This window comes from Chironomus tepperi, unplaced genomic scaffold, assembly GCF_022539635.2.
Source record: "Chironomus tepperi strain 1889 unplaced genomic scaffold, CSIRO-AGI_Ctep_v1 contig_365, whole genome shotgun sequence".
Lineage (NCBI taxonomy): Eukaryota > Metazoa > Arthropoda > Insecta > Diptera > Chironomidae > Chironomus > Chironomus tepperi.
Window position 1 is genome coordinate 268,683 of NW_027226487.1, and position 72,089 is coordinate 340,771.

The 72,089-nt window shown below is 33.4% G+C and overlaps 1 protein-coding gene across 1 annotated transcript; it reads left to right on the forward strand.

Moving 5' to 3' along the window:
• The first annotated feature begins 34,621 nt into the window (after window positions 1-34,621).
• Window positions 34,622-43,053, forward strand: LOC139095569 (fatty acid synthase-like). The gene is made up of 4 exons (XM_070646955.1): window positions 34,622-35,344; window positions 35,920-41,594; window positions 41,878-41,999; window positions 42,364-43,053. The coding sequence occupies exons 1-4, from the start codon at window positions 34,689-34,691 to the stop codon at window positions 42,973-42,975; spliced, it is 7,065 nt and encodes a 2,354-aa protein (XP_070503056.1). The 5' UTR covers window positions 34,622-34,688; the 3' UTR covers window positions 42,976-43,053.
• The last annotated feature ends 29,036 nt before the right edge of the window (window positions 43,054-72,089 follow it).

A 72,089-nucleotide genomic window follows, 5' to 3' on the forward strand; every position in this document is an offset into this window, starting at 1 on the left:
TTAACAAAATATTAAGTAAAAATGTCAATGCTGGGAAAGAGACACAAGTTTTAAACAGATCAGGAGCTCCAAAAGCTACTTGGCACAGAACAGTGATGAAGGAATGTCAGCTCAACGTTCGGACATAAGAGCGTGGTTGATATGGTATCTGATGGCACAAGGCAGGTGCTACAGCTGTACGTAGTTATTCATTTTGCTAAAATTCGACAAAACTTTCTCTGAACTTGACGTAGGAGATCAACACTGTATTCCTAGACCAGCACTGCTAATTCAATACCTGTTACAGTAATCCTCTCGAAGTCTTCTTTGTACAGATTGGGTTCGGAGTTAGTTAGTTGTAAGCCTTCTACCCTTGCTTTTGTATGGAACTGCCATCCTGCAAGCCTTACGATTCACAGTGGATCAATAGGAACCAATCATCATCCTACAAGCGTGGGTTTTGAGTAGGATTTCAATCTACTATTTTAGAGTACATATCCCGTTCTTAACTGGTATCTGGAGACACTCATGAAGGTACACACTTTAAATTTGCTCACCTTTTGAGTCAAACTTCAGCTTCACCCCAATCCCCTCGTCAGTCATGGACATTTTATATAATTTCTTCGATAGTGTTTGGCAATGAACCATACCCTCTATAATGTGCAGTGTGCACCATTACTATAACCTCAGTAGATGCAATTTAAGCTAGCAAGGATTGATGAAGCATAAAAGAAAGTCACAAAATTGGAATCTTGGTATTTTTAACAACCATCAAGATGTCAAAATAGCTTTAAGAAAATACCAATGATATAAATTAACGAAAGAATCTCATTTTTCCTCATTCAGCAAAAAAAAGAAAGAAGGAAGAAGAAAAAAAAATCCGGGAAGCTCAGAAAAAGGAATCTTGTCTCATAACTCTCATCCTTCTTTGTTTGAGTTTTGTTTGCAAAAAAAATTTTACAACATTTTCCTTTCAATTTATTACAAAGAAAAGCAAATTTTCAATAGAATTCCAATTCAATCGCTATTTGAAGTCAATAAAGATTGATATTTTGCGAGTTGGAAGCATTGTTGAAATGAAAGCAGGCAGAAAATGATATTGTAAGTATCTATTCATGCGAATATTACTTCAACTATTACTTTTTCAGGTTTATTGATTTTCATTTTTCTGTACTTTTTAGACTATTTTATTTTTATTGAGCAAAATATTCAGCTACTTTCAATACAGGAATAATAAAAACTGTGGATGTGGGGAGGGTTTTGTGTACTGAGTAAAATAATAAGGAATTTAAGAGTCATTTATGATAATTTTTATTGCTTTTATGCACCTTAATTTTCAATCTACTAAAGTAAACAAAGTAAAGCGTCGATTTTTGGTGAATATTGTCGAAATAATGAGATTCTTGATGTGATTCCAATCGTGTTTTCCTTATGGTGCTCTTTTAGGACCAGAGTTGACAATTGGCCTACTGCAATCAGCGAGAGCCTGCAAAATATCATATATCATCGACTGTCGTTGACACATGTCACCGGTAGCGGCTGGTCGCTGTTGACTCCTGGATTGTAGATGGTAAAAAATGGTCGATGATCAAATCTACTTAGCACAAGCTTCTGAGAAGTATTAAAAGGGTGGAGGGGTTTTCTCTAAGCCCGCAAATCCAGGGACGGGTGTTGACTTTCAAACAATCAAATCCAGAGGGAGTGATTGATCATTCAAACCTAAAATCCTTGGGAAGGGTGATCAACCAAACCCTTAAATTCAGGAGTTGATCCATCCAAAAAATTGACACCCCAACCACTTTTCCCCCTCCTGGCTACACCCCTGACAAGCTTATTCCAAAAATAGTTACCTTAATATTTCAACACCTCAAGCTTTATTTTTCTATTCCATAATACATTCAACAATCTTAACATTTTAATAAATCCACTCACTACATTATTCATTCATGCTTAATGCAATAGCTAGAAAGGATATGAATTTCATCTGAATGACCATTTATAGAGAATTTTGAGTGATACTTCAGTGATTTTCACTCTACATTTATTTCAAATAGAATAAGGCATAAATAGAAAATGACACTTAATCTTCACATTTATTATTGAAATTTTAGAAAGCCAATCTCATCTGAGGTTCAATATTTCAGCAATATTTCATTTCCTTTTAGGAATTTTTTGATGAAAATTAAGGAATATGAACAGTTTAATGGAAAAGTTGATAAATAGATTGACGGACGGACTTATGGACAGAGACTGACGGACAGAGATTGGCGGACAGAGATTGGCGGACAGAGACTGACGGACAGAGATTGACGGGCACAGATTGACGGACAGAGACTGACGGACAGAGACTGACGGACAGAGACTGACGGACAGAGACTGACGGACAGACTGACGGACAGGCTGACGAGATTGACGGACAGAGATGGCGGACAGAGACTGACGTACAGAGACTGACGGATAGAGATTGACAGAGACTGACGGACAGCGATTGGCGGACAGAGACTGACGGACAGCGATTGGCGGACAGAGACTGACGGACAGAGATTGACGGACAGAGACTGACGGACAGCGATTGGCGGACAGAGACTGACGGACGAGTGACTGACGTACAGACTGACGGACAGAGATGACGGACAGACTGATGAACAGACTGACGGATGGACAGACAGACATGTGAAGAGACAAACTCTTCCTCCTTCAAAAAGAGGCACAAAAGACTTGAGAACAATAAGAAGAAATTAATTTCTGTTGATTGCGCACAAAAAAAAGAGAAATATTATCAACAACTCGAAGTCAACAACAATGCAATCATAACAAGTTTTAATCCACAGAACAATATATGTACATTTTCTCTTTATGATGAATTTTCCCTCATTGCATGCACACATATTTTTTTTGAGATATAGGAGCACATACGAGAATGAGACTATTATAGAAATAAAAACAAATAGCATTCATGGCAGACGCCAAAAAGTACAAGAAAAAAAAAGCAGCAAAAAGGCACTTTGAATTATGAGATTCGAACAATAAAAAAGAGAAAATTCACTCAATAAATGGAATAAGAAAGAAAATGAAAAGAAAGCAGCAAAAGTTTTAATGGAGGAAAATTTTGAAATGTCATTATGAATATTTGTTTGCTCTCGTTTCGTTCCTTTTCTGTCGTTTGCTTGCATGTTCTTTAGTGCTTTAAATCATCATAAATGTAGAGAATGAAAATAATATAAAAATTATACTTTTTTTTTTTGAGGAATAAATGGGAAAAATTCTTTATGGGGGGTATTTGGAAGTGATGTCATTGCCTGAACAACAGCACAGGAAACTAGCAAACATAAGTAACTGTTGTAGCCAGGAATAGAAACATGTTCAATTGCTTTTTTAACGAACTACGATTTACAGTGGATAAATAGGATCTAATCTTCATCATTGCCATTTAATAAGGTTTTCGAACATTGGAAGTGCTTAATGTGATATAGGAGAATACTCAAATGTAGGATATCGAGCCACATGTTGGTGAATCTGCCAATTCGAGAGTAAGGTCTCTGTAGACGAGTGGCTACGAAATAAAAAACCAGAAATCTACCAACTTAACGTTTGAGACGATGTGGGTTCGAGACCTACCAGGAACCAACTAATCTTCGAAAGTGTGTTCTCATGGATATGGAATTTATAAAAAAACATCTAAATTGATCAAAAGATTTTTGAATTTGAATCTGCAGTTTTGGTGTCAGGTGAGTATCTAGAGGGATCAATCTCATCCCACTCCTTTTCTCTAGTGGCCAAATTTTGTCAATTTTGATCAATTTTCAAAGGTTTTTCGAAACAAAACGCACAAAAAATTTGCATAAAATCCAAAAATGTCAACCAACCCTCAAAAAATATTTTGCATTGCTCCCAGTTTGTGTTCAAAATTAATATGTCAATGACTCATCATGCTCAAATGGGTCCAATGCTCACATGGCCTTTTTAGACTTTCGTGATATTCTTTGTCTTATACCCAAAATTCACCGAATTATCAATTCCTGTATATATGAAATATCAAACATCACTTTTGAATCACCCCCAAAACTATATTAATAAAAATAAAATGCATTTTGGAAAGTACTCAATTCTTTTGCAAAAATAAATTCATCTCTTAATATACTTCTATGCACATTGCTCACCTCTAATATGAAAAGAGACACTCGAAGAGGCAAGAGTACTTAAGTTAAAAGCCATGCGGCTTGAGAGCATTCCTCAATGAAGTGAAATAATCGTGCTTGATGTAATGCTTGAAAAATGTAATTTTTTTTTGTGGAGTTGCATTATAGTTTAATGGAGTGGATCTAGGGATGAGTACTTTGGGTGACATTTGTACGTCCTACCAGGCAAAACGGCCGCTTTTAGATACAGTAGTGGTCTTTCTGTGATATGGAAGAATATTCATTGCTTGTTAGGATACAGATCAATTACTGATCAGTGCTTGCTAACGCTTGTCAACTATCGATACCAAGTGTAATACTGTCTTGGTCGAATTAGGAATTCAATGCTTAAATGCTATTACAATTACACAGTAATTCTTGGTTCGAGTCTATGTCAGGGATGAAGAACAGATCAATCAATTTGTGGACATTTTAAGAGTCAATATCGTGACTTATATTAGTGGTGGGTAACCGGTGTAACACGATTTACCAGTAAGTCTCCCATCACTGACTTAGATCATCATCAAAGTCGGGTCGGCTCGTTGTCTGATTATGGATCGATCAACCCACATTTTAATGGGTTCAATGGGTCAACCCACTATTCGGATGAACCTTAATCATACAAAACTACAGACTCAAATCTACTAAAATTCATATATTTCATAATTCCTTTTTTTTAAATCCCAAACATTTTCATTCCCCGAACACTTTTTCTTCTTCATTTTAAACTCTTTTTTTTCACATCTCATTCATCCAATATCTTTTCCCAAAAAATGTACATCATCATCTTAAGAGTTCATTTATATCAATTTAAATAATTTATATAAAAAATGAAAAAGAAACAGCACAAAAAAATTATTAAAAAGTTTATGTCATAAGTTGTGAAACGTTGAGCAATTTAAAACAATATAAAATGCAAATTTAAAACAGCTATGAGAGTCATGGTTGGGGAAAATTCTGTGGAAATGAGGGTATGATGCGCATTTGGTGACAAAATTATGAATTAATTTGACATTTTTTTGTTAATTAATTTTGGGATTTTTTGAATAAAAATTTTAATTAAATTTTGAAAAATTTGAAATTTTCAGTCTGGTGATCAGCAGACAGTGTTTAATGACAAAGTCAATTTCCTCCTAAACACAAGCTCGTAACCCAAAACTAAAATCGACAAAAATGAAATAAGTTAAAAAATTCAAAAATAATAAAATAATTGAATACAATTTCAATAGAAATGAGAAACATTTTATGGCAAACAGATGACGGAAATGATGAATTGTTCTGTACAATTTTTTAGTGAAAGCATCAAAAAGCGAGAAAGGAAATTGTTTAAAATATAAATTTAAAAGGCAATTAGAATTGCAAATTTAACTCAAACACGTCATTTTGTATGTGAAATTGTGAAATGTCTGTGGAATAAAACATGGATTGAAAGGATTCATGTCACTCATTTGCATTTTTGATTGCAATAATAAATCTGGATTAAATCTATGAATAATTTGTAAAGCTAGGAGTTGATTAATTTAAAGAACATTTATTTGAGAATTGAAGCTTTAACTTTAAAAATTATTGAAATTTTTTTAAACCTTTTTTGAAATTTTCGAATTTTTTTTTTCATTTTATTTTTCAACTTTTTTAAATCTCAAATCTTAAATTTTTAAAAATTTCAAATTTAACTTTAGGTTTCAAGTAAAAAATGTTAAATTCAAAATTTTGAAATTTGAAAAAGTTAAAGTTTAAAGTTTGAAATTTTAATTTTAAAACTTGAAGTAAATAAATTTTCAAACTCAATGGAAATTTTAAAAAACCGTGAAAATGCTTTTAAAAACTGTTGCTTGAAACTTTCGAAATTTAAAAACTTAATTTTTTCTAAATTTTAAATTTTTTTTTTAAATTCTAAAACTTTCAAATCATAACTTTTTCAAATTTTAAAAACTTAAATTTTTTAAATTTCATTTTTTTTTAAATTTAGGGATATTTTTTTTTCAATTTTAAACTTTTTTTTCAAATTTTGAAAGTAAAGTTTTTCAAATTTTAAATTTTGCGTTTTAAAATTTTAAAAAACTCAATTTTCAAGTTTAAATTTCAAATAAATAGTTTAAAAAAATTAGTTTTTAATTAAAATTAATTTTTTTTTCAAATTTCTCAAATTTATAACAAAATTCATCACATAACATAAATTCATCGAAATCATACCTTTCCACTCCCTAATCCTGTTCTTCAAAAATTCACAGACTAATATTTCACTGTAACCGAAAATAATCCACAATAAATTTTAATTTTATTTGTGCCACATGGAAACACCATTTGTACAATAGTAAAATTCAAATGAACACAGACAATTTTATAATGCATATATTGAGAACATTACCATAACAATTAGAATTTTGTTAGTTATAAATTGCAATAAGCCATAGTTATTATGATACAAAATGGGTTTTTCTGTGAAATTACGTAGCAAATATGAATTTAAATGTTGCAAAAATTTATATTTAACTTTATTAAAGAATAAAGTATTCAAATTTTTGAAATTGGATTTTGCGAGACTTTTAATTTGAAACTGCAGTTCTATGTAATCAAAAATGTCTGGAAAATTCAAAAGAATTTCTCTTTGTTCAATATTTGAATTTATTTTCGAAAAAATCTACTTAAAAAGAAATTTTATTCAAATAAATTTAAGAACATTAAACTTTCCGTCGCCAAGGAACAACCAAATCGTCTTAAAAGTCTATTTCAACTCATCAAAGATTGAATGAAATGAATTGAAATAAGGTAATTACCTGGGTCAGGGGTGGGCAACCTTTTTTGGGTAATGACACTCTAGTGTAGCACCAAAATGATTAAAAATGCCATCAACCATATGCCATTTGCGGTAATGGTGAAAGCTTATCACCAAGGTGTGCCGCACCACACAGGTTGCCAACTACTGACCAAGAAACTCAAATTTAACGACAAAAATTTCTTCTAATTTCATCTAATTTTTTACTGTTAAGATCTTCTTAGTAACTCAAAACGGTGACGTTAGTTATTAAATTAAGTCGAGTTATTTCAATCAGATTGAAGAAGAAAAGTGGAAAATTGGAAAATGTCTAAAAGTTAAGTGCATGTAAAGGAATCGTGAATTTTGTGGAAATTAACTAAACTAAATGAATCTTCCTCTTGGAAGGAAGATGTCGATAGAGATAGTAATGCACTTGGTATCAGAAATTGGCAAGTGGTAGCCAGCGATAGAACCAGCTTCAGGCGACTCCTGTGGGAGGTCATGGATCACAACTGATCTGTACGACCAGCGAAGTAAGTAAGTAATTAAATGAATAAATGATATTTTAAACGCATTTTAGAAGTTAATAAGTATTGGTGTTTCAGTTTGAAAGGGTTTAGTTGTAGAATCAAAAACCTGACTGAGAATTGAACTTCTTTTAATTGAAGAGTTGCATCTCTTGTGCGGTATAACAATACTAATTTAAGTTTTGTAGAAGGAATGTCAGACTTAACTTAAGGACAGATAATTCGTACAAATTAGATGATAGATTGGCAGGTCATCCCGAACTGGCAGAAGGTTTCGAAGGATAGAGCCGTCTTCAGACATTCTCTACGCGCGGCAATGGGCCCTCGTGCGCCCCAGCCAAGGAAGTAATAAGTAAGACCTCGCAACAGAGTTGAATGATAATACATAAATTGAAACCTATATGAGCATGATTTCAATTAGTAAGCAATATAAGATTTGAAAGCTTGGTTCCAAAATAAATCTGAATAGTGTAAAAAACTATCTGTCACTTAAAAATAGTAAAAGCTCCCCAAAATTTCCACAAATTTTATTCTAATAGTTTACAATCTAATTCCTCAAAACCAAACTATCAATAACAAACTTTACCACCTAAATCACAGTACAAAGTCCAATCGTAATTGTTACATGAACATTAAGAACCGTAAGCAACACTTAAAAATAGTATATCCAAGTCTAAATATCACAAAACAAAAAAAAAAAGTCAAATTCAAGCATGTAAAAACAGCCAATAATCACGCAATTCGTGTTTAAAGCAATCGAGTTGACGTGTTGATAGAAAAAAATTTTTTTCGCGCCGTACACAACGACCAACGGGTACGACGACGACAATAAGTAGAAGTAGAAAGTGAAGTAAAAAGTAAGAATTACGATGCAAGGTGAGCGCGCGTATATCCAATAAATATAAATTATAATTAACTATTTTTTAATTAATAAAACATGCCTGCTCGTTACGTAATAATACCTTGCATGACGCAGTTCTGTTCGGACACCAACACCAACAACAACAAAAAAGTTTATTTTTACCGACAATTTTTTTACTTCCTTCTTCAAAAACTTCTTCTTGGCTTTTTTTGTGTGCACGAAACATTTATTTTATGTCGCCTGAAAAGCTCCAAGGAATTTTTTTTTTAGATTTTTTGTTTTTGCTTCCCGTTTTTCTTTTCATGTTCCACTTAAAGTATAATTTATTTGGAAACGATGAAAAAAAGAAAGCAAAAAAAAAATTCAAACTGCTGCTAAAGTCCACAAAAATCTCTGATTGCTGATTTTTTTGGGGTGACGTTTGGTTTTGATGTCTTGTATTTACATACATGGAGTGATGGGAGAGCTTTTTCAGTTATATCCAGTCTCATACTAGACTCTAGATCAGAGTTGCAAAACAGGTGCCTGTGACAGGCAAAAACTTAGGGTTTGCCAAAATTAGATGCACATAGAGGCAGAGATGCAGAAAACTGCAGGCCTGCGCATCTGGGCAAACCCTAAAAGAACTGTACAAATTCTTGATAATTTGTATGGTTTTTTGAGAAAAACTCTGCTCTAGATCAGTAGTGGGCAACCTGTGTGCTTCGGCCCACTAGCGCTCAAAAGCTTGAGGTTGCCCATCACTGTTTTAGATACAAGACAGTCATAGAGCCAGTAATAATTAAGCGAGTTCTAATAATATTTAAGCTTTGAGCTAGTCTATATGATAGGCATTGTAGATGGCGTGCACTTAAGAGATGTGGCGGAAGTGGCAGGCATAAAACTGTACAAATTCTTGATGCTTAAATTTGTATGGTCTTTCCTCAAGTCCCTAAACATCTCTGCTCTAGATCAGTAATGCAGAATAATAACCTCAATGTGCTGCATCCCCATATTCTGACACCAAAAACTTGAGGTTGACCGAATCACTGTTTTAGATACAAGACAGTTAAAGAGGTATTTTTAATCAATGTGAATACTAATAATATTTAAGCTTTAACGCTAGAGTTAAGATAGGCATTGTAGTCAGCATGTGACTTAGTGAAAGTGGACGGAATTGGGGTCAAATTTTTTTTTGTCTCAAATGTTCTTTTAAGTAGGACAGTTAAAACTATCTGAAATTATTGTAATTCATTCAAATTGAATCTTAAACTATCGGTCTGGAAATTGCTTAATCTTTATCCAAATATGAATGGTCTCCATCCCACATCCTCACTTCCTGACTGTGTCCCTGGATACATCTAGGCTTAAATAATTCAAACTAATCTAACAGCTAACAGACAATAGAAAAATAAATAAAGCCTCAAATCATTGAATCCCCAATATTCTGGACACCATGAATGTAACATCATTGCCGAATAAACCCCCGAATATTTGTTCCTTTAAAATTTTTTTTTAATGTTTGTTGAGGGATTTTTCATGCTTGAATGTTTTTTTTTTTTTATATTTTTTTGAAGGAGCTTTTTTTTTCTAAACGACATGTTGTGTATGATTTTTATGCTATTGTAGTCAGCATTTTATCAGATGAAAGTGACAGAGGGAATTTCCTTCAGACATTTTTTTTTGTGCTATCACAATTTTTTGTATCTTTTACCTTCAGTCAGGACAGTTGAGAATGTTTGTGGATTTGTGAGTTTGACTTCAATTGTTCAGATCAGAATTTTTTGATAATTTTTTTTAAAATTGTGAAATTTGTTAGTGCTGTGGAGGACATTGAATGGGAAATGGAAATGGAATTAAGCAAGCCGAGCAAGCCAGCAAGCCGAGCAAGCCGAGCAAGTCGAGCAAGCCGAGCAAGCCGAGCAAGCCGAGCAAGCCGAGCAAGCCGAGCAAGCCGAGCAAGCCGAGCAAGCCGAGCAAGCCGAGCAAGCCGAGCAAGCCGAGCAAGCCGAGCAAGCCGAGCAAGCCGAGCAAGCCGAGCAAGCCGAGCAAGCCGAGCAAGCCGAGCAAGCCGAGCAAGCCGAGCAAGCCGAGCAAGCCGAGCAAGCCGAGCAAGCCGAGCAAGCCGAGCAAGCCGAGCAAGCCGAGCAAGCCGAGCAAGCCGAGCAAGCCGAGCAAGCCGAGCAAGCCGAGCAAGCCGAGCAAGCCGCAAGCAAGCTGAGTAAAGCCGAGCAGGTCGAGCAAGCCGAGTCCAGTCTCCCGAAAACACACTTAAACTTGTTAAATAATGAATAATTCTTCTATAACATTCAATCCTCAAATTAAGACATTCTTGCTGTTTACAAAGCAATCATGGGAACAGCCAAAAAAGAAACAAAATTCTGAATTATTTAGAGTCATTATCATTCACGCGATGTAAGCTAATGAGATAATTCTGTAATTATTCTGAGAAATAAGCTAAAAAGAAAATGTAGACAATAACTTAATTATCTTAACCTCCCTGAATAGCTTTATGAACTTTTTGTAAGTTATGTAAACTAATGAAACTATTGTTTTATCTTCTGTCCAACTTTTTATGGGTAAACAACTGCAAGGAGAATGAAAAAAACACGAAAAATTTATTATTATACATTATGCGGGCATGTTGTTCCAAGCAATTGCATTTGACACTAATTTATAGGAAAAATATCTATAAAAATGTTCAAGTTTTGGCTAAGTTTTTTTGGGGTGATATATTTTTGGGTTCTGGAGGGGAAATTTGTACTTTTTTAAATGATGTTTTGGAGTAAAGTTGGGAATTTTAGAGGAATAATTAAGCTTAGTCGATTTTATAGCAACTTAAAACAAATTTATAGCAAATTTTAGATGTTGAGTTATTGAAATTCAAATAATTTGACAAAATTTCTGAAATTGAATTTTATAGCAACTTTATAGCAAATTTGTGACATTTTAAAATTGTTACAAAATATAGAATTCAAAAATTTTAACGAATTTTCTAAATTTGAAATTTATGGCATTTAACAATTTAACGAACTTTCTAAATTTTATAGCAAATTTGTTATTTTAAAAGAAAAAATTTTATAGCGAAAATTTCTGTAAAAATTTGACCAAAAATAAAATTCAACGAACTTTCCAAATTTGATTTTTATAGCAAATTTTGACGCAATATGAAATTCAAAAAATTTAACGAGCTTTACAAATTTGAATTTTATAGTAAATTTTTAGCAAATAAAAACTTTAATTTTTCTTCAGCACAATCAACTAAAAATTGAAATTTAACAGCATGAAAAAAAAAAATCTAGAACACAACGTCAAAAAGCTTTACATCCTTAAAAACGTTGATCCATATTTTTGATATTTTTCGATGCCAAGTTAAATAAATCTTGATTCACAAACAACATTTTCAATTTTTATCTTCAATATTTTTTTTTGTTCTTAATAAAACAAACTTTTCTTTTTCTGAGATTTATTTGCAGTAGTTTGCAGAAAGTTCTTTTTTCTCAATTTATATCTTCTTCAATTTTTTTATTCCTTTTCCTTCACTTTTGACTCTCGAATTGCAATTTTTATTTAGATCGAAAATGAAGGAACAAAAAAAAAAAAAACGTGGAAAGAAGAAATAATAAATTTTGATGTTATTGCATAAAAAATGAATAAGATTTTGAAAAATAAGTGAAATGGAATAAGTTTGTGGGGGGAATAAAATTGGATGAAAAAGTTTTGAAGGAAATTTTTCGACAATTTTTATAAAGAAATTTTAAATTTTTTTAATTTTTCTGTAATTTTTTAAAGAAAATTTTTTAAACTTTTTTAAGCTTGTTAGATTTTTAAAAAAAATTTGAATTTTTAAATTTTCAAAAAAAATTTAAACTTATTTAAATTTTAAAAAATTTAATTTTTAAATTTAAAAAAAAATTTGAATTTTTATCTCAAATGCAAATTTTTAAATTTTTTAATTTTTAAATTTTCAAAAAATTAAAATTATTGAAATTTTCTAAAAAATTTAAAATTTTAAAATATTGAATTAAACTTTTAAATCTATTTTAAATAGATTATTAATAGATTTTAATAGAATTACCAAAAAGGTTTAAGTTTTTAAGTTTAAAAATTTTTAAATTATTTTCAGATTTTTTAAAAATTAATTTTGATATTTAAATTTTTTTTTCTAAAATTTAGAACTTTAAAAATATTAAAAAATATTTTTTTCAAAATTTAAACTTAATCAAATTCATTCCCAAACTTTAATTTTTTCTTCATCTCCTTTGCTTTGTATAAACACTTTGAATATTTACTATATCTTTTAATGAGTAAATGAAAACATTTTTTTTTTCTCAAGAGTCTTATTTTCAAGTATAAAACAGTGAAACTAATTCAAGCGAACGTGAAAAATTGATTTGAAGTAAATAAAGAAAAGAAAAAATAGTTTAAATTTAAATAAAAGTCAAGTTTTTTGTTTGTAAAATAAATATCGAAAAACAAAATGATTTTTTAAGTTAAATTTGAAACGTCAATTTTTATTCAACTTTTTAAGCATTTTATTCAAAATTAAATTTGAATGTCCAAATTGATTTTGAACAAAAATCCCCCTACATCATTTTCTTCATCTCCTTTGCTTTGTAACATATGAACAAATACTTTGTCATATCTTTGTAACTATATCTTACTTACATTGAGTAAATGAAAATACTCATCTGAGTAGTCGTCTCAAGAGTCTTATTTTCAAGTATAAAACAGTGAAACTAATTCAAACGAACGTGAAAAATTGATTTGAAGTAAATAAAAAAAAGAAAAATAGTTTAAATTTAAATAAAAGTCAAGATTTTTATTTTTGCTTGTAAAATAAATATTGGAAAATGGAATGATTTTTGAAGTTGGAATTTAAATCACGATTTTTAGTCACTTTGTTAAGATTACGACTGCAAAACATGCTTTTTGTAATTTACAAATCAATCGGTTAATCGTTTTGAAAAAGTCGGTTCTAGATCAAGCGTGAGGCCTGACTTGCTACGGCCAGCAGAATTGTGAAACGGCCTTTAAATGTGACATCATGACAAAAAGTCGAGCCTATTGGTTTTTTAAAATTGGCATACAGAAGTCGGCCGATAACAGCCATGCTTTGTGCCGTCATCTGAGCCGCCGAACAATCGGCACAATTGCAACTCTGACGGCCAGTAAAGTAAGTAAGTATGTCAGAGTCACGTCAATCTGGTGTCGGATTTGAACCGAATTTAAACTGAATCCGACAGCAAGTTCAAATCGCATTGAACTAAACCTGAATTTTTGATAGATTTACCTATTGATTTGTGGTATTCAAGGAAGCATGGATTCCAGAGTCACGTCAGCCTAATGCCGATTTATGAATCTATTAACCGACTTTTGTGCTATTCGAGTAACTAAGCAATCTAGGTAAAATCAGAGTTGAAAAACATGCATTTATCATTGGCAAAATACTACAATTTCTTAATAATTTGTATGGTTTTGGAAGAAAAACCATATAAATTATTAAGAAATTGTACGGTTTTTGCCTTTACCTGTTTTGCAACTCTGGTTAAAAAAGCAATTTCCATAGATTTTCACGTAATATGAATTAATTATAATGAAATTCTTCACAACTCGAGTTAACTCCTTTAATGACCAGCGATAAAAAAATTTCAACAATTTCTCTCCATTTTTTAATTAAATCTTCAAGCCACAATCTTCAAACCAGAAAAATTCAACAAACAAAGCAAAAAAAAAAAATCGATTTTCCTCATCTTTAATTTTCCTTTCATTCCCTTCCTTATTCTTTTCATTCCTTATTTTCTCCACAGATGCCTCATCTCAACTCGTTTAACATGTCTCGAGACAAAAAAGAAATGTTTTTTCCTGCCTACTATCATCTTTTACTACACAAAATGAATAACAATTGAGAATGAACAGATGAGATAGACAGAACAAAAAAAATGAAGATTCTTTTTTCGAGTATTTTAATGTTTAAATTGTTTTGTTTTAATTTTATGTAGAGAATGTAAGCATGTATACTCATAAATAGAATTGGTGAGGAAGGAAGGAAGATGGAGAGATGTTCTATATGTGTTGCTTTGTTTGTTGTGAAAAATTGAAGCAATTAAAATTTTTGTTATGTTTTTTTTGAAATGTCGAATATTTCAGGGGATGGGAAATTTAGGTTTTAAGAGAATTTTTTAAAAATTGTAAATTTTAGGAATCATGATTTAAAAATAAAATTTTCATTTTAACTAAAGTAAAAAATTTAAAATTGAAAAATGTTTTTTTCCAAAAATTAAAAAAAAATTTTGAAAAAATTTATTTTGATTCAAATTGTTTAAAAAAAATTTCATGATTTTAAGATTTACATCTTCAAAATTTTAAATTTTTAAATTAAACCTTTTCAAATTTAAGTGTTTTTAAATTTTGATAATTTGAATATACTCAAATTTTAATAACTTGAAACTTTTCAAATTTTAAAAATTGAAACTGAATTTTTAAAATTTAAATTGAATTTTAAAAATTCAAATTTTAAAAATTTAAAAATTTAAATCTTTTCAAATTTTAATAAGAATTAAAATTGAATTTTGGGAAAATTAAATTTAAATTTAATGTTTTTAAATTTTGAAAACGTTAATTTCTTAAAATTCGAAAAATCAAATTTTTAAAATTTTAAAATTCAAAATTAACATTTTTTTAAAAGTTTCAAAACTCGAATTTCTTCAAAATTCAAAGTTTTAAAGTTCTTAAAATTCAAGTTTTAAAGGATTACAAATTTAAAAATTTTGAAATTTTGACGTTTCATCAACTTTGAAAATTTAACAAATTTTTGAAAATTCTAATTTTAAAATTTTCAAAACTCAAAGTATTTTAATTCAAATTTTTAAAATTCAAATTTTCAAAGTTTTCAAAATTCAAATTTTTAGGTTATGAAAATTCAAAAAATTATGAAAATTCTAATTTTTAAAAATTTTAAATTTAAATTTAAATTTTAAATTTTAAGTTTTAATTTATTTTGATGACTTTTTTTTAATTTTTCTCGAATTTCACATTTTAAAATTTTTAAGTTCATTTTTATTTAAAAAAGTTTTATTGTATAAAGTTTAATTTTCAAATTTTAATTAAGTTTAAATTTTTTAAAAACTAAAGTTTGTAAATTCATTTAGTTTAACTAGATTCAAATTTTCAAATTTAACTTAACTAGATTTAATCAATTTTTAATTTTTAAATTTCATTAAAATCCTTCTAAATTTCAAATAGACTTAATTTTTCAAAATAGATCCTATTTTCCCATTTCCACAAATAGCAATCATCCATACCAATCCCATCGAAACATCAAAGCAATTCCCCATTCCCGAAAAACTGCAAACATTTCAATTATCTTCCAGAAAAATAATCAGCAAAATGTACGAAAAAAATACTTCAATTTTCAAAAAAAACATCATCATTATTTTGATTAGAAATCATCATGCAGACATAGTCACGCATTACCCAACCCCTGCATACACACACAAAATTTTCCATTTCCTCGCTCATCACTTTGTAATTCCTTAAAAAGCAACAAAACAACAGAATCATTCCATAGAAAGCAATTTATGTGTAATTTACGTATGTATATGCTCATGCACACATGAATATCTCATTCCATTTTTATGTTATGTGTAGATTTGTAATGTACATGCTTTTTAAACTTAAGGAGCGAAATAAATTGCACAAAATGAAAATAATAACAACAATACATTCATTTTAAAATAACACATATTACATATTACAGGCAATAAAAGATTCATCTAAAGACAAAGAAAGGCAAGAAAAAGCCACAAATCTCAAGGAGAATATTTAAGGCGATGAAACATGAATTCACATTTTATATTCTTTCTTGCTTGTTTTTGAGGCTTTTTACTTGTCAGGAAAGGAAATTTAGAGTCAAATGGTCTGTCTGTCCATTTTAGGAAACTTCAATTTTCAAATATTTTTTGACCGTTATTTTTTTAAAATTATTTTTGTCTATTTCTCTTCAAATACGATCGATAATTTTTCAAAAATTTTACCTTTTTTCAAATTTTTGGCTGTAAAATTTTCAAATAATTTTTGACCGTTATTTTTTCAAATATTTTTGTCCATTTTTCTTCAAATTTATTCAATTGTTAATTTTTCAAATATTTTTTGACCGTTAATTTTCAAATTATTTCTGCCCATTTTTCTTCAAATTCATTCAACTATTAATTTTCAAATAATTTTTGATCGTTAATTGTTCAAATATTTTTGTTCATTTTTCTTCAATTTAATTCGACTGTTAATTTTTCAAATAATTTTTGTCCGTTAATTTTTCAAATATTTTTCTCCATTTTTCCTCAAATTCATTCGACTGTTAATTTTTCAAATAATTTTTTCAAATTTGTGTTGACCGTTATTTTTTCAAATATTTTTTTAGTGTCATGTTTCAAATATTTTTTGATCTTTATTTTTTTCAAATAATTTTTAACCGTTAAATTTTCAAAAGTTTGATTATTTTCCCAAAAATTTCTAGAATTGTTAATTTTTCAAACATTTTAAGACCGTTATTTTTCAAATATTTTTATGCATTTTTCTTCAAATTCATTCGACTGTTATTTTTTTCAAATATTTTTTGATCGTAATTTTTCAAATATTCAAAAATGCGCCTTTTAACCCCCCACCTCCCCCCTCTCCCACTTGCATTCATATATTCTCATTTTTATTGTTACAGATTTTGCCTCGTACAGATAAAAAAAGGTTAAAAGTTACAGAAATTGCGGCTTTAAAATGGTGCTCGAGTTGAAATGGAAAATTATTTACAGCATAAAATAAGACTGTAAATTAACATAGAAAATTAAAATTTATAATTGCATGCAATTCATATCTCATAGCTAAATGGAGGGGATGAATAATAATTTTCCATTATGGCAAATGAGTCTTAATTGATATGTAGAGAAGCATTTGGCATTTTATTGAAATGACTTTTCTCAGGTCATGAAAGTTTGATTTGTTTCCTTGGTGCTGCATGCACATTTGATTGAAGGGAATTTACAGCAATTATAAAGTTTATAATTTTGTATTCAATTGCAAATGGATGTGTAATGAATTGATAATGTACAACTGTTTAATTTTGATGAGTTTGAGATTGTTGTTGTGAATTTTATGCTAGCTTTAAGGAATTTAATTGTTGAAGCTGGAAGTTGACTTGAATTTTGTATGATAAAGTCAAGTTCGAACTCTGATTTCATAATAATAATTGATCTAAAAATGTTTGTAAATTAGCAATTATTTACTTCCTTGGTGCACGAGGGTCCATTGTCGCGCATAGGGAATGTCTGAAGACCGCTCTATCCTTCGAAACCTTCTGCCAGTTCGGGATAAATTATCAATTAGTTCAACCATTAACAAGGACTGGAGACGTGAGATCTGAACTTGCTTGACACTTCTTGCTTATGTGCTGACAATTCTCATATCTAGCATATTTTCCTGCATACCAATTTGTTCTAACTGGGTCTTAAAGCAACACATTGTTGTCGTTACACAACCACTACGTTGTCGTGAAGACTAGAAACCTTGAAAGTGCCCCGAAGCAACATTCGGAAATTACATTATACTTAGGCCTCTTCAAAGCGGATAGAGATAACAATTTGATTAAAAAGTACACATTTTGGATCATGATTTTGTTACAAAGCGTTATGATAGAGAATTGGGGGTCTAAAAATGCTATTTTCATCGTTACCTCATGCATCCAAAGAGTGTACTCTCAAAAGCAGAGTTAGGTCAGAGCAATGCTCACGAGCATGCTCATCTTATATATTTAAGGTTTGCAAGCTCACAAGAGCATGTTGTTTGGCTGTTATTGTACGTAATTTCACCATGATAGCTGTTTTCGGGCCATAGTCAGGGTTTAAAATGAACTTTGTGGCATTCTCAAGCAGACAAAGTGAATGCTTTCATGGTACCGCAATAGAACGTTGGTATTTTAAATCTCTTTGTCGTCTTAAGTCTTAAAGTTCGTCTTGTTTGGAATCTAATCTAAGTCTTCCCAGCACAGCTACGAAGAGGAAGAAAGAAAGGAATTCGGGGGATATAATAAGAAGGATCAAGGAGGCGGAACTTGAAAATTCATCAGTACTTACCCGTAGTCACTCGCATTTACGTTAATTTATGAAAAAGTTTTGTCAATAGAGATAGTGTCACACTTGAAATTGACAAGCAGTAGCCACTGATATAAGAGCCGACTAAGGGAGACCATGGATCACACTTGATCTGAACTACCAGCGAAGTAGGTAAGTAGTATGAACAAGTTCCACCCCCTTTGAGAAGGATACCCCCCTGAAAATTGATAATTCACAAGAAAACAGAAAGATAAAGATTGTACTTCCTTTAGAATAATTCCAACAACTCCCTCGAGTCCTCAATGATTGAGAAAAAAAAAAAAGTTATTTAATCTTTTGATTGCATCATGTCCTGCAATATCAAATACAATTTAAGTTTTTTGTACTCAAAATCAACTATCTCATCTTAATTTATGTATTATTACTCTAAAGGATTGAATTCTGAATATTTCAACAATTTATGATGAGTTTTAATTTTATGCTCAACAATTCAGACATGAATCATCTTAAATGATGCAAAAGTTTCATTTTCAAGAGCTTTTTTCTCTTGAAATTTAATTCCTGAGAGGAAACTTGAGGCAGCTTCATGTTATTCAGATGGAAACTTAAGATCCTTTAAATTCCTTTTTAGCGCATTTTTGAAACTTGTTTTCAAAAAGGTAGCTTAATAAATCACTTTGTCTGTTCGGCTGACGATAAAAACTTTTTATCTAGACATCGTAGAGAGCTCGGAATGGTTTTAAAAGATCAGTTCCATAAAGTTATTGCGGCCACGGGCATTTAAAAGTTTCAAATCAACGCATAAATGCTATAATTAACAATTTTTCATTTTCATATACAACAACAACACGTTTTTTCATTGTTTTGCAGTGTTTTTCAATGTTCTTCGATGTTTTAACAGTGTTTGCTTAAAAAAGTTTGAATTTTTTTTGACCGTTATGAGATTTAAATTATGAAAATCCGTTAAATTATGAAATTCTTAAAAATCTTCTAGGATGACTTGGAATTTACTGGACCTTGTTTTGCGGGTCTGGAAGTCACCTGGATCCTACTGGATCTTGTTTTTGTGGATCTGGAAGTGACCTGAATCCTACTGGATCTTGTTTTGTGGGTTTGGAATTGACCTTAATCCTACTGGATCTTGTTTTGTAGGTCTGGAAGTTAATTTTTAATCAATTACTGATCGCTGGGACAAAAATGCGCTTAAGTCCCTCGATCAATAACACGAGGACTTTTGTAATTTTTTTCTGGAATTTTCCTACTTTGATACTTTGTTGCTGAAGAATTTTGCAGCTTTAATCAACATTTAAATTCAATTTTCGTCCAAAAATTTACGATTTACATGCAAAAAAAAAGTCTTGTAAAACTTGAAAATTTATGCAGCACAAAACTGCTTTTGCTTCCTTCCTGTCGCCGAACAATTTCTGTTCCTTGCCATTTTCTTTGTGCGCTTGAAAATTAAAATTACCGAATATTGAATGGGAAGTTTTTCTAAGAATGAGAATTTGTCGCATGGGAAATAAATCTTTATATTTTTTTGTTCAATCCACTGCTGTACAATTTGTGCTGGAATTAGTTGCTGAGTTTTTGAAACGAATTATCTTGCGGAAATTGTTATTTTTTTGTTTTTCTTCAGGGAACTTTTGTTGTGAAACACAGGAAGTTGAAGTTTTGTGCTAATTTTGCTGATCAAAGGGGCTGATATCTCTGGTGGTTGTATGGTACGGTATATATATATATAGACCACTGGTTTGGTACAATGGTCCACCAGATATGCCAAATGATACACCAGGAATGAAAATAGTCAAATGGTCCGACGGGTACGGTACAGGTGCATCGGCGGTACGATGACATTGTATTGGTAAAACCATGCTGTTGGATCAATGGTGATCCGATGGTACCATGCCACCAGTGCATCTGAACCATACCGTTGGTGCCCCAATACTGCACCATCATATTAATATACTAAGCAGCTGGTACAGTCAACTAGTACTTTGTCATACTGGCTGTGCAATTTTACCGAACCAGTTATGTAGAACTGTCATTCTGTATCATCCAACGGAGAAATCAGCCTTAGATCTTACGGTTCATGCTCATCAAGATGATTTGCGCATTATGTACAACTCAAGCCTAATGACTGTTTTACGAGTCAGGGGTAACGTCCAATCACCGAGTTCAAATCTAGAACTACTGTTTATAGAGGTATCAGAACCACTCCTTTGACGACTATACTGCCAGTAGCCTCTAAATGGAGTTTATGAACTGCCTTCCCAAGACATATGATTCGAAAAAGGACAAAGAAGAAATTTTCCCTCTCGAGTCTCGAACCCAGGATCGCTGGGTCGGTAATTTAATGTAATGATCAAATTCCAAAGAACGAAACCAATAAGCCACCAAGTCACTTCGACTCCCAATTTCAAACTAACAATTTCAAACCATGTATTGCCTCTAAATCATCTTACTGACACTTCTGCAAACCCAAAACAGATACAAAACTGACAAAAACTCTGATTATCTTTAACATCGGAAGCTATTTTATGCACTTAAAGTCCATTAAAACTTTCAAATTCAACCAATAATCCCACAAAAAAATTGCTGCCAACTTTCATCCAATAATTCTCTATACTTTTAATATCTACGACATTATTATATTGGGACAGAAGAAGCGACACATAAAAAAATACATGGATCAACGCCAAGCAATTTGAATGATAATAATGTCATTTTTTTCGATCCTTTATGTCGCTTCCTCATTCTCATTATAAAACTTAATTTTTTTTCGCAGTTCCATTTTTATTTTAATCATTCAGACTCAATTTATAATCTTGGAGCAAAATCTTTGTTATTTTGCTGACAATTGCATTCAGTCAGCCAACAACTTGCTAAGTGCCACCCAACTATGCACAATTTCTTGTCTTAACTATAACTAGATCTAAATAGTGAGATGAAGAAGAGCAGTGAATGGAGTCATTAAAATTCATAATAAGACTCTCAAGCTACGGATGAACAAATGATTGTGAAAATGGAAATAAAGTGTGGAAAATGGTGAACGGAATGAATTGTGTGGCTGCATTATGTTATTATTATTGTTTTTATTAAAGTTTTTTGCTGCTCTCAATTTTTGATGTGCTCCATTTAATATTTTTGCTTATTTTTTGTTCTTGTAAATTGCTTTGTGGAAGGCTATTTTGGGGTTTTTGAGGTATCCGAAAATTCGGATAGTGACTTAGAAGAACTTATTGAAATTGTGTTAAAATTATCATTTTGGAACTCATTGTAGGAGTAATCTAGAATCATTGTAAAGTGTTCCTGGCATCATTAACGTGTCGCAATTCCACCAAATCGTGTTTTTGTGATTAGAAACATCGAAAAAGGAGCCGAATCGGACCAAAATTTTCCTGGAATCGAACCAGGGACGCTATCGTAAGAGGCCGATACTCTGCCATTTGTTCATTGCTGCTAATTCGCTAAACAGGATTTGTCGAGAAAATTAAGTTGCTAAAAGTTCCCTTGATCTATCTTTGTTTGATACTTGCTTATTTCGTTGGCAGTACATAACTATTGTGATGACATTCAATAGAATTCATCTAAATCAAGTTATATTACTGGCTAGAAATTTAGTCAAATGGGGCTACAAATGAAGAAGGCTCCTTTAAGCAGTTTTCATAGACCTAAGATAAAATTAAAACCGTTTTCGTGTGGCGTCGATGAAGCTGTCACATTTAATTAGTTCTTATTTCTTAGCTTTAGTAAAATCATCGGAAGTGTATCCTAAGAATCTAGTCAAGATTATTACTTTATGTGTTGGTTGTAGCATTGGAATATTTGGCACAGATTATGTCTTTTGTATTCTGCATTCATAAATCTTTATGAACATTAGAGGTCGCGTCCTCATTTGCTTCCTTTTCTATGTTATCATATGACTTTGTTTGCTACATGACTGTACCAGTACAAACCTTGAATCTTAAAGTCCGCAAATTGAAAAATTTCATAGCATCCTTTAAAGATTTTCAGTTATTTAAATATTCTTCAATTTTCACAATTTAATTCCCCAAACTTTACAAAATCAAAAATTCCAACTAAAAGTTGAACGACTCTTTTTTTTTAAAAATTACAATTTCAAGCAGTCCAATTTCCTATTCATGCATGAAAGCGATAAACTTTTTCCGTCATCAGAGCAGCACAAAAAAAAGCAATCCTTTTTTTTCCAAGCTGAATTTTTCATGTCGAAAATGGAAAAGCTCGAAATTGAAAGGTACAAAAAAGAAATATCCAAACTATCCCTTTCAACCTGAATGATGGATTGTGTCGACCCCCCATCACACAGTTAAGTATAGCACGACAGCATCTGTATTGAATTTACATTCATTAATTCAGCATTTTGATGCTAATTTTAGTCGACGAAATGGATATGCTGAAAATATGCTTACTTGTGATGTTAATAGTCTTTGCATATATTCGTCAATAGCTTAAACGTTGTGTGTTTGTGTGTGCGTCTCAAGTGAGGCAGGTGAAGTTGATTGATGATCTGAATATTTATGCTTATTTTTCCTTTCATTTTTTCCTCTTTTTTACCGTGAAAAATTGATGAAGATGAGCTCAAAAAAAATAAAATTCATCAAAAGGGAATGAAAATTATGCTGACATCGTTGACATGATGTCTGTTGAGCGAAAAAAAGTAATCAGGATGAAGACATGAAAAGGTGTGCAAAAAATTATATGTTATGAAAATGAGCTTCAAATGAAGTTTCTCTTGATGTTCTTTTTAATGGAAGAGATTAGATGCTTGAAATGTGGAATGAATTTTTTGAGATTATAATGAAGTGTGGATTTGCAGGGTTGAGGATGAAATAGAAAATTGAAGAACTTTGTTTAAATCAGAGGATGGCGGTTTGATTTCTTTATCCGATTCTAGGCATCAAAATTGACAGATAGGTTTGAATAAGCATAATTCCCCCCGAAAGGCACAGTAGAAAAAATGCAAAATTAGGTTCTACGCTAGTGGAACTCTAGTATGTGGTCGTACTTCACTCAATCTGCCTTTAGTTGGATCCAGAATTCCCGTTCCCGATTCCCAAAATCTGATGGTATAGGATTTTTGAAAACGCTACCCTAGACTAGAGTCACGACAGTCTAAGTCCAGATTTTTCAACATTCCTACACCGTGTCTCTTTCAAACTACTGGAAGCTGTCGATTTTGTTGAAGCATCAAGAGAATTTTGCATGATTTCTAATGCTTGACATTACATAGCTAAGTACAGAGTTGGCATAGAAATAGAAGGAATCTGCTAAAATTCGCCCAATTGCGGTTTCCGCAGGAGGTCCTTTAGTCAAGTTGCCTCTTTCACAATTTGTCTATTTCAACCGATGGTCCCTTGAACATGTCGCGTGTCATGTTGCACATGTCAAGAGTCTTCTGCCGATGACTCTTTCCGCGTGCTACTTTCGCCAGTATCGAAAGATTGACTGGTAAGCTGCAAAACCTGATTTTTTTTCAACTCTTAAATTTTAAAATTAAAGAGGTTAAATAAAAGAAAAAATTAAAGAGGCTCTATTGATTATATTAAATCCCTATTGCAATATCAATTCCTGGATTAAATTCGCATCTACTCTATGTAGTGAGTACGCTTAAGGCAATGACTAGGCCTTGACTTTTCTTGATAATAGTAAAGTCAGTCTAACCTAAGCCGTCTACTACAAACGGAAGGCACGCGGTATAGAAATCTCTGAAAATCTTTCAACTGAAATTCTAATTTGAGGCCAGATTTCATTGAACCTGGTCTGGGCTACGTTGCCTTAAGGTTCGATTTCAGACGTGTGCTTTCCTGGACAGATTCAATAAGTATCAACTCTGTCCTTAAATAAGACATAATAGACAATATTTTAAATTCTTCTATTATGCAACCTTTTAGTTATGAAAACAGAACATCACAAAGTAATCAACTGTCACCACAACCACAAGAGAAACAAAAAAGAAAAAATAGAAAAAAAATCACAAAGGAATAAAAAATTGCGCGCAAATAAAAATAAAATTCCGGAAATTAAAGAATTATATCGTTGCGGCACAACAAAAGGAGTTTATTGACAGCGTCTGATATAAATTTCAATTTCCGTCTTCTAACTGCTACTTGCTTTCCCCTCTTTTCTCTTTTTTATTGATTTTTTTTTTCTTTTTTTTCATTTATTGTTCTTTATTTTTTCAATAGATTATGGCAATAAGTTTATTTCAATACAATTCGTACATAGGAGTTATTGTAATAACCGTAATTTATGGAAAAAGGAGAAAAACCTATAAAAAATAAATTTCACAAAAAAAATAAATAAATTGAACAGTAAGATATGTAGTTATTGCTTATTGGACCCGAAAGTAGCTATAATTTTAAAATTGGGGGTTATGTCGGGGTTGGGGTTAGGCAATTTCTTTTGGGTGAATTATTTCCAATTTGATGGGATTTGCGAGATTATTTTCAAATTGTTGTTTTGAAATTAGAATGAATATTTTTTTAAAAAAAATATAAAGAAGCATTTAAATCAAATAAATCTTCAAAAATTTCTTCAAAAATTTTCAAATTTTTAAGGAAAATCAAATTTTTTTTCTAAAATCTTAAATTTTGAAAATTTGAAATTTTAAAAGAAGTGAAAAAAAAAATCAAAATTTGAATTTTTTTTTGGAGATTGAGAAAATGTAAATTTTTGTATTTAAAATTATCTTTTCAATTCATTAATTCATGATTTTAAATTATAAAATTTTTGAATTAAAATTTTAAAAAATTTTTGAACTTAAATTTTGAAATTTTCGAATACAACTGATCAAAATTCAACTTTTCAAGATAAAATTTTTGAAATTTTTGAAATTTTTGAAAAAAAGGGAAAATGTGGAAAAATTAAAAATTTAATATTCCTTAAAAGAAATAAATTAAAAGAATTTTAAAATTTAAAAATTAGAAGAAAACAAAAACAAAAATTTTAAAAATTTAATAATTTAAAAAATTTAGAAATTTAAAAAAATATATTGTAAAATTTTCAAATGATACAAAAATTTAAAAATTCAAAAAATTGAATAAATACAAAATTTTAAAAAAATTTAAATGATTTCAAAAATTTTAAAAAAATTGGAAAAAGTTGCTGGTTAAATTTTAAAAATTTTAAAACTAAAACTTAAAATTCTAAAAATAAAACTTAAAATTTTGTCAAAATTTCTTAAAATTTTTAAAAATAAATTTCTTAAATACAATAAAAAATATGAAATTTTAAAAATTTAATTTTCTAAAAAAACTATTTCAAAAAATTTAATTTATAAAAATTCAAAAAATTCGAATAAATTCAAATAAAATTCCAAATAAAATTCAAAAAAAATCTTAAATTCACAATTCCACCTTTAAATATAATCAATAATATCCTCAATCCCCCACATCCACCTCTCCTTATACAATATCCTCGATCGTAATCCACATTTCCATTCCTTCTTATTCAAAAGAAACTTTTCCTCCATAAAGTCGACAAACTGATAATTTTTCAAATCCATCCACAATGCTGTCTCTCTCCAACTTCTTAAACAAACTTGTTAAAAAGGCCATGATTTCCTTCTCTGTTTGTTATCCGCAAATATTTACATTTTTCTTTGATTTAATGTACACACAAAAGTGAAAATACGACAGAAACATGATTTTCCTCTTACAAAAAAATCTAAAGTCTTTAAGGCAGATGTAATAAATTTTAAAGGAACAACGAACAGAAATTCTACATTTAAATTGCTCATTAACATCGAAAATCATTTAACAAGATTGACATTTATTGACATTCATTTAATTTTTTTATAACAAAAAAAGTTGAATTTTTTATGGTTGGGGGAGAAATTGTTGTTTTGTCAATGAGATGAAGAGGAAATTTGGATAAAGCAAATTAATTTATGTCAATAATAATCAATGGATTTTAATTTTATAAAGATTGAGGGTAATTTTTTGAGTGGTAATTCGATCAAAATTGTCAGGTTTAGAAAGCTGAAAGGTTGAGATGTAATTAATGTAAAAATTATGGAATGAACACCATTTTGGAAACTAAGCGACCAAATTCTTGAGCAGGCAAGTAGCATGTTCATGTGTGTGCTTATACAATTGATAATACTCATGACTATGCCCCATTTAGCTGAGTAATGAGTATGAGTCTGTAGAGATGTCGAAGTTGATCAAGATTTTGAATGGAAAAGTCAAATCGACTCAAATTCAAACCGACATCTAGCTCTGATAGAAATAAAATTCTACAAATAGTATGAGAATCAAATAAATGACTTTTTAAAAAGATGAATTTAAACTTAATTTGTGATTTTGAATTTTAACGGTTTTCTAAGATTTGGAAATTGAGAGTTCTAAGATTTTAGTACAAAACGAAAACAAAGAGTGAAAGTGTGAATAAAATTAATTGAGTTAAGTGGAAATTAAGCCAAGTTAAGTGATAATCAAATCAGTCAATCAATTTGAAGGTAGTCATAATGTTATTCTGCGTGTTTTGAGTTGATGTGGATCGAGAAGAAGGTGAGTTTTAGTCAACTAAATATTTTTAGTGAATTTTCGAAGAAAACTTTTGAATTGCACATTGCTGAGAGATTGGATTTACAACATTAGTTCAATTATATCAAACTATTGACCATTAGGGCATTCAAAATATTCAAAACAATCTTTAAATACGATAATTTATGAATTTTTGATTTTAGTACAAAATTTTACCAATTTTTCTGTGGAAAATTCTTTAAAATTTCCAGTTTGAATTCTTGAAAACCGTTATATGTGAACTGTTTATTATTCATAAGCTTGGGTACAATCTCGTCAAGCGTAAATCGCTAGCTTCCATACTATTTAGGTCGATGACATTCCTTGCTTCCTACTGAATATAATTCTTATGAATTTCATTTGCCCTTTCCCAATCTGATTCTGTTGTCGACAATTCTCTTTAAATTTAGTTCCAACAAAACACTTTAAAGCATTTTCATAAAACATTCCAATTAAAAACAATTTCTCTCTATGCATTATACTGTAATTGATTCTAACCTACAAAACTATCGAGTCGTGAATGAAATAAACATTTCATTAATGCAAAAAAGCTTAACGTTAGCATAAAAACCAGTGAAAAACTGTAAATTCTACAAGAATTGAAAGGCAAGAAAGAAAACTCATGCCTCATGAATTATGAATGAATAGAGAAAAAAAAAGCCACAGCATAAGCACAAGCAACAACAACAAAAAAAGTGTAAAAAAAGAAGAGAAAGTTTTCGTTCGTCCTGCGTTAATCAGAGTAGCATATTTCTCATGAATAAACCAGCTGGTTACTGTTTGGTACTTTTTTTTTCATTACTTACATTTTTACAAATGTTCCTTGTCGATTCCTCTTCTTTTGCCATCCTGGGATGCCTATTTCAACATTTGTTCAGATTACGTGAGTTGAATTTATGAAGATATTTTTGTGCTATTCGTATTATTGGAAAAAACGAAAATTTTGAGTAAGAGAAAGGTGACTGTGATTGGCAATTTGTCAGATGTATCGATTGAGTTAGGATTTTTCTTTGGAGATAAGTTGCAATAGTGGATTTTAAGGCAGTGTGTCCATTGTGGGTTTTTGAATGACTTGACTTCGATAAATTCTAAAGGTCAGGACCTGATCAAGGCATTCTTGGAATATCTCAATATTGTATCAATGACCTACATTGTCTACTTGACACTTAGCAGTTACTTACAGAGTTCGACGTCGGCTCGGATTTTGTATGAAAAATTCAAATAATGGATATAGCTTATTGTATCCCACATCATTGATGGATGATGTGTCTTCTGGAAGCCAAATGGAGTATTCAATTCGTTATAGACGGGCAAATAAATCATTAAGATAGACTTTCCATGGGGAAGGTTTTGTGATCGAAATTCAAAATTGACAAGAGGACACTAGTCATAGGGTTAGCTTAAGGATGATTTGGGGGCTGACAATATGCTACCAAAGCAAGATCACTAGTCCTAGATTGTAAGTGGACTTAGTGAGATTTGCGAACTATGGCGGCATCCTTACATGGACTCAAGAAGTATTTTGATTATTCCAACGAGTAATGATCAATTTGTGTGTCATAGCTACACTAATGAGTCACTTCAGTAATATAAAGAGTCAGAAAGCCAGTTTGGCATATTCACAACATGTTTGGTACCAAAATGGTTAAACCAGGCTGTGGCAGGATGCGTAGGCTTGCAGTATCTGCATCCATGCAGGCCTGCGCATCTAATTTTGCCAAACCCTAGTTTTAGGCAGACTCAGCCGTCAATACACCGTACAAATCAATTCCCAAGACAATAAACTTCAATCATCCTCATATCAATCCATATCCAGACATAAATGCGTCTTAGCCAACCCTCATCAAATCATAAAAAAAATCCCTTCCATCAACTTTCCTCCTCTATACAGTTCCTCAGTTCAACTGAGAATAGAGAGCACAAAAAACGTTCATTTAATTTACTTAAATATCGACTTTTCTTCCGAATTGTTGATTCACACATTTATGTTCATGACTTTAAATGTTGGAAAAAAGAAGGAACAAGAATTTTCATACATAGATCACATTGCAGACATCATCAGATGTTATGAGCATGAAAATTTAATTATTTTGACATGTGATGCCTCCTTTTATGTGTGTGTATATGCTCATAATAATGATAATAATTCGTATTCTTTATATTTTAGTATATTTCTGTAAAGATTTTTTTTATGCATATTAATATCCAACATAGGGAACATACACACACGATAACACACATAACCAAGTAGAAGCAGGCTTATGTATGAATGAATTTATGAATGCACATTCATAAGAGAAAATCTACATGTTCATTCACATAATGAATGATAATGGAATTATCGTTTGAAATGCTTTAAGGCATAAAAGTGTACATACATATGGATGGATGGATAGGTGGATGTAGATATGTATGTATGAACAAATGTTGCAACATTGAAAAGAGATGAGAGCAAAAAAGCATTTTTTCTTTTGTTAGAAAATGCACAAGTGTTGAATTAATTGTTTGGAGTATCCTTGTATGCCTAATGGCATCTCATACTCATTCATGAATTAAAACATTCTTTTTTTTTGTTGTGTTGCTATGTTGTATTGTTGTGGGGTGTAGGAAGGAGTATGAAGTGATTGTATGGAAGATACATTTGGAGAAATCTTAGAATTATACAATGTTGACTAGGTTTTGGTTTAGCATGTATTTTGGTCATTTGTACAGCTTCAAATCTAGTGGCGTAGACAAAATAATAGCACAATAAAGATGGGAACATAGGGTTGACACTATAGATGCGATGTTTGGGAAACCGAAGTCTGATTCTGAAGCTGATCAAATGTCAAGAGTATGCCTTCTTGTGGTATCCTCAAAAACCGCGAAATAAAACGCTTAGTGTAGTAAATACCGAAGTAAGATTTTGGCGAAGCCAAAGTTTGATTCGAATATGATTCAACGATGGAGTAAAAATGATTACACTTCTCGTGGAAGCGTGACAATCCGTCAATCAAGCCTGAAGGATAGAAGCCCTTGAATCAAGCTTGAATGGTGGCAGCTGTTCAAGCAGGTCTGATGAGCAGTTCTGATGAGCAGGTTGATAGTGAGCCATTTCCAAAAATCAACTTGTCGCAAAGAAAGCAACACATTAGGTACTACAGGATGGAAGGTTTAATCGAACGAAGACAACCTGCACAAAGAAATCAACATAAGGTAAACAGTCGACTGAAAGCGGTCAAATTACATCTCCAGTCAGTTCAATGCAACTGTATTCTTAAGTTCAATGGTAAGGTGGACAAAGCATATCATAGAAAGAAACTGTTGGTATAGGAAATTGGCAAGCGTTCAAGAGTCATGAGTATGTTTTCTCGAAATTTCGGTCCTGATTTCTGAAAGGGAGGAATCCTGGTTTTTCGGGATCTGTACAACCAGTATACTCGGACAAAACATTGCAGAGAAATTCTGGATTTAAATATTATAGGAAGCATACTCACGACTAACGCCTGACCCGGATTTTCAAATCGATCAACCGACTCGTGTAAGTCAGGAAATAGATTCAATCTTCAGTTTGACTTCTCCATCTCAAAATCTCATTTGACTTCAAATTGACATTGACAATTCAATGACCTTCTAAGAAAATATCTCATTTTTATCCAAAAAATCTTTTAATAATGCTCAAATAATACTTAAAATTCATCAGACGTGAAACAAAAAAAAAATGTTTCTTTATTATCTTCTCAATTTTATTTCCAGTCTGCTCGATAATTCAGTTACGCATGAATTGCTAATCATTGTCTTTAATAATAAAATCTTCAAATTCTACTGAACTTTACAAATGAAAATGTCAATTTAAGAATTAGACGAAAAAGTATTTTTAAAGCAAAAAAGATGGTCGACAAAAAAATGACAAATGCTTCCTGTCAGACCCTCGTCAATTTGACTTATTTTTGGCTTTCTTGCTGCTCATTTTCAACTATGACTATAAATTATGCTGAAAACAAGTCGAATTAATAAACTAGTGTAGACGTGGTTGCTCGTTACCGACGGAAGCGCATTTTCCGCTTTCAGTATCAAGACTGACGGACAGACTGACGGACAGACTGACGGACAGACTGACGGACAGACTGACGGACAGACTGACGGACAGACTGACGGACAGACTGACGGACAGACTGACGGACAGACTGACGGACAGACTGACGGACAGACGGACATATAGACAGACGGACTAATTGTGGACAATCTTTTCCTGTAAGGAAAATGCTCTAAAAATTGTTCTTCCTTTTTGTGCTGCAAATGTCATTTTAATTTTAAACAAAACAATTTCGAGATACTAGTCATAATTTCATGGTCTGTAATTCAATTATGAATGTTAATTTGTGTAAGCATTAAAATTAAATTTTCGTCATTTTTGAAAAAAGGAACTGAAATTTTTGCCATTGTTTTGTCTTTTTTGTATCGTCGTCATGCTCATTATTGCTCATGACGGTATTCAAAAAGGAGAATGTGCTTGTCATTGTCATGTATGTACACATATTTATTTACAGAATAATGAAAGCATTTCATCATTATCGTCATGCTTATTTTAGGTTTAAAGCAATGACAATTTTTCAATTTTCCAGAAAATCTAATTAAAACTTTCTAAATTTCCTAAGTCATTTAAGTTAGAAGTTATTAAGGATGTTTGACAGCTTTCAAGAAGAAATTATCAAACTTTTTTTCGGATGTAATTTGTGTCATTTAAGCTGTTTATGACAAGTCATGTAATTTTATGAAGTTTAATTGTATTAAGGTTTGAATTGTTTGATAAATGAGTGCTGTAGTCATGCTGTAGCCAAGCTGGAGCTGTGCTTTAAGGAAATTCTTTATGACTGTTTTAATTATAGCTTAACAGACAATAAGCATATTCATTTAGAAGAGCGTGTTCATGAGTCAATTATGATCCATGGCCATATTTTGCGGCTCTTTAGGACTATACTTATATTGTAAGGATGGCAAGTAGCTAATCCAGCGCACAATGTGATTGCCTTTTATTGACTAAGACGCGACAGAGCCTCGTTTCAACTCATCCCAACTATGGCACTTGTGATTGAGTGATGGTCTTTCAAGCCAAGTTCAAGCATCACGAAACTGATTGGTCATAATTCTACGTCACACAGTTTGGAACCAACACTGACCACACATATTTTAAACCTCTCTTTAGTCAATTTCCTATTTAATTCTAGATCTCCATCCTCAATTCTTCTCCAAAATATATTCAAACTCATCATAAATCCCACCATAATAATGTTAAAGAGCCAGCATAATCAACGTCAAATCCAGAAGAACCACATGAATGACATCAGCAACACAAAATCCAAAAAAGTCTAATTTCTCATGAAATTAAATGAAATAATTTCACATCCAACATGATAAATTAGAGAGACTGTATTTAAAATTTATCATAAATGTAGATAATACATACTTTAACGATAATTTTGGTTCCGGATATACATTGAAAGCACTACATTTAATATGCACCATTCCTTCATAGTCCGTACGATAATTTAGTTTAAAATGTGATTCTGGCACTGTTGAAAAATAGACAAAAAGGAATTGAGAGATAATTATCATAGACAATAGCTTCACAATTTTTGAGATGGAGGCAACAGCTAGCAATGGCCGACAATAATGCAGTGGGATAAAAAATTAAAAGCATCGATAGAATGAATTTTCAATGAAATCAAATTCAGTCGAGTGATGAAAATTTTTGTATGAATTTTTTAGGATATGAAAAATTGAAGCACTAGAAAATTTTATGAATTGAATTTTTAAGGCTGGCGATGATTTTTGAAGCTGAATATTCGACAAAATTTTCTATTGTTGAATTTTATTGTGGCATCAAGAATATCAATAGAACTTATATTGCAATATTGTTTGGAAATAATAATAATTTAAAGCGGATTTGCGGTCAATTGGGCTTGAATAGAGACATATGGTTCTGGGCAGGGACGTAGCCACGGGAAAGGCGTGGAGGAGGGTCAGTGTGGGCTTCTGGATGCGTCCCTGGTTCTGGGGTGTATTCAGGGGGTCCCTGCTCCATTTGATGGGGTCCAGATATGAGTTAAACCCAATATTTTTGGAAAAAATACTCTTAAGTTCTCCAGGCTGGCTTTTAGAAGTAGAATTTCCCCCTTCTGGGAAAAATTCTGGCATGCTGACCAGTTAAGATCCAAATTATCCATATATCAACATCAGAAGATCCAAAATTTACAATTTTTCTTTAAAATAATTTGACCGATTTTGCACGTAACCGTAACACCTCAATTACATGTTAGTCAAATTTATGTAAATGCTGAAAGTTGTTTTTAGCACATTTGTAGAGTTTCGTTCAATCCACACCGGAAATAAGTTTTTCCGTTATTGACGTAATACTTGACAATTAATTAGTATAAGTTTTATTTACCTTTTGTGCTTGACAGTACGATTTAAAAAAGTAAATCATATAGCCTTGACTTAAATTCAACTAGTTTATTAAAATTGGCACGTGTATTGATGATTAAATTCAAATATATGTATTATGATGGTCATGACTTAATGTTAAGACACTAATTATATTCTAGTGAGGGAGGCCGTTGTGTTTTGATGACTAATTAGTAATTGCTGAACACTTCATGACGACGATGTATCAGGGGCGTATCCTAAATCATTCAATTTAATCCCGAACAACTCCCTAAATTTCATAATTTTGATGCAAAAAACTCAAAACCAGGCCTAAAATATGCTCCTGTTATATATGCACTATATAAAAATAATGCTTAATGCCTTCATGTATAGACTTACTAAATGACAATGATGAAGTTTTCCGAATCCCATTTTATGCTCAAAGCTCCATGTTGCAGTCACCAACATATTCTTACTGCTTGCGTCTGTCAATAGAGATAGTATTGTACTGTTTGCCTGAATTTATGAATTGACAAGCAGTAGCAAAGTCGTATTCTGGAGGTTTTGAGCAAAATAGGCACTTGTTACAGCAAAAACTGAGGAACTTCTTGATAATTTGTATGGTTTTGTAAGAAAAAAAACATACATATTATTAAGAAACTGAACCCTTTTGCCTGTGACAGGTGCCTGTTTAACTACTCTGAACCCAAGCTTCAGGTAACTTCTATGGGTAGTCATAGATTACAATGAATCTTAATAACCAGGAAAGTACTCATGCAGAATACTTTAGTCACTAAGGCACTGCTATCTCTCCATGTTAAAGGCAGGAGTAGATCTTATTGATGGATGTATGATGTTTAGCATTAAAAATGTTCCTCCTAAATGGTTCAAAAGTGGTTTTTTACACTGACTTAAGACATGATTTGAAGATGCCCGAAAGACTGATTTTGCTTCATTTTTAAGTATTCCCTAAATTGTTCCACTTTGGATGAACAAGCATAGACCATCAATAAGAGAATTTCAAACGAATTTAAGCATAGTTTGTGTAGCTCTGCCATAATTTGACAAATACATACATACATTGAAAGTATTCCGATTACCCAATTCTGTTGTTGACTATTCTAATAAAAATACATTAACATTGACCCAACAAGACAAATTTTGATTATTTAAATATATTTTATTTTGACTATCTAATTAATCTAACACATACTTAGTTAAAATAATTGCGATCGGTCTATAAAATGCGAAAATTTCGGACATTTCAAGTCAATTATCGTTTGAAGACAAAAGTTAAACAATAGTGAAATTTTAGTGGCTCTTTAGTGAATTTAATAAAATAAAATAAAAGGTCATGTCTAACTTCCATCGTCGTCAAATTGCTCGCGTGCAGGTGTCCGATCCCGGTGATGAGATTGTCATCTCGGGAATATCCGGAAGATTTCCAAAATCTCGTACCGTTGCTGATCTTAGTCATAATCTTTATAATAAGATTGACATGGTTGATGCCAACGATTCGCGGTTTAAAAATGTTAATGATGAGCTACCTGGACGTTATGGACTTACTGTTGATATTGATAAATTTGATGCACCATTCTTCTCAATTAATCATCGTTTAGCTCAAAATATGGATCCGCAACAAAGAATCATTCAAGAACATGCATTTGAGTCAATTATGGATGCTGGAATTTGTCCAAAACAGATTCGTGGAAGTAGAACTGCTGTTTTTGTTGGATGTTGTATAGCTGAGAGTGATGAATATTTACTCTTTAATAACAATACAAAGGATGGATCGGGAATGCTTGGTAGCTCACGTTGCATGCTGGCCAATCGTATCTCATTTTCGTTGGACCTTAAAGGACCTTCATTTCAACTTGATTCAGCATGCAGTAGTTCAGGATATGCTTTAGATATGGCATTTAGTGCTATACGTAATGGTGAATGTGATGCTGCAATTGTTGGCGGAACTAATCTTATTACTCATGATTCATCATCGATTCAATTTGCTAGGTAAGATTTGTGATTGACGGCATTGTGTGGAATAGCATGCGAGGTTTATTGACCCAAAATATGGTACCAGACCAAGAGGCGTGACTTTGATAAGGTGTCAGATTCAAATCGACTGACCATGCCATCAGCGAGCACATGGTTTATTGACCCAAAATCTGGTACCAGACTGGCGTGACTCTGACATGGTGCCAGATCCAAATCGAATCACCATGCCAAGAGGCAACATGCCATAGCCACCCCGGTCTAGTGTCAGGATTCAAATCGAGTCACTTCAATCTGACTCTGACTTGATGCCGTTCACTTCAATCTGACTCTGACTTGATGCCGGAATCGAGTCTGCCACGAGTCTGCCCCTGCCACTAGACCGGGGTGGCTATGGCATGTTGCCTCTTGGTATGGTGATTCGATTTGAATCTAGCACCATGTCAGAGTCACGCCACTTCAATCTGTCACCTGATTTTTGATTGATTAACCCGATTTATGCTACACGTGCTTGATACACACTTGACCTCATGACATTGCTGAATATGTAATCCGTTATTTACTTTTAATTAATTGAATTTTATTTCATTTAGATTGGGTCTTTTGGCAAAAGACGGTGTTTCATGTCCGTTTGATGAGAATGCACATGGATATGTTAGAGCTGAGTCCATCAGTGCGTTGTTCCTTCAAAAGCGAAAAGATGCTAAGCGAGTCTATGCGACTGTAGTTTATTCAAAGACAAATGTTGATGGATTTAAGAATGAAGGCATAACATTCCCATCCTCACATGTCCAAACGCAATTATTTAGGGAAGTTTATCAGGATATAGGCATTCATCCAAAAAATGTTGATTATGTTGAGGCACACAGTACATCAACTGTTGTTGGAGATCCTGAAGAATGTAGTTCAATTGATCGAATTTTCTGTTCTGGTCGTGAAGGTCCACTTCGTGTTGGATCGATTAAGTCAAATTTGGGTCATGCGGAAGCAGCTGCTTCAAATAATGGAGTAATTAAATCAGTTTTAATATTTGAAAATGGAAAAATTCCACCAAATTTGAATTTAAAGAAAATTCGACAAGACATTCCATCACTTGCTGCTGGACGAATTAAGCCTGTCACGGAAGTGGAAGATTTTGATGGAAGCTTGATTGGTATTAACAGTTTTGGTTTTGGCGGTGCCAATTCTCATGTTTTGTTAAGACGAAATTCAAAGGAAAAAGTTAATGGTGGAATTCCAACTGATAATCTACCAAGATTGATTGTTTGGTCAGGCAGAACGGAAGAAGCAGTTAATGCCATTTTCGATAGTGTCACTAAGAAGCCACTTGATGCTGAATATGTTGGACTTCTTCATAATACACAAATTTCAACAATTTCATCAAATATTTATCGCGGATATGCTATATACAATCAAGAAGGTGAAGCTTCAAATGCAGCCTGTGCTGAACGTCACATCACAAATTTTGGAGAAGCAAGACGTCCAACAGTCTGGGTTTATAGTGGAATGGGCTCACAATGGCCAGGCATGGGTGCTGATTTAATGAAAATTCCAATTTTTGAAAATTCAATCAGAAGATGCCATGACATTCTGGCCAAAAAAGGAATTGACTTGATCAACATTATTACATCCAAGGATCCAACAATATTCGATAATATTTTGCATTCATTCGTTGGCATATCAGCCATTCAAATCGGTTTAACGAATGTTTTGAAAGCTGTAGGATTAGAACCTGATTATATTATTGGACATTCATTCGGTGAACTTGGATGTGCATATGCTGACAATTGCTTAACGGAAGAGGAAATGATTTTGTCGTCATATTCACGTGGAAAAACGTCAATTGAGATTAATACAATCCATGGATCAATGGCTGCTGTTGGAATTGGATATAAGGAGTTGAAATCAATGCTTGATGATGGAATTGAGATTGCTTGTCACAACAGTTCCGATTCGTGTACAATCTCAGGTCCAGTTGACATTGTTGCTCAATTTATTGACAAATTAAAGAAGAAAAATATTTTTGCAAAGGAAGTCCAGTGCTCAAATATTGCGTATCATAGCTCATACATAGCTGAATTTGGTTCACAGTTGTTGGAGTCACTTAAACCAACAATTCAAATGCCAAAACAACGATCACAAAAATGGATATCCACAAGTGTTCCAAAAAGTGATTGGGACTCAATTGAGTGCAGATACTCATCAGCTCAATATCACACAAATAACTTATTGAATCCAGTTCTGTTCGAAGAAGGCTGTGAGAATCTTCCCAAGAATGCTCTAACTATTGAAATCGCACCACATGGCTTACTGCAGGCTATTATGAAGCGTACTATACCTGAGGGTAATCATTTCAGCTTAACTAAGCGAGGCAGTGATCAAAGCTCAATGTTGCTGTACAGCGCACTTGGTAGATTGTTTGAAAATGGCGTTGACTTGGATCTGACTAAATTATATCCAGCAATTGAGTTCCCTGTCTCTAGAGGAACTCCAATGATTTCACCATCAATTAAGTGGGATCATAAAAGTTCATTGTTTGTATCCAGCTACAAAGATAAGCAGCACAATCAAGAAACTGTCAAATTGAGCTTAACAGATCCTGATTATGAGTTCATCTCAGGACATGAGATTGATGGACGAATTCTATTTCCAGCTACTGGTTACTTATTTTTGGCATGGAAGCTTTTGGCTGCACAATGTCTGGAAAATTTCAGGAATTTTGATGTAGAATTTGAGGATGTAAAGTTCATCCGTGCTTGTCACATCCAAAAGAATCAGGAACAGGATTTGAATGTTATATTGCATCGTGGAACTGGTCAGTTTGAAGTCAGTGAAGGATCATCGACACTTGTGACTGGAATTGTACGTCCATGTGATAATTATCAATTGACAGACATTGATGATGATGCAAATGATGTTTTGGAACTGAAGTCTTCAGATTTCTACAAGGAACTACGTCTGCGAGGTTATCAATACAAGAATCTATTCCGATCTGTTATGTCAGCTAAAATGGACAGTTCCAGTGGAATGATTAAATGGCAATCAAATTGGGTTGCATTCCTTGACTGTCTGCTTCAGCTTCAGATTGTGTCCAAGAATACAAGATCATTGGCACTTCCAATTGGCATTAAAAAGATTGTCATTAAGAAGAAGGATCATGAGAAGCTGATGGCAGAACTAGGAGAGAATCCAATTGTTGAGGCTAAATATTCTGCGGACCTAAACCTCCTTCGTTGTGGCGGTGTCGAAATCCGCGGTCTAATGGCTCAAGCAGTTAGCAGACGTCCACCAAAAGGAATTCCAGTTCTTGAAAGTCATGAATTTGTTCCTCACTTCCCGACTCCTTCCTTCTCAAAAGCTGACATTGGACGTTTTTGTGTACAATTGGCACTCGAAAATGATCAGATCGCAAAGATTTCGTGCCTTGAACTTGACGTGAATGATGACAGAGAACCGCTTTGTGAATATTTTGGACTAGCTGTAAGTGATCTTCCTCTTGTCACAGCAGAGCTTAATTACTTGACGACAAAAGACATTGAAATTCCTCTAACTAATGTTTCCAATGGAGAACTGTCGGAATTCAGCAATCAGACATTTGTCATCAAGTCCAATTGCTTGTTTGATGCTGACTTCCTGGAAAATATCAAAAAGTACATCAGTGACAATTCCTACATCATTTCCAGAGAGTCTAAAGATTGTGAAATTTTTGACGATTATGAAGGATCTCAAGGCTATAAAATTGTTGCAGTTATTCCATCTGAAACTGAGACATTGGTGATGATCCAGTACAAAAAGGTTCCAAATCCACCACCTACATCCATCATCAAAATCACTAACACAGACCAAACCTATTCATGGCTTGAAATCCTCAAGAAAAAGGCAAAAACAGAACCAACTTTGCTCTATGCTGAACGAGAAAGTCACTCAGGTATTTTAGGTCTCGTCAATTGCATCAGAAAGGAACCAAGTGGAAGTGGCTTACGCTGTGTCTTTATTGACGACGACTCAGCACCGGCATTCAATATTGGCAATCCATTTTACAAATCTCAACTTGATAAAGATTTAGCCATTAATGTCTACAGAAATGGAAAGTGGGGAAGTCTTAAGCACTTCTTGGTTAAGCCATCATATGACAAGGTCAGCTATGAAGATTCATGCTATGCTAATGGATTAGTAAGAGGAGATCTGTCGTCAATAAAATGGCTTAAAAGTCCATTAACAGTCAATTCCGATAACATCGTCAATGTCCAATATGCAGCATTGAATTTCCGTGATGTAATGTTGGCAACAGGCAAGCTGTCAGCCGAGACAATGGGTGACAATAGATTGGATCTGATGTGCTTGATGGGAATTGAATTTGCTGGCGTGACAAAAGGAGGACGTCGTCTTATGGGCATGAAGTCAGCTGGTGCTCTTGCGACTCATGTTGAGGCAGATGAGACATTATCATGGGAAGTTCCAGCCTCTTGGTCACTTGAAGAAGCTGTGACAGTTCCATGTGTCTATGCTACTGTTTATGCTGCATTTTTCATCACAACAAAAATTCAAAAAGGAAAATCAATTTTAATTCATGCTGGATCAGGTGGAGTTGGATTGGCAGCCATTCGAGTAGCATTTGCTTATGGATTGGAAGTGTACACAACTGTCAGTACCGAAGATAAGAAGAACTACCTTTTAAGTGAATTTCCAGAATTAAAACGTGAGAATATTGGCAATTCACGTAGCACATCCTTTGAAGACATGATTAAGAAGCGTACACGTGGCAAAGGAGTTGATTTTGTCCTTAATTCACTAGCTGAAGAGAAGTTGGCAGCATCTGTACGATGTCTAGGCAAAGGTGGAAAGTTTTTGGAAATTGGTAAATTTGATATGGCAAATGACAATAAATTGAGTCTTGGAGATTTCTTAAGAGAACTAACATTCCATGCTGTGCTGGTCGATAACATGTTTAAGGCACCAATTGAAGAAAAGCTGACTTTAAAGAAGCTTTTGGACGACGACATGGCAAGAGGAATAATTAAGCCTTTAAAGACAAATGTTTTCAATGCCGATGAAATTGAAAATGCATTCAGATTTTTGGCAAGTGGTAAGCACATCGGTAAAGTCGTCCTTAAAATACGTGAGAGTGAAAATGATAAAGCTACACTTCCAATATCAGTTCTACCCAGAGTATATTGCAATCCATACGATTCTTACATCATTTGCGGTGGACTGGGTGGTTTTGGTTTGGAACTAGCTGACTGGTTGATTTTAAGAGGATGCAGGAAGCTGGTTTTAAGCACAAGTAGAGGAATCACCAAGCCATATCAGTCATATAGAATCCAACTTTTTGAATCTTGTGGCGTGCAGGTAGAGATCAATAAGGCAGACATATGCACTAGACAAGGATGTGAGCAGTTGATTAGTGATGCACTCAAGCTTGGCAAGGTTGGAGGAATTTTCAACCTTGCTGTACAGCTCCGCGACAGTATCTTAGAGAATCAAACTGTTACAACATTTGACGAATGTATGGCACCTAAGGCTGCTGCAACTAAATATCTCGATGACATCTCCAGAGCCAAATGTCCAAACTTACAGTACTTTGTCGTGTTCTCAAGTGTATCATGTGGACGTGGTAATGCAGGACAAAGTAATTATGGTATGGCAAATTCAGTCATGGAAAGAATCATGGAGGAACGACATTATTTAGGCTTACCAGCCAAAGCCATTCAATGGGGTGCAGTCGGTGAAGTTGGAATTGTTGCTGACATGCAAGAAGATAAAATTGACATGGAAATTGGTGGAACTTTACTTCAAAGAATATCCTCATGTCTAGAAGAACTTGATACATTGATAACTGTCGACAGTCCGATTGTCGCAAGTATGGTTGTTGCTGAAAAGAAATATAAAGGAGCTGGAAAAGGTGGCGTACTTGAAATGCTCATGAGCATCATGTCAATTAAGGACCTTAAAAGTTTTTCAATAGAAACAAAACTTGCCGAACTTGGAATGGATTCATTGATGACTGTTGAGATTGTTCAAACATTAGAACGTGATTTTAATATCACGGTTACGCCACAGGCACTACGCTCCATGACAGTCGCTGAATTTAAAGCACTTGAAACTAACGGAGTTAGTGCAGTTAAGGAAAGTGCTGAACCTGAAGTTGCCATAGACTTTTTGATAAAGAATTTTGGTGATGAGAGTACCAGTCATCTAACAATATTGAAGATTAATGATGTAGCTGAAGATAGTAATGTAAAGGCTTTGGTGTTCCCAGGCATTGAAGGTATGTATGGGAATTTATTGGATTTTAGGGGTGTCTATAAGTAGAGATAAGGATGCTTATAGTTAGGATAGGGCGGCCATCTGCTGTATTATTGCCGGGACGCTGCTGTACTTTTCATTATTGTTGCTGTGTCCCGGCACAGTCTCAAAATGTCCCGATTTTACAAACGTGCCCCCAGTTTGCCTTTTGAAGGTTCCCCATATGCCCCCAATGCCTACGTCACTGTTTACAGTCACGACTATACCTAGATGCCTGAGATTAACAATTTACTATCCATTTACAGGCGTTGGCGGACAAATGTTTTATGATCTTGCGAAAGAATTGAAATATCCAGCATATCTGCTCCAATGTACAAATATTTGGAATATTAGCGAATTTAATGAAATGTGCTCGGCTTTAATTAAGGTAAGTTAATACAATAATTGAAAAGACAATGTCTACAAACTAGCTGAAGTATCGTCATGGTCAATCTTGGGCTGCTTGTCATTGTTATGCACCAAATGTTGTTGAAACACTCTGGTGTTAATCTATACCCTCTTTGTGGCACGACACATACCAAAATGGTATTGGTGATTCACGAACGCTAACCAGAGTTGTAAAACAGCCACCTGTGAGAGGCATAAAGTGGCTCATTGATGCCAAAATTACATTATAGTTTCGACAAAACTGATCCAATTGACTGCATGCTCATTGTTTGGTCAATAAAGACACGATGTCATCCACCTAGTTTGTAAATTATTGCTGATCAATAATCTTAATATTATTACAGGACATTGAAACGCTTTACGTAAATGATTCAAAATTCTTGTTTATTGGATACTCTTATGGATCAATTTTAACTCTAAAATTAGCAAAAATGTTAGAAAGTCTAGGAAAAACAGGAAAAGTAATTCTTATTGATGGATCTCCCAGTGTATCTAAGAAAATACTTAATGATATCTTATCATCATCCGAAAATGTTGATCAAACGATTCAAAGGCTTGTAATGGTTATTGGCTTAAAATATGCATTTCCAAATGACACAAGTGATCGTCGAAATGCTATATTAGCTGAACCCAGTTGGATGGATAAAATGAAGAAGTTTGAAGAGCTATACCAAGATGATTTTGAAATATTCTCAAAAGATTACTGCTTTAAAGTTACAACATTAATTAAAAATCGCGTCTCTGCTGGATATCATTTATCACTCGACGATCTTCCAGTCTTAGAATCACCAATCAAATTAATAAAGCCAACTGAAGAACTAGTGATGAATGCTGAACATGATTTTGGACTTGAAGCAAATTCAAAAAGTAAAATTGAAGTGACAACACTTGAAGGAAATCACTTAACTATTTTAGAGCATCAAGAAACTTTTAATATTATTAATTCAACTTACTAGTTACTATTTTAAGTGCATTTACCTATTTCTGTATCTTTTTTCTGTTTATTAAATCATGAATAAATATTTTATACTGTATTATGTGCTTTATGAGCTCAGTAGCAAGGGCAGGATTCAGAAGAGGGTCAAACTCTCACTCACTCTTTGGGTCAAACATCTATCCATCCCTGGGGTCAAACACACGTCCATGGGAACAAACACTTACTCATCCCTGGGGTCATACACTCACATAATTATGTGGTAAAACTCAATCCATCTCCCAGGTGTCAAACACCCACCCATCCTGGGGATCAAACACCCACTAATCAATTGGGTCAAACACCCACCTATCCCTGGTGTCAAACACATCCATGGGGCCAAATCATTCATCCGGGTGGTCAAACACCAAATCCACGGTGTCAACACTCACCCATCCATGGGGTCAAACACTCACCCATACATGGAGTCAAACACCCACCTATCCACGGGGTCAAACACATACCCATCCATTGGGTCAAACTCTCATCCATTCCTCCCGGCGGTCAAACACTCACCCATCACTGAGTTCGGACACTCACCCATCCTTGAGGTCAAACACTCACCCACTCCTGTCATCTTATGTCCATCCACTTCAGCGGTCGAATCCCAACCCACTCCCTTATTCACGACACATCATGGTAGTAAGCCTCGACCGAAACCGCACACGATATATAGCTCATAACATTTCCATACATTATTGACGGCACACTAGTGTACCACAGCACACAGTCTACCTACCACTGCTCTAACAATCATCCAAAATAAATAAAATCCTCACCTCTAATTTGAAGTCGAAAAATAAATCCACAATTGCTATATATGTAAATCCACGCACGATAAATTCATCGGATATATCTGTGTGAATCAATTGCCCATAGCAAGATTCAGTAAAAATTACCATAAATTCTCATGTGGTTCTACTACAAATGTTAAAAATATTTTTCGGGTACTAAAAACATTACATTTCCCACATTTAATGGACATGAACATTCAAAATAATACATAGATATATTCATGATAACGAGGATCGGCAATCGTTAATTACATGAAGTTTTTTTTTCGAAAATTACACATCGCATCCAAAAATGCGTGTGAGTTCGTACACACATGTTAATGACAAAGGCAACTTGGGAGATGGATAAAAAAGCAACAGAAAATAAATTTTTGTTCGTTCGGCCTAAAAATCATCAATTTTCATCATGTTGAAGCTTGGGATATATATTTAGTTATTTCATTTAGATGTTGGATGCAAAAGGAATTGTTTTTCATCTAAACGACTTTACAGCATCAGCAACTGATAAACATTTTGCAATATGAGACCATTCATCAGATTGATGATTTTCCTTCTTGTCTTTCCGTTTTTCCTTGATGTAGTCGACAGAGTGGTGGATGGGAGATGAGTAAATGGCTTAATTTTGTCAGGTTGATGGGAAAGACAGGTTGATGACTTATGGGATTTGATGAGATTTTATGGATGTTTGGGATGAATGAAGTTTGTTTTGTTCTTTATAAAGCAGTTGGGGTATGTAATGTCGTGAGCATTGGTGCTAGTCCTTGTCATATTGACCAGCACTCTATATCAGTGATAGGCAACCTTTTCTGCGCCACGACACACCTTTTTGGGAAGCCTCGACCAAAAGCACACGTGGCATATGATTCTTCGATTCATTGGCGTTTCATCCACAAAGTCAGTTGCTGGCGTTACAATATCATGACTGTTGCAGTTTCTGATTTGTGCCACAATTCCTATGTTGCCCACTACTGCTCGTTATAATGATTGAGGGATCTGCGTCTAGTTGGAATAGAAAGGACGTACTCACTGAGGAACGGAACTTAGGAAGCTGTCGATAGAGATAGTATTGCAATTGGTATCAGAAATTGGCAAGTGGAAGTTTTTGGATCACAACTGATCTGTACGATCAGCGAAGTAAGTAAGTATGTAAGTAACCTAACCACTCGGCCACAGAGGTCTTACTCTTCAACTGGCAGACTCGTCTATGTTTGGCTCGATACCCCAGATTCCATTCACCTTAGGCGACACGTTGAGGAGCGTATTCAGGGAAGGATGTTTATTGAGGCTAGTTTCTTAATCTCAGTCTCGACAAATTTCGACCGAGAAGAATCGGTCCAGGTCCGTCATTGAAATTCCATGAGCTCAACCCTTCACCCTTTGAAAGAGAAAGAGTTTGACTCTTTAGACCCCCTAAATATGCCCCATTATCCAAAACCCCTAGATTCTCCGCTACTTCACACCCTAAAAATGCGCATTTAATGTTCCTCCATAACCCCATTACAACTTTAATTTTTCCGCCAAGAATCAAGTTTCCAAACAGTCAGAAAAACACTAGAATCGCAAAAAAAAGAAGAACTGAACAGAAATTGATGTAAAACTTTTTTTTCTCCCTTTTTTTCAACCCTCCATGCGATAATTACAAGCTGTTAGTAGCAAAAACAAAAAAAGCAGCACAAACTGTAAAAGAGCATTAAAGGAATCAAGTTTCAATGTTTGAATACATTTTCAAGCTTTACTGATTCTTCTTTATTCTGTTGTTGTCACTATTTGATTGCTGTTTTCATTTGTAATACACAAAATGGATGTGACATACTTTTGCAATCTGAGATTAATTGCTGTTGACATGTTTCGATGTTTTTGTAATTAAATCTCTTGCCTTACTTATACCAAGTTTGTACTTTTTGCAAGTTTGTTTATTCATTGGATCATCCTGATACTTTATTGATGCTCTCTGCCTTTAATCATGCTTATAATTATCGAAATTACAAAGTAAAAGTCAAATGTCAGTGAACCTGTATAGAAGCCACAAATTGTAAATTTATCCTAAAGCTCTTTTTTGATATTGACATCCAGAGACGCCACATCAGCATGGAAATCCATTAATAATTTTGTTTTTGGAAATGTTTCTTTTATGATATTTACGCCTACTGTGAGATTTTTCTAGCTACCCACAACCTTTACTTGTCATATTTTTTGATTGTGATTATTTTGTCAACAGAATTTTTTTTTAGGAATGGCTGATTGACGCACTTAGAGTTAACAATAGTGAAGTGTTTATTGTCTATTTTTATCGGAATCAAAGCTAGGTCATGGACAAAAACTTCTGATCTTTTGGAGAATTTAAATATTTTGGCATGAATATCTAAATTTTCAATTTATTCGGACAATTTTAAAATCTCCTTACCTTAAGCTGCTTATCCTTACTCGCTATAGATCTGCTTAAGATCCTATAAAATTGATGAATTTTTGATAAATCAGAAGACTTGCTTACTCAGGGCCATAGTATATTTACTTCTTACTTCCTTGGCTGGAACGTTCGGAAGCACGTAACGTTTATAAATGAGTAGATCGGATAATTTTAACGGAAATTTGTTAACATGGGTCTTGAGCAACATCTGAAGGATCACATTCTATCTTTCGCGTTCAAAAGAAATTTTATGACATTATAATTAAGTAATTTTCAAACTCTTATGGGTACTTACTTATCGCAGGTCGTGTAGATCAATTGAGTATACATTATTTTTGCTCAATTGCTAGCTTTCATCTGTCTTGCAATAACTCCATCGGGCTTATCTTCATGTAGGGATGCAGTCTGAACATGTAAATAGAGCAATACCAAATTTATTGAGCTAACATAAAATTTCTGGTGTTGATTGGTAGGGGAAGCCAGCTTGAGACGAGTTATGGATCACAATTGATCTGTGCGAACAGCGAAATAAGTAAGTAAGTAAGCGACATGAAATTGAATATTTAGAAAACTGCTTGTGAATTTGAATTTCCAAATCACGGAGAGTCCTCATCCTGAGGAAGCTTTTTTTGGCTAAATCCTTTTTTAAGCTATTAGGGCGCATCACTTCGTCCTCAGTGACTGATTTAAGCCTACAGTTCTTCCCAAACACCTTCAATCTAGGCTGATTTCGACATTTACATATGTCAACAACACAACACTTAACTCTCAAGTCGATGACAATATTTTTGATTTTTTTTCCACATATATCCTTATTTTAAGTAGCAAAGCTGCTTAAGAAACAAAAATATTTTTCTATTATTTCCACTTTTTGATAAGCTCATGCGTTATTTTCCTTGTAAAAAAAATCAGATCCGCTTTAAGAAGATTTTCATCAAAAATTTTCTCGCATTTCTGATGAATGACAATTTTATGATCCTTTTATTGCTCGCGGGTTTATCAAACAAGATGCTTCAACAAAAAATGAGGAGGAACTGACGTAAGTGTCAATATAAATTAGTCCTTTTCGTGTCAACGCATTACCTTTGGCATTAAAAAATACAAAAAAAAGTGAAGAAAAATTGACATTTTTATGACATTATCATCGTCACGCTCAAGTGGCTTTTCACATCAAATCAGATTTTGAAATGAGCTGTAACATATTTATATATGGAAATGGCTCCAACATGCAATATTAATTTTCTACGTACGTAAAAAAAATCCCATTTCGACAGAAGTCATTTTTGTTTCGAAAAGGCGTGTTTGGGGATTTTATGGAGGAGGGAATTTTATGCGACAGCAACAGCAGCCATGGAAAAAGACTATAATTTATTACACACATTTCCAATTAGTAGATGTTGTATCGAGTTAATTAAATTCACTAGACGACGACAAGTGTGATTCTGGTTGAAATTACAACATTTAGCAATATTTTTTGAGATATTGAGTCGGGTATTTGTGGTTGAGCTTTGTTTGGGGTGGAATTGAAACAGATTTGAAAACTTTTTGGAAGTGAAAAATGAGAATATTGAAATTTTGTGGTGAATTTCTATTGGTTTTGTGGTGAATTCGGTGAAAATTCTAAATAATATGGCGAATTTGATGATTGTCTTTGACTAAAATTTGTGATGAATTTGGTGGAACTTTTCAAAAATTCAAAAACCTGGTCTTGATCTTCAAAAAATGAATGAATTGAAGAATATGATAATTTTGGTGAGTTTGGTGAATTTGGTGAATTGGGTGAATATAGTGAATTTGGTGACTAACTCGAAAATCCAAATATGATGATTTTCATAAATATTCTGTAAAATATGGTTGATTTGATGGCATTTTCATAAAAAATGGTGAATTTGGTGAACTTGGTGACTATAGAGAATTTTTTTAAATATGGTGAATTTTTGAAAATTCAAAATATTATTTTCAAATCTTTATGAAAAGTTGAAAAATGTAAAATATGATTAAAAATTACTGTTATAAGAATTTGGTGAATATGGTGAATTTGGTGAATATGGTAAGTTTATAGATAATTATAAACATTGGTTTAAAATATTGCTTGCAAAAAGTTGTAAAATATGGTTAAGAATGACTTTTTGAAAGTATTTGTAAATATGGTTAATTTGTTGAATATGGTGAAAATGTTGAATTTGGTGAAAATGTTCTAAATTTTAAATAATCAAAATATATGTTTAAATCTTCATGAAAACTTGTAAAATATGGTTAATAATGACTTTTATAAGTATTTGGTGAATATGGTCAATTTGTTGAATATGGTGAACATGGTGAATTTGGTGAAAATGGTGAATTTTCAAATAATTCAAAATATTGCCCTCAATCTTCATAAAAACTTGAAAAACTTCATTAATGCGCCATAATCCAACCAACTTCAAATTCAATTAAAACTCATTTATTTCCATTTCATTTCATATTGATTTATATATTTTTTATTTAATTTACAATGTCATTTGATTGCTACCATTGCTGATGCTACTGCTACGTTTCATGTACATTGAATATACATAAAATATCATAAATCTTATTCATTGGAGTTTTCAATTTTAATTTCTGGTTTTTTGTAATGATTTTCAGATCACATTTTATTGAACTTGTAATTAAAATTGAAGCACAGCAAGGATGAATAAAAAACATTTCATTTCCATTTGTCTTTTTTTTAATGAATAATTATTGCAATTAAAATGAGAGAGAAGAAAAAGTGGAACAGCATGGATGGGAAGCTGACGGAAGAAGAATAATTCCTATTTTGAATTTTAATGTTGCGCGTAATCGCTTGCATAAATTTTCCTTGGTAAATTTCTAATTACTGCTACGCTTCTCGTCCTCATTTTTCTGTACTGTATATATTCTCTGCTTTTCTTTGTTAATTAACTTTTTGATATTACATCATGTTGCCTTGTGTTGGAATAAAAAACGATGAAGTTCTTTTCACATCCTCATGGGGAAATCTTCATCATGCGGAAAAATGAGATTTATTTAATCTTCAACTTTGCTTAAAGCATTAGATGTTGGATGACCATGGGTTGATTTACTTTACGTGGGCTGTTATAGTGAAAGGCTTCAGTGAGTTGGATGGATAGAGACGATTTTACCGAAGATTTTACTCCATGTTAGTAACAGCACAATTCAGCGTTCAGCAACACTAGCATAAATCACTGAATTAGATTCAGTACAATCTATTCAGCATAATTCAGCTAATTTAGCAGATTCAGCAATTCAACTGAATTCAACTGGTTCAACAAGTTCAGTTGATTCAGCACAAATCAAGAGAATTTAGCTAGTTTAATCGATTAAGTACAGTTAATCAGCTAATTCAGCTAATTTAGGAATCAGCACAATTTTATTTAGTACAATCATAGAATTTAGCTAATTCAGCATTTGTATTCAACTGATTCAGCTATTGCAGAAGTTCAGCTGGATTCAGCTCAGTTCAGCTAAAATATATGATTTAGTAAAGTTCAGTTAATTTAGCACAATTCAGATAATTCAGCACAAAATCAGCTCAGTTCATCTAATTCAGTTGAATCACCATAGTTCTGATAATTCAGCTGATTTAGCTTAGTTTAGCAAATTCAGCACAAATTAGCTGAATTCAGCTAACTTAAGCTAAATTAAGTGGTTCAGCATAATCAGCTAATTCAGCAAAAATTAGCTTATTTAGCATATATTTAGTTTAGTTCAGGAAAATATCTTATTCAGCATAAATCAGCTGATTCAGCACAAATCAGCCTGATTCAGCAAATATATTAGCTCAGTTAGTTCAGTTGGTTCAGCTTATTCAGCACAAATCAACTGAATTCGGTTCAGTTCAGTTTATTCAGCACATTTGAGTCAACCTCAATATCAATCCTGTTCAAAAAATCTCAACTCCAACCATCTAGCCATCCCAAAAGTATCATTGCATGCACTAATAAAAACAATACTTCATGGTGAGAAATGAATGAAGGAATGAAAATAATGATTTGAAAACTCTGATCAACGTTGTCTATTAATGAAGTTAGATAATCTTTTAAAAGCGCACAAAAATTCTTCCCAGATTCAAATAAAGCATTGACGTTGAATGATAATTTATATCACTAATTTCGACGTGGAAGCGCTTTTATGAAGATTAATTTACTTTGGGGATTTTTTTTGGTTGTTTGCCTTATTTTGGGGATGATTGCAATGTTTTAATTTTGAGGAGAATTTAGAAGGATTTTTAAAAAAATGGGAAAAAATGTGTGCTGCTTTGGGGTTCTTTTGGAGTTTTTGGACTAGCTGGTTGTCCTGATGTCGATTGCCTAGGATGCATCCAAGTTGTGCAGTGGCACACATGCTGCTCATCACTGCATTAGAGCATACTTTAGTCCAGGACTTAACAAACTATGGTTCATGACACGCAACTGTATCGTGACACACAATTGTGACACTCAACTGTATCGTGACACGCCACTGTATTGTGAACGCCACTGGTCCTGAACGCAACTGTATCGTGACATACAACTGTATCGTGACACGCAACTGTATCGTGACACGCAACTGTATCGTGATATGCAACTGTATCGTGACGCACAACTGTATCGTAACACGCAACTGTATCGTGACATGCAACTGTATTGTGACGCACTACTGTGTTGTGACATGATCTTAAGTGTGTCGCCAACAGTTGACAACACATACAACACGCAATTTGGTCTCTGTTGAAAAGCTTGAGAACCACTGCTCTAGTAACTGCACTAGACAACAAGCAAAAAATTTATTTTTTAAAGCATACTTAATGTTTCCCATAATTTACCATCAACAATAGATGTTCACCAATTCCTCTCTATTTTTCTATTTTCTAACATAAAATATTTTAGTCATGCATTTAAAAATTTATTTACCGTCAATTTTAAAACAATTTTCATGTTCAGTATGATGTACGTTACATGTATGATGAGCTGACATGAAATATAAATGCACAAAATATGTGCCACGACCATAAAATTTTCCCACATTTACCGGTTGCAGTTCAAGTCAGCATAAAATCAATATTTGAGTATTTACAACATGACTAACTTATTCAATGTTAAATGCTTACATCCTTAACATTTCAATTTCAAGCAATTCATCAAAATAATTTTTTGGATAGGCTGTTAACGTCAGCAGATCTAACATGAAGTTTGAACTACAAAATTTCCCATTTGGATATTTAAATTTTTCCTTTTTTTTTTGTTTGGCTGCTTGAAATTCAATCAATCATTTTTGTTATTTTGCTTCATTGTTTAACATCATCGATGCCTATCAAAAATGTTTTGTGATGGGGTCATTTGTTAGTGATGTCTAATTCTGACCATAAGCTTAATTCTCGCTCTTAGCAATTTATTTTTTAAAAATTTAACTTTTAACGGGTTTGAAAAATTCAAAAAAATTTAAAAAAATTTGAAAATGTAAAAAAATTTAAAAAAATTAAAAAATTTGAAAAATTTAAAAATATTAAAAAAATTTGAAAATTTTGAAAAATTCAAAAAAATTAGATAGGTAAATTTTAAAAAAAATCAAAAAATTTATAAAAAAAAAAAAATTGAAAAATTTAAAAAAATTGAAAAATTTAAAAAATTTAAAAATTCAAAAAAATTTAAAAAAATTTAAAAAATTTTGAAAAATTAAAAAAATTTGAAAATTTTCAAAAATCTGAAATTTTTAAAAAAATTTCGAAAAATTTAAAAAAAATTTAAAAAAGTTGAAAAAGTTAAAAAATTTAAAAAAATTTAAAAAATTGAAAAATTTAAAAAATTTAAAAAATTTGAAAAATTTAAAAATATAATATTTTAAAAATTTAAAAATTTAAAAAATTTAACAAATTTAACATTAATTTAAAAATTTGAAAATTTAAAAAATTTTGAAAAATTTAAAAAAATGCTGAAAAATTTAAAAAAAATTAAAACTTTTTAAAAAATTGAAAGTTTTAAAAATTTCGAAAATTTTTAAAAAATTCAAAATTTTTAAAAAATTTAAAAAAATAAAATTTGATTCAAAAAATTTGAAAAATATTGAAAAACGTTAAAAAAAAAAGTTTATTCTACAGTTCTTAAAGCTATACATCACCCACACACTTCCCCCACCCGATCTTCCAACCTTCATCTCATGTATCATCCTCAAAACTTTTCACAGAACATGAAAACAGATAACAGGAAGCAAAAATGGAAGCACAAAACTTTTTTAACGAAAAAAACTTCAACTTTAAAGCTTAACTCAATTTTTGTGGGCATGAAAATAAAATTAAGGTATATTTTATAGGAATCCATACTGACAAGGCATCCTTTTTCCTTCAAGACTGACGTGCGTCCTTCAGTTTTGACCTTAAAAACATGAACTTTATTTTGAGGTTTCTTTTCTTTTTTCGTGTCGAGCACGTTTCTCATTTTAATGATAAAAAAAGGCCACAAGATTTAATCTTCTGTTGCCTGTGTTTTGTTGTCATTTCATTATATTGTTTTGCTTCTACTTGCTCGTCGTCTATTTTTGCATTTTCTATACCTTGACAGTTGTCATTTAAAGTAAATTGACCATGAACAAGGCTTTTATGGAAATTTAAATGATGAAAAAGAGTTTTTTTGATGAAATTTTCTGTTTTGTGGTTTGAAATTAAGTTCTTATCGAGGAATTTCAGGTGATTTCTTAGGGATGTATAATGATTGAAGAACTGGAACTGTTGATTGAGAAGCATTTGATTTAATTCAATGCCTTGAATCTAATTTAACATTCTATGGAAGGAGTCTTAAAGTCCTTGTGTATCCTGCAATGTACCTACCCACAATTCGAGACTAAGGGATGTCATGAGGAAGTTCAGATGCTAAGATGCCATTCATAGGCATGCCAAGTCCTAGGTGATGTCTATGCAAATGGAGAAGCTTGGGCAAAAGCTATCATATTGGAACTAAAACATCATCTCAAAGAAATCTGACAACTTTAATTGTAGACTGCAAAAATGAATGAAATTCAGGATGAATTAAGGACCGGAAAACCCGGTACCAGGACATCTGGGCGCATTCAGAAGGTGTATTGGAAGTATGCTTTCATCCCGGGATCCTTCATTTCCCTGGAAATCCCGAAAATTTCAATCCCGATCCCGATTCCGAAAATTTATCGGGACCGGGATTTCGAGAAAGCATAGTTGGAAGTCGACCTCCTATCATTTTTTGGGAAAAAATTCTAACCCGAGTGGATCAGGCTTCAAACGGTCGATCTTATGTCTAGTTCCCGAACCGCACAAGTATTTGCTAGGTTACCGTTATTGATCGACAAATGGGGATGAAAAATATGGCACCAAATGCCAATTGGGATGACTAATATCGATCCATGTTTAACAACCCTGGTTCACCAAAATTCCATGGAGTCCGGAATCCACGTTTTTGGGGGACTCCACATTTTATGGCAAGTGAAGGACTCTCAATGGAGTCCGGAAGAAGAAAAGAAGTGAAGTCGACTTCAAGGGAGTTCGGACTTTTTCGACTTTTGGAGTCTACACTCCCAAAGTGCTGCCAACTGTGGTTAAAATTAGAATTAGATAAATAATAGAGTAAATCCACTCGCTTCAACTCAATCTTTACTTTATTTCCGTCTGAACCCACTTACTTGAACCTAACATAAATAAAATATCTCAAAACATTTCAACAAGCTCCATTGCTTGTAAATTCCATCAAAATCTCAAATTCATTCATTCATTCAAGCATTGCCCACAATTTACGATGTCTGAATTTTTTCATGTCATCGGACATAAAACCTAAAATTAGCACCGAAAATTCATGACAATGATCAACACATTTTTCATCTCCCACACACAAAAAGGAACAGAATATCCACGGCCATATCTCATATCATAATCACATTTGAAATGACAGAAGCAAATTCCTTCATATTGTCACGATAATGTGTCATTACTTTATGGCTCATAAAATATTCTTATTGAAGAAAAATGATAGACCAAAGTGAATATAAAGAAGTAAACGAAGCTATAACTTATCCATTTTAAGTCTATAAAAATGACATCACGATTATGCGTGTGTGTGTGTGTAAGTGTGCCTTTGTGTCTCGCATTTCTTTGACATCCTTCATTGCAAGGGGGGTAACTAGGAAATTTAAGTAGGAGGATACACGTGACCTATAATTTTTTTGAATTTTTTTTTAAAAAGTTAATGAAAAATTTAAAAATAAAAAATACGTTACAAAATGAACTTTTTCCAATACCGAGTTATGGGAGGTGCCCTCATTTACATCCTTGATCGCAGTGCCGTCCGACCATTATTTAAATTTTGTTTTGCTTAAAAAAAAAATTCAAAAATATCAAAAAAATACGTTACAAAATAAACTTTTAAAAACGGAGAGACACAAGCTTGTTATACTGCCTTTGATTGGAATCCACAAGGGAAAAGGCGTCCAGGTGCTCAAGAGCAACATGGCTTAGGACGGAATAATGAAGGAATGCCAGTTAGATTGTCAATACTGAGAATTTGTACAAGCTTTGTGATACAACCAGCAATGGAGTCAGATGGGCAGCATGTTGAAGCAACTTAAACTCTAAGTCGGAGCATGGTTCCAGGAAGTAAGTAAGTAAGTGCCACTAAATGAACCCAAATGACTTTCCGGCATACATCCGGAAGTGAATTTTTCTTTAAAGAAAAGCAAACAAAAAATTTAAACATAAAAAATACGTTACAAAATAAACTTTTCTCTAAGATTCTTGGAGAAGGTGGGTAGTGTGTGCCCCAATGACCCCCTCCCTGACTACCCCCTGCTTCATCCAATGGATGACGTGAAAAATATCCAAGACGTGAACAACTTTCTTTTTTCACAATTCATAAATGGGGTAGCAAAAAAAAGAATAAATTTTTTATTATTACGATAAGTTATCATCATCATAATAATCATCATCATCATCATCATCACTGTCTGTGAGGAATGAGTCAAAATAGAACACAGAATAAAAAAGTTTTGAAAAGAAAAAAAAAAAAAATTAACTTTTTAATCGTAAAGTTCTTTATTTTATATAAAGAACAAAAGATGGTAAGAAAAAATTGAATTTAATGTTCTTGAGTGACTCAACGCGGAGGAGGCAGGATGGCAAGTTTGAGAAAAGAAAAATCAGTGAGAAATGAAAAGTTTTATAAAAAGAAAGAATCGTGAATGATTTAAAAGAAGTTGAATTTTTATGACAGAAATTTCCTGTGTCTCTCACTCGAGCAAAGACAGCTGTCCTAAGAGTTGATGACTTCCTGATTTTGTCAGAGTTAATCTTTTTGTGAGTGGGTTTTGCTGCTTGTGAATTTATGATTTTTGTATTGTGATTTTTTTCAAGTTGAATGCAAGTTGAATGTTAAAAATCAGGGTTAATGACTAGGATTAGGTAATTTTGGGTCGGATTTGGATCAATTTTGGTGATTTTCATTTAGGGTCAACTGAATGAACTAGGTCAGTTCTAAAATCAAGGAATGAATATGAGTTTGAAGGGATGAACTAGGGTACAAAATAAGACGAACTAGAGGTCAAATCAGATAAATTAAACGAATTAGGGCCAAATGAGATGAATTAGGGTCAAATCAGATGAATTAGGGTCAAATCAGATGAACTAGGGTCAAATCAGACAAACTAGGTTCAAATCAGACAAACTAGGGTCAAATCAGACGAACTAGGGTCAAATCAGATGAACTAGGGTCAAATCAGATGAACTAGGGTCAAATCAGATGAACTAGGGTCAAATCAAACGAACTAGGGTCAAATCAGATGAACTAGGGTCAAATCACATGAACCAAGGTCAAATCAGACGATATAGTAGCAAATTACTAGCAAAAGCAGCACCACGTCCAATTCTACAACCCATAAACCTTCAAAATCCATCATTCCCCAACAAAATCTCAAACCTGTTAATTTTACCACTTAAAGTTTCTTCCAGTCAACTTTAAGACAATTGAAAATCCATTATCAAGATTTAAATACCATTCCCATTCCTCCCCTCAAAATTCACTCAAATCCCCCTATCAAGTAATACCAAAATGAAAATCCAATTTACAAGATTTTCTCGCTAAAAAAAAAGAATTAAACAAAAGCGAAAAGTGACTAAGCAAATGAATGAGGAACGAGGGTGAAAAGTTTTCAATTTTTAATTTTCTTGAAAGAATTTTCTTTTTTAACAAGTTTGACAGAAACTCCAAAAGTTGCTCATTATTAATAAATTAATAACTCGTTAGAAAAAGCTTGTAAATCGAGTGGAAAGACAAAAGGATGTCAAAAAGAACGAGTGTGAGACTGTACAAAACCTGATGCCACTCTTTTGGCTTCTGCTATGCTCTTTTTTTAATTGAGTCTGAGGGGTGTGACATTTTTACAAAGTGTAATAAAGATGACTAGAAAGGGTGAATGAGAATAATGCTCATGAGTATGCAAAGCATGCCGCTTGCAAAATTTAAATTAATTTCACTTATACAATACTATTAGTATTAATTATTAATAGACTGAAAAAACCAAACTGAAAATTTCGCTTTTACCTGGGGAGGTTAAAGGTTAGCTGTAAATTACCTAAATTTTGTGAAGGAACGCTTGAAAAAAATTTTCGTGTCCAAAATTTTCCTTTTCTTGTTCAATGCTCTTCTACTGAGCACGCTGTCATCAATTTTCGGCCAGCATGCTCAACGATTGCTCAGGTGAGCATGCTGAATTTTCATAAACCACTTGTGCTCAGATCGCATGCTGAATCAACCTAATTCATTTTTGGTCAGTAGCAAATGAAATTTATAAATCACATTTTCGGCCAGATTGATTCGTATTATGTCAATTTTATAAACCACTTTCGTTGTGCCAGTTTACTGCTCATATTCGGTCAGTTGCTCAAATTCAATATTCGATGTGCTCAGTATTGAATAACCACATCGCTCGTTGTTCAGAGTGTTCTTATTCGACCAGAATTTTTCACCTTTCGTTGTGCCAGTTTTATGCTCAACGATGTGCTCATATCCTACCAGGATTTCCACGTTGTGTTCAGAACTTTCAAGGACAGTTTTCAAGATATGCTATTCAAGATATTTGACCAATTTTATTCACTTTCGGTCATTTTGATTTTGAGTATGCTCATTCACATTTTTTAGCACAACTCAAAAAATATTTTCGGCCATGTTTTGGTGAGCACGTAAAACGATGATTTGAGCTCAGTTTTCACAAATTCATTTTATACTCGGGCCAATAAAGACAAAAGGAGTAAAAGAAGAAGACTGTAAAAATTCTTTTGGATCTGCTTTTTTTTTTTTTAATTTTGTTGAGGGATTTTTTACATGTAATGATGACTAGAAAGGGTGAATGAATAATGATGAGTAGCAAAGCATGCCGCTTGTAAAGGATTATACAATACTAGAGTATTAATTATTAATAGACTGAATGAGACTGTGAATTTAAGGAGGTTAAAGATTCGGTAAATTTAAAATTTGTTAAGGAATGCTTGAAAAAAATGTTGTGTCCTTTTTGTTCAAATCTGCTGTTCAGTTTTCGGCCAGTTTTGTTCTTTTTTGTCAATTTTATTCACTTTCGGCTAGTTTTGTTCATATTCGGCCAGATTTTATATTTTGTCAATTTTATTCACTTTCGGCCAATGTTATTCATTTTCGGATAACTTTGTTCACTTTCGGTCAGTTTACTATCAGTTTTATTTATATTCGACCAGTTTTGTTCACTTTAGGTCAGTTTTATTCATATTCGATCAGTTTTGTTCACTTTCGGACAGTTTTATTCATTTTCGACCAGTTTTGTTCACTTTCGGACAGTTTTATTCACTTTCTGTCAGTTTTATTTATATTCGACCAGTTTTGTTCACTTTCGGACAGTTTTATTCATAGTTTTATTCATTTTCAGTTTTTTTAATTTTCCAGTTTATTTTTCATTCATATTCGGCCAGTTTTACCTCTAGTCAATTTAATTAATTTTGACCAGTTTTGTTCAGCATTTTTATTGATATTCTTCGTATTCGGCCAGTTTCAGATAGCTTCGAAAATCATCATTTTAATCACAAACAGGCAACAAATCAAAAAGTCTTTGAACTTTACTTCCGATAAAAATTATTTTTCATTGCCCTGAAAATTCTTTGCTTTCCACATCGCCCCAAAGGGTATCTGATCTCTCCACGGCCGTTTTTTCTAGCCGTTTTTCCGTTTTTTAATATATTTTTCTTATGAAATCTTTCAAAAATGGATCATTTAATTTTTCGACCAGAACTGAATTATTTTATAAGAAAATCATTCAAGTTTTTAGCCTGCGGTAAAGACCATATATTTTTCATGTGGATACTCAAATCAAAAAGGATCCAATTTGAATGTTTCCATTTCACACATATATAAAAAACGGATTAACGGCCGTTACATGGAAATGAAGTAAAACGGCATGTAAAAAGCCGTTTTTGCCAACAACAACTATAAACAAATCTTTCATAAATGGATCAAAATCCAAACTGAAAATAAATTCATTGATACAAATCGCATATAGCATACTCTCATCATTCAGCACATTTATTATTCAATCGAGGGACTTAAGGCATTTTTGTCCCAGCGATCAGTAATTGATTAAATGATTTTAAAGTTTTTTTTATGCTTTCTTCATTTCAGTCAACAAATCCATAAATCCAAACCAAAATTCCAGTTATCAATGGTCAAGGACCCATATCCAGAAGATCCATATAATTTCTTGACTCAATAACCAGTTGAAATGAGATTACCATTTGAAATATAAGAATTTGGTCAGTTTTAAGGAAATATTGACGGAAGAAGTTTTAAACAGTATTGTTGTAGACAGTGTTAAAACTCGACAAAATTAACTCTGTAAAACAATGAAAAAACGTGTTGTTGTTTTTGTTGTTGAGTATATGAAAATGAAAAATTGTTAATCTATAGTATTTAATTCATTTGAACCTACTTTTAAATACCCGGCGCCGCAATAACTTTATGGAACTGATCTTTTAAAACCATTCCGAGCTATCTACGATATCTGGTTAAAAAGTTTTTAGCGTCAGCCGAACGCCCGAAAGCCGAACGACCGAACGAACAATTGATTTATTAAGCATATATGCCTTTTTGAAAAAAATTTCAAAAATGCGCTAAAAAAGGGGAGATGAAAAATACATGGAAATGAAGTAAAAGCATGTAAGCCATTTGCCAACAACAACAATAAACAAATCGCATAAAGAAAAAAAAAATAAATTTATTGAACAAATCGCATTAGCAACATCATTCAGCAATTTAATTCAATCAAAAGGAGAAATGGAAAGTTTTTTTTATGCTTTTTTCATTTCAGTCAACAAACAAATAAACCAAAATTGAGTTACAATGGAGAGGAATATGAAGATAATGAAATATGGAGGAAGTGGAGATGAAATGAGATTAATTTGTGGTGGTCAGTTTTAAGGAAGTTATTGAGGAAGAAGTTTTAAGTGAGTATTGTTGTAGAAGTGAGTCTGGGGAATTAGGTAATGCGTTGAGCTCGAAGTAGTGTATGGAAAAAGTTACTCAAATCTAATAAAATTCAAATCTACTTCTAGATTTACCCTCAAGGAACAATATCTGGGAGCTTTGACTACTGAGCTATCTGAAAGCTCCTTGTCTAGTATAACATATCGTGAAATGGTAACATTTCACTTCATATCGTCAAGAATATCTATGCAATCTTGAAAGATCGAAATCTGGTGGAATCGAACACACATGTGTATGTGGTATCAATTGCCTAACTGCTCGGTCACAGAGGCCTTACTCTTACACTGCAATACTCTGCAGAATTGCCTATAATATATGGTTCGATTTCTTAGATTCCACTTCGTTCAGACGCTACAACTAGAGAGGGACTATCAGAATGAGATCGAGATATCTCGGGATATTCCCAATCTTGGAGTTTGTCGAAGTTGAGACATCAATTCCAAGTATGATCGACAGATATGAGGTAGTTTACTAAGCCATTGGAGTCCCTGGAATACAGCAGATATCCCTAATACAGCAAATATTTGTATTTAATGATGCTGAGTACAGGCAGTTCTGCCATTTTGGACTGTTCTGAATACAGGCAGATAGATGGCTTCTGGACACTTTATTGCAACTTCTATACCATGAATGCATATTCTTTACCTGTTGGAATATAGGTTCTTATTCTGAGCATTACAATGTAGATGCTAGGGCACCAAAAAGTGCAATTTGGACGTCAAGATGTTAAATGCCCTCATAGCCCTGACAAAGTGCTCAGATAGTCCTCACAAAATGCCCTAAAGGTATCGTAACAGCTGTTTTAGTCCCATTTTGATGACGAAAAACGAAATTTACCACAAAATATGACTTGAGTACTTGCAACAATGTTGAGTCAACAAATAAACATAAAGTCACAGAAGGACATCAACAAAAAAATTACAAAACTTCTCATCAATCAAGCCTCAAAATGAAATCATCATTTCCATCTCTGATTATTTCCCATGAATCAACTTATTCTCTCCCAATTTCATTCTCATCTATCTAAATAAAGTAATCACATGCTGTTATATCCCACACCAAATATCTCAAAATAAAGCTAGAATAAATTTCCCTTTTTTAGATAAAAAAGTTTCGGGAATAATAAAAAAAATATTGTAACAATAGCAATAATAATGAGGCATGAGAAGGCGAAGTCAACAAAAATCCATAAAAAAAAGTATTTTTTGTTATCTAAACTGATATACAGTCTCATATACATTCATCCGTACACAATGAGAAAGCATATTTTATGCGAAACATTAAATCTTGCCAAATGATGTTGATGAAAGGCAATAAAAGCCACAAATTTTCTTTCATTTTTTTGTCATCTTTGCTGTTGCTATCGAGAAAAAAAGAAATGGAAAATTATTCGTTTTTGGGGTCGATTGTTAATGATGTCTAACATTGAGGCTAATCGATCCAAAATTCCAGCAACAATTTCGTGACTTTGGCATGATTTTGGCATGGAGCTGCCATAAATCGGGCATGGTGCTGACGTGACTTTGGCATGGTGCTGGCGTGACTCTGGCATGGTGTTGGCGTGACTTTGGCATGGTGCCGGCGTGACTTTGACATGGTGCTGGCGTGACTCTGGCATGGTTCTGACGTAACTCTGGCATGTTGCTGGCATGACTCAGGCATGGTTCTGGCGTGACTCTGGCATGGTGCTGGCATAAATCTGGCATGATTCTGGCGTGACTCTGGCATGGTGCTGACGTGACTCTGGCATGGTGCTGGCATAACTCTGGCATGGTGTTGGCGTGACTTTGGCATGGTGCTGGCGTGACTCTGGCATGTTGCTGGTGTGACTTTGGCATGGTGCTGGCGTGACTTTGGCATGGTGCTGTCGTGACTCTGGCATGGTGCTGGCGTGACTCTGGCATGGTGCTGGATTTACTCTGGTATGGTGCTAGAGTGACTCTGAATGGCTGACTGCCATGGTTCTGGCATGAATCTGGCAAGATGCAGGCGTGACTCTGGCATGGTGCTGGAGTGACTCTGACGGTGCTGTGTGACTCTGGCCAAATGCTTTTTGATCAATTAATCGATTTCCACATCATGCCATCACTGCGAATCGAACCCCATTTGTATTGTATATAAATCGAGAAATAAAATATTACTCAACAGGATCGTTAATTTTTTACTCTAGTATATGTGTCATTATTCGAACGAATGTGCGTTGGACGGTTGATGACAAAGAAGAAAATTCTCCGCACACCACCCGAGGAAGTCACGAGAAAATTGCTTGTGGCGATGCTGTCATTTCATTTGTATGAATGTCTCTCATTTATATTTTCATCTGATGCTGCTTAATATATATATTTTTGGACATGACTCATGTCTGATGAGTCAGGAGAAGAATTGGGAAAAATTCAAAGTCATTTGCAGATTTTTTTAATTTATCAGCATGATTGCTGGATATCCAATTATTGATAATGAGGTTATATCGATAAACTATAATTAAACTGGCTGTTGATTGATGCTTAATTGTAATTGGGGGCTTCGATGAGTTTTTTGGTAAATATTGAGAAGGTTCTATAGACGGCGATGAATTAATTATGGAAATTAAGAACGAGGAAGTTGAGGAATTGGGTATGATTGGGTTGAAGACGCTTTGGAATTCGATGATGCAGGACAGTGTTGATCAGCCATGCGCACAGATGAACCGTATACTACTTGTCGTGTCGGATTCAGTCGAGGTTAACCATCAATGTACCGTGCCAAAAGTAGGATGTAGGAACTAACATTAGGCGTATCAATTCCTACTTATGACATGCAAATTCCTCCCAAAAATCCAAAATTCCTCACAATTTTCCACCCAATCACCTTCAAAGCTTCATAATATCCACCATAGCCTTGACTATTTTGTTACCAATCCATCAAAAATGCTTACACACATCTCTTATCAAAAGGCTCTCAATCATTCCAACACATCTATCAAACAACAAGCCCATTAAATAAACAAAAGAGCTATAAAAATGTCCGGAAAAATTCCCAAAAGTCTCATATTTGTTGTTCATCAAAACGAGAACACGCACACATATACATGAAAATGAATCAAAGTTTGATACAAAAAATAAGGAGAAACTTGCAAGTAATAGGAACAAAAAAGTAAAAAAAGTTTTTCCATTGACCTCAACGTATAGGAAAATTGTGATAGAATACAATGAGATATGTTCTATCACCTTCTATGGTATATCATATGATGTGAGTTGAAAGAAAATAAATTGTTGTATAATGTCTATATGTTGTGAATCTTGGGAGGTATTTGGGATTCCTAGGAGGGAGAAAGTTTAGGAATTGGTGAGATTTAAGTGAGTTTTTGGATACTTTTGTAGATCAAACTTTTTGTAGGAATAGGAAAATTGGTTAAATGGTAGCAGTGGTAAGACATTGAACTTAGTAAATAATGAGATAGGGTTTCTAATGCTATGTGGGGTTCAAAATGCTAACTGGATGTTATTGAGATCTTGATCGACAATTGACGTTCTTGAAAGAATTGACCTTCGGTAGCCAAAGGATCATTGACCATCCGTAGCCAAAGAATCAGATACCATCGGTACCGAAGTATCGATTTTCATCTGTGCCAAAGAATCGTTGACCATCCGTTCCAAATGATGGTTAACTATTCTTGTCAAAGATCCTGAATGCAATCATTAGTCATATTAAGTTGAAATCTTGTTCTTTATTTCTCCGATCTAACTCTAAAGCTCAGATTGTGCTTGCAAGTGGCTAAAGGATTTGACTGGAAAGTATAAGAAGCTATAATGCCTCGATAGCTCAGTTGGCAAAGTCCTAGTCCCAGAAGAAGATGATGAATTCGAATTCCCGGGTTCAAATCCCACTTAGAGCTGTAGTAACTCTAGGCCTAAATGGCTTGGTAAATTAAATCCTATTTCAGTTGGATGACCGAGTATTTAACTAGAACAGTGATGTTATGCTACATTTTATGTTTCGCGGGACAAATTATTATTTGCGGTTTTTATGCAGTTTGAATTAGTTTTGATACTATTCAGGCGGCTTTTCTTTTCCTTCAATTCAGAAATGAATAAAAGATAACAACCAAATCAAGGTAATCCTCTACCGAAACAGGATACGACCAATGGTTCATGGCATCACCAAGCACAGATTGCTCATCACTGAGCTAAAAAGTCAAAAGTAATCATGGTTAAGTGAGCCACAATGTCTAAACTGATATACTTGCTTACTTAATTTGGAAGTAGCGAAAAAGCGGCAATGGCCATGGTTGGTTAGGAAGCCGGGCAATCGATTCACCGGGTTCGATCCCAGAGAAAGTCTGGTTGGAATCGGGTGTTTTTTCGATTTCTTGGCTGGGGCTCACGTTGGTCCACTACCGCTCTCCACTGCCGAGAGAATGCCCAAATCTAGCTCTATCCTTGAAGACCTGCCAGTTCGTTACATTGTTTTTAAGGCTTTGTGTATGACCACAAAAAACTCTGTTAGTTCAGAACGTAATAAAACGACACAAATCAGATTAAACCATTCCCAAACCTCCCCTAAATCCCCCCCCTGTCCACATCCATCCATCTATGTATGAATCTTAATGTTGAATAAAATGTAAGAAGATAACAAGAAATGTGAAAGAAGAAGACAAAGTCTCAAAGCTACATGATGCCGAAAAATTCATGACATACATGAACATAATGTATTAAGAGCTACAAAACATACAACATATATAAAAAAGAACTAGCAAAAAAAAAAGATTAAACAACTTTTTTCCTGCCAAAACATGCCTCATTTTGATTTATCGCATTTTCAACACCAAAAAGAGTTTTTTTTGTGCTGCCTTTTTTTCCAAGCTTTATTCTTTCTTCTTGTTACCATTTCGACTAGCTTTTGTGAGTTTTGTTGCCATTGTAATCATTTTGGACACTGTTCGATTTGTTGTTCAGTTTTTGGATGTCTCTTGTTGATTGTCAAGCTGCGAAGAGCTATAGGATGTTGAATTGTTGTGGTTTATTAGAGCTTGAATGGGTAAAAAAAGCAGTTAAAGCGAGTTTATTTGTTTTTTTGTCAAGTGCTTCCTGTTTTTCTGTTACTTTGTTTGCTTACAGTTCTGTCTGATGGGAAAGTAAATGAAGATTGGTTTTAAATTTGATAAAAAAAGAGAGAAATGGACACTTGTTAAAGAATTGGATGTGAAAATGTTGTCAAATGGTTTGGACTATACAATGTATGGAGTAAGTATGGAGCAAGTATGTAGTTATTTACAAACGAGATACAAGAACACATTGATACATTGATACATTGATACATTGATGAACTACTGATGATAGAACGGGGTAGCATATGCTTAGATTTTAAAGTTGTCGAATCAGAGTGGATGCTAGGGTGTGTTTTATGTAATAGGATTTTTAAGATCCAAAATAGACCCTATGTGACTGAGTGCTTTGGTAATAGACGAACAATGTGGAATTCTCTCTGTTGATATGACATGAGTTCAATTCCTACTTAAGACTCATTTCCGAATTATCAGTGAAAATGCGGCAGTGCAGTGTCGCAGTGGTTGAAGTGTGCCATCCAACCAATCCTATAAACTTGATATCAGGGAATCTTTAGTACAAATCATGTCGAATTTGGGTGATTTTTTACTACTCGAGTCATGTCAACTCAGTTTGTGTTTTCGTGACGCTAGAGTTCAAATTGTACCAAGAGGCATTGCATTGGTAAATCCTTAGACGTCAAATCTCCCAAATGGTGATTATTGACCGCCAAAAGAGTAAATATAATGTAATGAGTTCGAAATCGTTAAGCTCAATTCAAAATGTGACTTATCAAACATATCTCGTGGTCTACACTTTAAGTTGATTTGCCTCAAACCAAGTTATCTTAAACTTTGGATTTTGATAATTTTAGGTCTTCAAAAGCCTTCCTGAGCGACAGACTTTAGTGGAAAATAGCGAATATTAGAACTAGTCATCAACTGGACATTAAATTGTCATCAAAAAATTGTCTTGGGATATTCCGAGATCCCGAAAATTTCAAATGTCGGGATCTGGATTGAAAATTGCAATTTTTAATCCTGGGAAATCCCTAAAATTTATCGGGACCGGGATTTCGAGAAAGCATAATGTTTGTGCTCTCGGGATGTGATATCGATGACGGTACAAATATATTTATCATGACATTATGATGGGCCATCATTGATGGCTATATGATAATCATATGACGTCTTTGAGTCTCTCAGGTTTGGATTGTCTTAAAATATTCATCTTAAAGACATGACACTTAGAAATTCATTAGAATTGCTTGCGAATGCGCTCCTAACTTACCCCCCAATAAAACCTCAAATCCAATAATCTCCAACTCCTAAGTTCCAACTACAAATGTATAAAAATTTGCTTTGTTTTCCATAAAATGAACACTAAATAAATGTATTCGATGCCTTTGCTTCTTACATAAGCATATTCTCCCTCCGAATTTCAATAAGAGTTATTGCCATTAAACACGCAAATCCCAGCAGCAATCAAAACAATCCGACGCGTCGGTCGAGTATGTTCATGTATGTTATTTTTTTCGGGAATCAAGCCGAGAAGTTGCTTCTGTATTTTTGTAAAATTCCACTTCTTCCTTGAAGGAATTGCCATTTATATACAATAAATTATTAAAGCATATTTTTGCAAACTTAACTGACATTTAAAGATAAAAATTCCACATTTGCCCTCGTTTGGCATGAAATACGATACAATATTAATACACGAAATGTGTGAATAATCGACTCATACATCTGCCTTACATCTTACTTATTATTGTTACTGCTGCTTTTATTGTTGCTATTATCATGTAAGCATTATATTATATTGATTTTCATTTGCAATACTGACTTTTTGTTGTGTACACGATACATTAACTCATGAATTTTTCTTTATCTTCTTCTTTCTTACTCTGGTTCCTTACTTCTTTCAATCCCTTAGAGAAATTTTGAAAAGGCTTGAATATTATTAATGTACACTCGAATCGGAATGTTGAATTGAGGGATAGTACGTTTGAGTATTGGGGAGTTGGAAGACTTGATGAATTTATTGGATGGTTATGAAATTAGAGGAATGAAGCATTGATTAAGATTGGTCTTGAGATGGAAGGCCTTTCTCAGTTTCAACAAGCCCTAATAAATAATGAGTATATTCACTTAAATAAGCCTGCTCAATCTTTATCTTGCTATTATCGAAAACCAGTTAATATATTTAACCTGTCCACTAAGTAATAAACCAGAACTGCCAAGCCTCAATCGAGCTTCTCAGCGTGATTTTTCTGAACAGTCAAGAAGCATGTTCAAAAGGACGCTCATAATGTAATTTGCTCAATGTTGTGAGCGTCCTTTTGGACATGATTCTTGACTGTTCAGATGAAAGGCATAATGTAACATTGAAGCTTGGCAGCTTGGTTTGTTACTGAGTGGACAGGTTAGATACTTTTACGGGTTTTCGATAATATAGACAGAAATTAAACATAGAATTATTCAAAGTAGAACCTTTGAACCGTTTGAAAGGAAGAGACTGTTTAGATACTATGAAAATTTGGAAAACCTAGAGCTTCGACGTATCTCCATAATAATGACAGTTTAGCGAGTAACTACTGAAACCTAGATTTAAAGTTTAAAGTGGAATTTGAACCATTCCTTGATAGACATTACCGACTTTAGCTTGCAATGGCAGGCTGTTAGTCGCGTTACCAGTACAGATGATTCGAAAATGAACATAGTGACAAGTATTTCCATGATGAGTCTCAAACTCATGATTGCTGATTCAGTGTTGAATGATGAATGCAATCAAGAACAAAACCACTATACCATTGAGTGACTATTACTCACATGGACTTGAAACCTAAATTCCATCACAAACTCGTAATAGTTTGTCAGATTGTCACTTGAATGACACAAAATGCTTATAAGCTATCGCTACATCGCCGTATTAAATAAAAGACGTTAAGTTGCCCTGACGACACCATGGCAGCTAATTTCGACTCATTTTCATGGTCAAATGCACTTTGACTCATTGTGTCAGGTCTATAAGTTAATTAATCAATCGAATATGCTTTTCCTCAAAAATCACCCTAGCTTCCACAAAATTCTTCCAACAGCACACCACAAATTTCATCAAAAAAAAAAAATAAAAAATTTCATTTTATCCAAGATTCGATTAAAATTTCCCCAAAGGGTGACTGCTCTCGTCTACAAAATACGCTACGATAATATTATTATGAACATCTCAATTGTACTCGTATAACGATTGTGCCTTAAAAAGCATCTATAAAATATGAAAAAAAAAAACATAAATTCCTAAATAAAACAAATGACGGCAAGCAATAAAACAAAATGAGAAAAAATATGCTTTAATTTGTTGTTGTTGTGCTTGTTGTGAGGAACAGAAATGGAAAGACCAAAAAGGCGTTAGAAATTCCTTTTTTTGCTTCTTGTTCATTGCTCAACAATACAAAAATGATTTTTTTTTGGGCTCGAAATTCTACAGCACAATACAGCACTAATTTCCTCATGAATGTTCAGCACAATAGTTGAAGTTATGTGAGAGAAAAATTGGGGTTTTGTGCTCTCTCTTTTTTTGTCGATAATTACGGTTGTAGCTTTTGTGTTGTTGACTTAACATTTACATGGAATTTGCAAAAGTGTGAAGTAAGAAGAGGATCATAATTGATCGGTTGTTTACATTAAATTTTTCCATTGGGACTTGATGTTTATCATAAATGTTGCATAAATGAGATTTTTGCAAAAGTTTAGCTATTTCTATTGTTTTGGATGATATTGCGTATTATGATGATGTGTGAGAGGGTGTGTAACATGCGTAACAAATGTGCGTATCATATGTAGCCTTGGGCTAAACATATCCTAACAGCATCATGTACCAACCTCTCCTTCTCGCGGCGAGAGGCCATTTATGAAAGCCTCTGATGGGAATGCTAAGACGAACAGTAGCACTGGATTTCATATGCTGCGTTGGACTAATCAAGCCACTAGGCTTAACCACAAAGCTAAACATATTCGAAATAAAACAATCAAAAATCGAAAAATTGCTCTTTTGGGACCCACATGGCTTACTTACTTACTTACTGCAACCGCGTTCCTTTGTTTAACTTAGGCTACAACAGAAGGCTCTCCATCTGAGTCTGTTGCTGGCTCTGTCATCTAAAGTGTCAGCCATATGGCTACAAAACTGTTTTATTGAGGACATTCTGTGAGTTTTGCTTGATTACAGCAGATTAAAGCTCAAAATAGCAAATTAGATTGTTGTTTGTATACATGAATGTGGTGCAGAGCCGTATCGATGAAAAGAAGAGTCATGGTTGTTTGAGGGTTAACTTGAAACTTTTTCTTGTGTCACGGCACTTTTTAAAAAAAATGATGAATTACTCAGTTTATACTCAGCTCCACTGACTATAAACAGGGGGAGGGGTGGCTCAAAAAAGCTACGTAGATGCGTTACGTAATTTTCGAACATTCTAATGCTCCTAGATGTTCCTATCTAGATGCTCTTTCACAGAGACTAGCTTCATTAAATGTGTGATTGGCAAGCGCTAGCCAGCGATATAGAACCAACTTAGCACCAACTGAGGAAGGCCATGGATCACACTTGATTTGTACAGCTTAGTTAGTAAGGTAAGAATGAATGATCTAAAAATGATCTTCCAAGTTTAAACAGAGTTCAGCTCTATAAGCAAAACGATCAATCTAAAACCCAACTTTATGTCATTCTAAAAATATTCAATAAATTTCCTTTGAAATCAAAACTGAAATCCCTCAAAAGAATGCTCAAAATTGTTGCTACAACATTACTTTTGTTATCATAACAATCCAGCAGCACATCCACGTGTTATGGCTTTTTTAAAAATAAATAAAAAATAATTTTCATAGAAAAACCTTTTTTTTATAAACTCTCAAATTCCATTATATGACAGCGAAACCTTATACATACCAACCTACAGATTACCGAGAAGGTTACAAAAAAAAAAGATCAAATTTTAAATTAAATAACATTAAAATTTCATGAAAATGATCCGTTTCACTTTTCAAATTCAATCTTTTTTCGGTTCATCCAAAAATCAAATCTGAGCAGGTCCACGTGTAAGAAAATAAGAAATCATTACTGATTACTTCCGTGGTTAGCGCACGGAGCTTCTTTTTTCTCGGCTGTGGCGCATGCAAGATCCATTATCGCGTTTAGAGAACGTCTGTAGACAGCTCTATCATTCGATGATTTCTGACAACTCAGGATATTGAGAAGTCTAGTGCCCTTATCAACACATCCAATCCAGGAACTTTTCGGTCATCTTCTCGGGGTTGCCAGAGGGTATCCGATCAGCACATATTGAAAGTTGGCTCCACGGCGATGAGGCGGCAGCATATTTAGAACCAATTGACAGCTACTTGGTGAAAACAACCAAAATTTGCCACTTGGTGCCACAAGTGCCTGACACTTGGTTCTGAGTAAACTGCCGTCTTATTGCTATGGAATTGCCCTTCAGTCTATCTTATCCAAATACCTTCTTTTATCTTCTCGCTGTCCATTCCTTACCTTGCCAACCCGCTCAAGCAGTGCTTTACTAACTGAGCAGGTCACATTTAGCTTGAAGCCTAGTAAGCCCATCCCTCATTATACATCTCATACCTACAAAAACGTAAGAAAATAAGAAATAAACAACTAAAACCATCCACAACACCAAAGACATTAAATGAACATAATTAATTACAAATTCACGACCACAATCAAGCACCGAAAATAATTTACATGAAATGAATATAAAATGTGAAAAATTGCGAAATATTTTTTTTTTTTTCCTTAATTGTAATTCATAATTTACGGCAAAATAAAACTTCTTTTTCACTGCTGAACGCGTCGGGTTTACTTTTTTTTTTGTTATGTAAATGAATATACCGGGTGACACAAAATGAAGAAGGTGTGTAATGGAGTTCATATGGCTGCCAAATGCTGGTGGCTTCCGTTTGGAGGCCAAATAGTGTCCATATGGCTGCCAAATGCTGTCGGCTTCTTTCTGGAGGCCAAATGGAGTTCATATGGCTGCTAAACACAGGTGGCTTCCATCTGGAGGTCGAATGGCGTCCATATGACTGTCAAACGCTTGTGGCTTCCGTCTGGAGGCCTTCTGATGTCCATATAGCTGCCAAACGGAGTCGGCTTCTGTCTGGAGGCCAAAAAGCATTAATATGACTGTCAAACGCAACCGGCTTCCATCAGATGATATTAAAAGGCATCTATATCGCTGCCAAACGAACGTGGCTTCCATTTCGCCTTAATAAGTGGTTCAGCAGAGCCTTAAAAGCTCCGTGTCAGAGCCTTCTTCATTTATGTCGCTCGGGACACACTTTATGCTTTCCCCAAAAAAAATTTTATTACTCAATTTTGTTTATTTGCAAAAAAATTGTTCAATTTTCATTAAATGTAAATTATTTTTTGGGAGGTAAATAAAATGCTTTTTTTGGGTGGCGGAATCGACATTTTATTGTTGTTGGAATTATTTTGTAATTGAGAACTTTTGGTGGGTTTTGTAAATTTTTTCAGAGAAAATCAGGTTGTTGCTTTGTCGAGGTTGAAATAACAAAATCAATAAATTTCGGGTTTTTTTTCGTTATGAGAAATTTGATGATTTTTTGAAATGTTAGACATGATTGAATTAAAAGAAGTTCTTGGAATTATACAGGATAATGAAGTATTCCGCTGGCTTTTTAGGAATTTTCTTCTCATAATTCAGTGAATTATCTCAAAGCGGATTTACTTGGTATTCTGTGAACGAGCTTTTGGAATTAAAAATCAGATTTTGACAGAGACAGATTTAATTAATTAAGGTAATTAAGCCATGATTCTTGCTGATTAGTATGAAATGACGAGTAGAAAATAGGGTTAGGGACCTTAAAAGGGGCTATTCTACATTATATAACTCGAAAAATTGATTTTGAGCCGTGATAAGTGACGACTTTATAGTTCAGTGCCATGGCATACCAGACTTACCATCAAGTTATGACGCAAAAATCAAAGGTTGCTAACAACTGCCATTTTTCATCCAAGGCTACATGCCCGTTTTTTTGCCAGCAGTTATGCAATTTTGGGGATATATCCAATTAGAAAATAGGAGAAGGAACCAAAGGGCAAAGCAGCAAAGTAATATGAATCTGGCAAACATAACAAATTCTGTGAGGATTTGATTCAAATTTCCAATCCTTAAAAGGAGAAGTCGGTAAGTTTTGGGATCAAACAACTCAATTTCAAACCCACGACTCTATCTGACCTTCTTTCCTACAATCCCCAGATGCACAGTTGACTTGAAATGGTGAAAAACTCGCTGAACTGTAAAGCGCTAAAATCCGACTAGA

Excerpts from the sequence above, each read along its gene's own strand:
- LOC139095569 (XM_070646955.1), top strand. The coding sequence starts at position 34,689 with ATGTCTAACTTCCATCGTCGTCAAATTGCTCGCGTGCAGGTGTCCGAT. Across the intron at positions 35,345-35,919 it reads TCATCGATTCAATTTGCTAG|ATTGGGTCTTTTGGCAAAAG; the intron begins GTAAGATTTGTG and ends TATTTCATTTAG. Across the intron at positions 42,000-42,363 it reads TGTGCTCGGCTTTAATTAAG|GACATTGAAACGCTTTACGT; the intron begins GTAAGTTAATAC and ends ATATTATTACAG.